The following is a 69,831-nucleotide window of genomic DNA, read 5'->3' as shown; positions in this document are numbered from 1 at the left end:
ACAGTCCTGCTTTAATTATGGGACAGCACCACTGGAAGGGGACTGCTTGAACTGTTTGAAAGGTGCCTGTGACTGCAGCTGTGGCTTTGCCATCCTTTCTCTTGTCAGTTGGCTGAGCTATCTGGAGAAACCCCTCTCCCCATGGCTGGGAGATGGAGATGAGCTTCCAGTGCTGCATTTAAACTTTACAAATGCTCATCCATGGGGATATAAAGGACAAGGATTATGTAAGAACCTAATTCCAATTTCCAAAAGCTGTTTAATCCCTTTGGTTCCTTCAGCTTTCAGTTGACAAACTGAACTGTGTTGGGTTTTTGCAACCTGTTAATTATCCTCTAGATCGGATCTGGAAGACTTGAAAGACAGTACAGTGGAATAAATAATGCATCAAGACATGTCTAATTTAGAAAGAGTAAAACCTAGATGATCTCTTAATGTTCCCTATACTTGTAAAAGTACAGACACTTCCATTTTGTTTGCTTGATCTGCTAAACAGAGAAATGAGTAAGAAGAGCCACTGACAGGCAGATGTTTAATTGGGTTTTTTTTTCATCTCAGTGGGCTCAGTGATAGCTGAGGCCCACTTTGTTATTCTCTCTTCTCTAATGCCCTCTAGATTATGAATGTCTTTCAAACTAGTCCTTTCCACCAAATGCAGTGTGTTGTGTTCCTTCTATTTTGTTGCATAAAAAGTACTCCTTTTTGTGGCATAATTGTGCTTCTATTCAAACATATGTAGGACAACAAATGATGCCAAGCTATTAGGAAGCCCTTTTCAGGAAGAAAAGGCCAAAAAAAAAAAAAAATCAGAAGAAAACTGTGGGATCCAACAGGCAAAGCCTTGGGAGATTTTGCTGCAGGCACTTGTTATGATTGTCACTGTCACCTTGACAGCAGCATGAGCTGGAGCTGCCTGAGCTGCACAGGTCTGCTTCAGGCTGGGACGTAACTTGGGGCTGCTGAGGAAAACTGCCTCGTATCAAGATGCAGAGTTGGGAGGAGTTAAGAGCTAGAGCAGCTTTCTGTTTCCCTGCTCCTGGTTTGTGTGTGCATCATCCTGCCACAGAAACGGTGCTGGGCAGGTCTGCTCTGTGCTCCTGGCGTGGTGCCGGAGCTCTCCAGCTGCTGCTGCAGCCACAGGAGCAGCTTCGTGTTCAAATGCACTCATGGTGCAGCTTTTGTGAGCAGCATCCCAGTTTGTAAAGGAACATAAGAGCTGATCTTTTTCCAACCTCAGTTGTAAGGGTTTAATGGTGGAGAGATCGCAGCCTTGTGTATCACACCTAAGAATGTTAATAACGTGATTCTTTTGTTTTTAAATGAAGGTTGGAGCATTTAGGCTGCTCTCTGCCTTCATCTGTAGCAGTAGAATAGGTGAATGTCACTATACAACCTCAGAGGAAAAATGGCAAGTTCTGTGAGGGATTTAGATACCGTACAGGGAGACTCTTCCCTGGACACAGTGGGGGAGCTGCAGGAGGAAGTTGGTTGTCCATTTGCTCCATGTGTTCAGTAGGCTCCAGAGACACACAGAGGTGTGGAACATGGATTAACTATCCTCTTTTCTGAGGAGGGTCCTGTGGAAAACCGGTGATTGGATTCTTTTAATGTGCTGTGCTGAAATGAAGTGTAAGGGACCTCATGTCTGCATCTGCTGTTTGCAGGTTAATCGTCTCTAGTGGCGTTATTTGCTTGTTTTTAACCCTAATTCATGGAGCCAGATGATGACCCATGCAAAATTGTTTGTATACAAAGAAGGAGGATGAAATTGAAATATTTTGCCAGTGAGCTTCAGCAAGTTCAGTTCTAGGTTTGTGCAGCAAAATGCTTAGGGGAAGCTGCAGCTCTCACCCTGAGATTGGACCCATCACTGTTCCTGTCTGTTTGATGCAGTTTGCAGCTGGTTTTCCCTGGATTTCATATTTTAATATTCTGGTAAAGCTCCCTGAATTCAGCATACTGCCTGCATGTTACAACATTGAAAATCGGGGATAAATTCCTTCTGTTCTTGCCATGATGGCCCAGTAACTGTGAGAGTATTTATTTGACATTGGTTCTCTAGGAGTGGTTTGCCTGGTCTTGGGTTTTGTCATGTTAAGCACGGCAGCACATAAATCTCAGGAGATGAGAGGTGTAGAGGGAGCATTTGGCCTTGTCAAATTCTCATGTTTAAGTCAAATACGTAGAAAATTTCAAAAAATGTGTTGCTTTGTCAAAAGAAAAGTGCTCTTTCAGTTGTTTCAGATCTCTCAGTCACTGTCTTTACCAGTTTAGAACAAATATATTTTTAATTTTTTTTTAAAGAGCTACCCTGCCACCCCTCCTTCCCCCCTTTTTAAATGCGTGTTTGTTTCAACTGCTGATAAAATGTTACATCTTATGTGGAAAAATTTATGTCCAAAGGGCTCATTTGTGAACACTTACAGGGAGCTGCATGTGCTGGATACTTAGCAATAATACTTCCAGCTCTGTAATCTCAGTCTCAAATTCTCAAATTTCAGGAGTCTGTGCTGAAATGTTTAACTCTTTGGTGAGAAAAGGGCCCAATCCAAGGCGAATTATTAACAAGGCAGCACCTTGCTCCTCCAGCAGCAGCATGTTCCTTTCTCCCTGCTGGCAAACTGCTGGAGTTTTAAATGCCACCTCACTGTCAGCAGCACAGAGCCAAGTGTTTGCACTGAGCTTTGCATGGCTATTGGTATCCAGGGAGGTGTTTTTTTGTGAACTCAACCAGAGGTCTGTTCTTGAAATATTAAAAACTGAGAGAAAGGGGAAAAATCACTTCTTGTAAAGGTCACGGTTTTCTCTGTATTTGATATTTTAGTCAACATCTAAACTTCTGAATTTTTCCAGGAGTTTTACTCACCTCTGTTACATATTAGTTTAATAGAAGAAAGACTTGGCCCCTAAAGATGGGAAAGAGAATTTGCAAATGTGAGTCCTGCATGTTTAAAAATGAAGGTTTACTGAGGTTCATGATTTTTCTTGATGTAATCTGAGGGCTGCTTCTCATGCTTCCAGTTGCAAGAATACAACAAGTATTCCTCAGGGCCTTTGTTTGCCTCTACCCCAGTCCCAGCCACCTACTCAAAGAGAAGCACTGCAAGCACTAAAGTGTTAACACTGAGGACTTAGGGGCTCTCTTCTCCTGGCTTGGAGATCATCAGACAACAGGCTGCTGAACTGCATCTATGTTCCTTCCAACCTAAGATGATGCAAAAGCTAGAAGTGGTGGCAGAGAAGCAAAAGCTCTTTGCTAGGTGTGTGTCAGTGCCAGCTGCAGGCTCTGTGGCTGGGGACTGACTTCCCAAGTCAGGCTGTCCCCATCCATTACACCAGAGAAAGTTGGTGCACACAAAATTTGCTTCTTACTCAGTGTATAGTTGCTCAGGGTTATAAAGAAGATGGCTGGAACTGAACAAATGACTTGAGTCTGCCTAGCTTTTGTTTTGCAGGTGGAATTTCCTGCACTGTCCCTGTTTTTTAGGGGATGAGTGTTTGTTTTGGTAGGGTTTTGTTTGTTTGTTTGTTTGGGTTTTTTTAACAGCTGTATTATTTATATTGCTATTCTATCATGGCTACAACGTGCAGTCTCAAAACTCACAGCAGGGATGTAATCAAAAGCTCTTTCCTGGGGCACATTACCTTCAAGAAAATGGTAAGAAGATCCATTAAGTTGCAGCACCAAAGAGACTGAAGTAATTCGATGAGGATGCATCTCCTGTGAGGAAGATGGCAGAGACTGTGAGGTGATCCTGCATGGCTGTGGCCTGAGCAGTCAGCATTTCCACAGGCTGCTGGTCCAAGTGTAGTCTTGGTTTAGGAAGACAAGTGTCTGCCAGGGAAAGCCTGCCAGGGAGCTTCCCTTGGAATGGAGAATGTAAACCCCCTCCCTCCAAATTACTATAATTTTGAAATTAAGGGGTTTTCAGGCAAAGATATAGGAATAACAGTTCTTTACTAGGAATATTTTAAAGAAAATGTAGTATAAAAAACCCAAACAAACAAACAAACAAACAAAAAAAAAAATCACTGACAGAGTTGGGATACAACCTGACACCCTGTTGGTCAGGGTGTTGGTAGCAGTCCAGTTAAGTCCTCCTGGAGTGGCAGATGTGGTTCTGTTAGAGCAGAGATGATCCTGTAGCAGGGTGCAGCTTTCCTCTGAAGGTCCAGCGGTGATGAAATGCGTCCTCTCTTCCTCTGAGAATCCTGTGGAAACAGACTGTCCTGGTGTTCTGAATTTTTTATCCAGGTTTTATCCAGGTAGGAATTTTTGGCTCCTCCCACTGGGTGGAGCATCTCACAATGGGATGATGTAATTTTATCAGTCATGTAGTGAGTTTTAATAGCCCATTGACAGAAGGTATCCCCCTGGAGGGAGGATGGATTGTGGAAGAGTTAATAACACTGCCCCATCTGGTTTTAACAGCTGGCCTATTAATAGAAGACACCTGCCCCCTTCCCACTAGAGTTATGAGGAATGGGTCATAGAAGAGAAAAAACACTTCCCCAATCTGTTTCAACAGATGGTAACAGAATACATACTTTTGGTTACATCTTGCATTGCAACCCAAGACAAAGGGACAGGCAAATGTAGGGCCAGCCAGGGCCAGTCCTGAGGGCACAAGAAGGCACAGCTTGTTGGAAGCCATTCTGTGTCATTTTCAGCCTCTCTCTCTGGTCAAGGCTGTCATCTTTCCCAGAGAATTAATTCTCTAAGGACCTGTTTTCCAGCGATTTTCCTGCTTCCAGCAGCACATGAGCACATGAGCTGCCATGCAGTGGTGGAGGTGGCCAATGGGGCCTTCAGCTCTGCTGGGGGGGCTACAAAAGGTAATTTGTTACCTCTGCTGATGGTGCTGGGGGAACAGATAGGAATGTGAGTGGTTTTATGATGTGGAAGAAAGGTAGGGTGCAGAAAAGAGCAACAAAAATATCGAGTCTGAATTTTTTATTTAAGACAGAGTGGCATCTCATTGAAGTAAAGCACAAGTGCTTCTTCCCAGGGAGGAAATAGAGGAGAATAAAGGTCTCTCCAAGGGAGAAAGCCTGGGGGAACCAAGGGGTCAAATCAGCACCTTCCTGCCAGGCTAAGGTGCCTGTATCACCTGAAGGCCTGGCGTTGCCTGCAGCTGTCTCCAGCAGGACATGTCCCCACCCTCCCAGTCATTCCCAGGCACTGTCTTTGCAGAGCTGCTTTTTCCCATAAGCACGGCAGACATTATACCTGTTCTTCCCAGGGCAGCTCTGGAGACTCAGGATTATTTTCCTGTGTTTGCAGCCCAAAACGTGCTCTTCCTGGCTGAGCTTCCCTTGCTTTGCTAGTGATGGGTCCATCCCATCATGCAGAAATGGAGCATCCTCAGGAATGGTCTGTCATGTTTTTCTTCTGTGTTGGCCTTCCCCAAGGAACAGGGAGAAGCTACTTCTCCATCCCTGTGCAAGCTCCACCCTGAGGCACACTCTGCAGACACCTTACAGCTGGTGCAGTGCTCCAGCAGTGCACTGACCCAAACTCATGTCTCTGAGAACAGTGCCTGTGTTGAAGGGTGGACTTTTTAGCACTGGTCTTCATTTACACCATTATTAGACAAAAGGCCTATTGTTAAGTGTTGTCAAAAGCTAGAAAATCATGATGTGTAAATTTGGTGTCTTTATGAGCAGAACAGGCTCTCCCCTGATCCCCCAGGAAATGAGGGTCCCAACTCTCAGCTGGTATTGTTCTTCACTGGGAAACCTCCAGTTTAGTCTTGCCAAAGTAATTTCCCACCATTATCAAACCTCACATGGGCCCATGTGACTTTGTTGTCTCTCTGCAGAAACCAGTGGCTTTGTAACCCTACCACTGTTTGGTTATAAAGGAAATATTTCTCCTATGCCCAAGGCAAAGCATTGCTGCAGAGTCACCAGTCAACAAGCAGGGGGTTTTGTGCAAGTCAGTGTGGCCTGTCATAAAAAACCCTCCTTCATTGCCACATCCAAATGTGTTAAGCCAGCACAGGCCAAAAAAACCTAACAAAAATATGAGGGGTAAGGGAGAATTAAAGAATAGTTTATCAGCTCTAGGATTCCAGGGAGACTGTTTCTCACAGGAATTAGCAGACAAGACGTTGGTGGTGCTGGTCTGGTTTAAAGGACTAAAACTTTGGAGGGGAAAAGTGTCCAGGTGGGTTTGGAGCAGAGGTTTGTGCTTCTGGTCTGACCACAGAGAGGCAGGTGGAGCAGAGGCAGAGGGGGACACACTTGTCAGGTTTGGGTCATAGCAGTTGGCTAAATTATCTTCTTTTTTTATACATATTTTTTTCCCTTTTTGGCAGGAATTTTATACAAGTCACACTGTGAGAAGTATGAGGTGTGGGGATGATGCCCTCCTGGCCATGGATGCATCACTGAGTTCCTAACCCAAATCCCAGCCTTCACCTGGCATTTTTAACAATATCCAGATGGCAGGCTCAGGGCTTTGACTCAAGCAAATGCATCATGAAAAAAAATCAAGTGTGGGAAAGCTTAGATGAAGGCCAGTTAATTAACCCTTTGAAGCCTGTGATGTATTGAACAGTAGTTTGTCATTTGTCTTAGTCATTATTGCATAACTGGATTTTAATACCAGACGTGACTTTTTAAAGAGATGGCTTCACATGTGGTTTTGCTCCTTGTTTTTTGCTGGTGAGTTATCTGTGGAGAATCTTTAGAGGTGGTATTTCGGAGTTTCTTAAGGAGGAAGAAATTACTTTACAGCTGTTAGGCGTATTAAGCAAAAATTAAGACATTTCACTGCATTATACCACCTGTCTCCTAATAAAAAAGGGAGGATTGGAAATTTTTTTTCCATATTGTATTTGAAGAGAAAGCTCTTCTTAGCCTTTAAAAAAATTCTTATTGACCTTTCTTCGCCCAAGCATTTTCCAGGTCTCTGGCTGCTGCCCAAACACTCTCCTCCCAGTGTTACATCCGGTCACAGATCCCTCTCATGCACCCTGTGCCTGCCTCTTCCCTCTTTAAATACTTTTGGCAACTGTCCATGCCCTCAGCCTGCAGCCCTGGGATCTCTTGGTCCTCCTCTAATCGCAGGCCCTTCAGCAATACTGAAACCCATCAGGGAAGTTCCACCAGAAACTGCAGGACAAATGGCACGTAGTTCCATCTGAAAATAAAGCAACAATGCCAACAGCAGAAATCAGCTACTGTGCAAGAAGAAACTGTTTTGTGTCATGGACTGGCTGAAAAATGGAAGTCGTGAAGAGAGCAGGGAAGAGGTGAGTCACCCTTCCTGTGCTAGTGAAGAGGAAAAGATAAATTGTCGGTCCTGGTTTTAATGTTGGTTGGTTGGGCTTTTTTTCCCTCAGTTTGCCGCTTTCCTGCTTGCTGGAGGTAGATGGAAAACTTCTTGACAAGAATAAAAAATAAATCTCTGCTGGGTTCATACTCAGGAAGCTGCTTTAAAAACCAGTCCAACAGAAAAGTTAGTAAATCAGAGAGGAATAAGCTCTGTCTTTTTGTAAACAGTGTGAAAGAACAATGAAGTGTCTTGGTGTCCTTGAAAAAACAGCAAGGCATGGTGGCAACTCCCACTGCAGTGATCTCTGCAGAGCAGGGATGGGAGGCCCAGGGGCTGGAATTGCTGATAGGCCTGGGCAGGGAGGCTGCTGTGACAGCTCCAAGCAAGGGTAGATAATGACCTGTATGGCTCGTCTCAATGGAGGGGTGGCTGGGAAGATTAATGCACAATTATGGATTCTGGTTATGTCACCATAAAGGTTAATACACACCAGAGTGCATCCAGAAAAGTTTCTAAAAAAGGATCATGAGCAACCACAGTGGGCTCTGGGACAAATAACCTGAAGGATGCTTCAAATTTGTGAGGAACCTGAAACAAAATTCTACGGAATTTTTCTTTTACCTGCTATTCAGAGAGAAACTGTGTTATTTTAGAAATCACAGCTGAGACTGTGACACCTATCACATGTCCAGGAAGATGGAAACTAAGTTTGAGGGTGCTCTCCTGGCTAAAATCCATCAGGAGAGATGTTTTAGGGATAAATATCACTCCCTGTGGCAGGGGCTCTCCTGCAGAATTGCCAGGAAAGAGGTAATAAACTTCATTCCCTAGAGCTGGCTGCCTCCTGCAGACTGCCATGCTGCTGCCTTTGAACCAGGCAGGAGTTTTGACACCAAAACATTTAAGTGCTGTTGGGTGAGTGTCCTGCAAGCCTTTGTTTAGAGCAGTGCAGTGCTCATTAGACTGGCTTGTTTTAGCAGCTGTCCAACACAGGAGAAAAGAGAAATCATTAGAAATAAACTCTGTGTTGCTATTTCAAATATTATGACCCATCATTGTTTTGACAGTCTCTGAACAATGGCATAAATGGGCTGAGTAATGTGACCAAGTGTCCAGAAAAGCCTTATTCCAGAAAACAAAGATGGTAAATCACATGATGCCCCATGAGATGGGGTGTCTTGCCAAATTACTGCTTCAGGGGAAGTGAGAACAATTTCAGTAACTGGAATTTGCTTCATCAGTTTTAGACACTCAGGACTCCCATCGCCCTTTCCTCCCCACCTCCCACCTTGCTGTTTTCATTTTTAATTGATGATGTCTAGCAAAGGCTGGTAGTTGCCTCTATTTGCTGGCAGAGGAGCCTGGTTTTTATCTTTTCAAAGAGCTTAAAAAACACTCAGAGGAAAATAGAAAGGCTTCAGTGCCTCTTTTAACTACCAGCAGCCAATCCCGTAGAGTCAAATGCAGGCATTAAGGGACACTTTGGAGTAAGACATCACCACAAGAGCTTTTCAGTCTCTGCTGAATTTACCTTAATGCACAATTCTCTGTTTTGTGCCATGTGAGACACAAGACCAAAACACCAGCAAACTCAACATGGACAATGTTTTTTGGCATGGCAATGCAGCACAGAGCCTTTTATGTTGTGCCTCTAGAACTTGTGTCCACAATGGCCAACAGGTGTGTCGGAGCCTTGCATGCTAGAAGCAAAAAAATGACTGCCTGCAACAAGCTGGAGGTAGATCAACCAGTTTATGTCACCTGCAAAGGTTTGAAGATGTGATTTTGTCCTCCTTACCACGCACACAGGTCATGTACTTAATTATATGTTTCAGTGCTGTTTAAATACACTCATAACTGTGATTGCTTCAACCATATTGATGATGCAGCACTGTTTTATAGCACGTAGTAGTTCTACATTAATGCAGCTAAAACAGTTGGGAAGGATTCTTTTATTGAGACTTTCTCATAAATGCTGATCCTGTTTCTTCGTGACTGTTTAGCTCTATTTGAGCTGCTGCCTTCTATGAAGTGTGGCTAATAACAGCACCAGTAACAATTAATTCTTTAACAACTGTAAAATGCTCTGGTATGAACACAAGAGGACTTTGCTGTGTTTTTCTCCTTGGTGTTTCTAGGCTGACTATGCTGTTCCTTGAAAGCAGATGATTTCTAAATAGAAACAGAAATGGAAAATAGAAATAAAAATGTTGTATCCTATCTCTCTCCTTCCCCAATTCATTTAATAATGAAGCAGGGACTACTACGAAATATTTTAATTTTAACTCTGGATAACAGAATCTTGGATACAGGGAGCCCCCAGGCACACATTCTATAGGTCTTTCCAATGGTAGGTTGAGCAGGATTGGACAAAGACCATCACTGCCACATGGCACCTGGTCCTGTTGTGAGTTGCCAGGGGGGTTTTCATTTGCCCTGGACACAGCTAAGTGTGGAGAGACCTTTGGTTACCAACCTGCCTGTGCCCATAGATGCCCATGGTTACCAACCAATGCATGTGAAGTGGTCCCATGCAGTGTCAAAAGTCTGAGAGACAGGGGTTTGTCTTGGCTGTTCAGGCCACCATGAGGATATTTAGAAGTTGACTGGCCTTGGAGACATATTTCCAAGCATCTTAAAAGTCAAGTCTGATTTCTTTATATTTAAAGAAATATATTTTTAATAATATATAATAAATTCTTATTATTTAAACATAATCCAAGGAAAATGAGGGACCATTTTCACAAAATAATTATTTGATAAAAATGATGACTGGAGAAAGAACCATTAGAAGAAATGCATAAATTAATATACACACATCCTCAAACTGCATTACACCATCAAATCCCAGCTTGCTGCTATGGCTTGAAGATTATTAAACCTGTAGATGCCACACTAAAACCAAACAGCTGCTTGGCCATTTGAACTCCTGAGCTTATGCTGCTCCAGTTCAGCCATTCCTTTCAGTGCCTTCCTGCATTCCCAGCCAAGGAACATTGTGATTGTCAGTGATGTGTGCTGTGAGAGAAGCAGCATGGGCACATCCAAGCTCTCCCCGTGTGGGGATCACCACATCTGGACAGATGCACCTGCACTGGGAGCTGCAGAATGAAGAAAACTGTCCCTTGCACCAATCTCTGTCACAATCCATAAGTGTTAGAAAGCATCCTTGCTGAACTTCTGGACACACAAGTGCAGTGGATGAGTGGAACATGGTGACAGTGGGACAAGCTGCAGCCAGAGAGGAGAGTCCAAGAGATGCTCAGAGATCCTCCTGGTGAGTTTTGGTGGTGAGGAGCTGGGTGTTTCACTGTGTGTGCCAGCTGCAGCTCTGCTCCTTGTAGGGGTTGCCTGGAGGCTGGAATCCTCCGTGCCAAACCTGCTGGCAGCCGTGGGAAGAGTGGGAAGAGTCCATGAGAGGTTCAGGTTTGCTCTGGAGCTTGCCTCCTCTCTGCCAGCCCCGTGACGGGCTGTTCCTGGGATAGGGAGCTGTGCTCTGAGCCCCGCAGCAGTATTCCCAGGATGGCCAGGACTTCTTGCAGGCCCTGGCCAGTGTGGGCACTGCAGCCCCGCAGCACCCAGCGGTGCCTGACCAGCCCCCCCAGCCGCAGCATCTCCCCCAGCTCGGCAGGAGCCAGCGCCCCCGGCATGTCCTGCTTGTTGGCCAGCAGGAGCACAGGGACGCCAGCCATGCCGGGGTGGCTCAGGGCCTCCTCCAGTTCTGCCATCGCCTCCTCCAGCCGGGCCATGTCTGTGCTGTCAAGCACGAAGATGAGGGTGTTGATGTCCTCCAGGTAGTTGGGCCAGCTGGCCCGCAGGCTGTCCTGCCCGCCAACATCCCAGAGGGTGAAGGAAACGCCACAGGGTGTTTTCAGTGACTCCACGTTGAATCCCACCGTGGGGCAGGTCTCCACAGCCTGGCCGCTCTTCAGTTTGTACAGAAGGGTGGATTTGCCAGCAAAGTCGAGCCCCAGGATGATTACTCGAGCATCTCTTTTCCGCCAGCCTTTGGAGATCAGCTTCCCCATCAAGATACTGCCGCAGCTGTCGGGGGGTGGAGGGGTGGGGGAAACACAGCCAAAACAAGCAATCAAGCTATTTCCTTGATGATGTCAGTCATTAACAGAGTGCTCAGTCCTGCCTCTCCGAGAGAGCACCTTAGATTTGCCGAAGAAAGACGCGGGCAGCCGGCTTTTGCTTCTCTCTGTAGCTCAGATGAGGTGAGAGCGGTTATTTACGAGGTGAGCAGCAGAGCCAGGGAGTGATGTTCAGAACTGCAGCTCCACACCCCAGCTCCGCTGCCGCTCACTTCTTTTCATTCAGGACCTGAAGTGATTGGTGCAAAAGAGAGCCAACATTTTGCAGGAAGAGGTGGGGAGACTGTGGAGCAAGTTTCCTCCTCACCACATACATAAATAAATGAGCTTCTGTTCATTGGCTTGCCTAGGAAAAATCCGCCCCCGGCAGGACAGGACAAGGAGGAACCCGGGTTTCAGACCAGGGTTACTCTGGGAATTTGCTGAATCACAGCTCAAGGGTGGGGATTTAAAGCCTCTTGAGCAACAAGACAACTTTTTCTGCCAGTCTTACGTTTAAAAGTACAAAACAAATCACTGTATCATCAGTTTTTACTACCTTTTGTGCAAATGTTCACAACAGCAGTTTTAAAAAATGCACACAAGCATGTTTTTTTTGATGTCCCACTGAAATACAATGAGTCAAAATGCCATTCCTGGGGCAAAAATCCATAAAATTCTTTACATCCAAGTATTTACTACATTTTAACTTTTTAAAGTGAAGCAAAGTCAGTCCTCTGTGGTTGAGGGGGTACAAAAATCCCCTAAAAGAACAGAAAACAGTTTAACAAGATAGCGCCCCTTGCACTTCACATACTAGAGGCAAAAATGTGCTGCAGCAGCAACTCCCCGACTCGCTTGTGCAAGAGCAGCTGATGACAGCCAGCAGAGCCCCAGCAAAGCCAGTATTGATTTCCCTCCGTTATTGGTTGGGTTTGGCTCCTAAGAGGCTGCTCAGAGATGTGCAGACATCACCTCACAGAAGTAAGGCAGAGCTGCTCTCCAGCCACCTTCATTTGAGAAAGAAATGGGATTCACCCCTGCTTCCCTGGGACCACAGGGGAATTTTTAACGCATCTGTGGGAGATACAGTTTCCTCAGCAATAATTTCCACATGGCAGCTCCACGTCACAAGCATTGCTGGGGATGAAGTTCAGCACACCGTGTGGAAGGGACTGTCAAGTCAGCTGGTCACTGAGAGGCAAGGTACTTCAGTTTTCCATCTTTTACAGAAAGGAAGATGCAGGAGAAAAAAAAAATAAAAAAAAAAGAACACAAGGAGTCCAGCCCACTTAGGCTGCATGGGATTGCAAGCAGTGCAAAACAGATCACGTTTTGCAAGATACCTCTGTGATAAATATCTCTCCCATTGTTAACTCACAGAGCTGGTTGGCACCAAGAGCCTCCACAAGGTTTATTCAACTTGTGGATGTTTAAGACAGGTTTTAATAATCATGGACTACCAGGCTGGAAGGACCTTGAGGATCATCTGGTCCAACCAACCTTTCAAGGCAAAAGCCAAAAGAAACTAAGCACTCTCTCCACACCTTAAGTGTCCCCAGGTGCTGGGGAACACACCACTTCCCTGGGGAAATTATTCCAATGGCAGATTGTTCTCATTGTGAAAAGTTGTCCTCTGGTGCACAATCAGAATCTCCCCAGGAGTAAATTGTACCCATTATTCCTCATTTTTTCCATAGATTCCTTGTAAAAAGGGATTCTCTATCTTCTTTGTAACCTCCTTTTAAATATTGGAACACAGTGATAAGGACTTTCATAAGCCTTTTTTTCTCAAGATTCAACAATAAAATTGCACAGCGTATGTTCACATGTGATTTTTTTCTAAAACCAGTCTGTAAGTGCAAAATTGGCAGAAAGCTCTCTAGATGTGGATAAACAAAGAGAACTGTAATGTGCAGTGGATTCTGGCCCTTCAGAGCCCTGCTTGCACATCCTGAAATGTGTGTTGCTGCCTGAGGGTTTTCCTTTTGTCCATATTCTTCACTTTTGAAAATAAATCCTTGATCTGCTTGTTCACCATTTTGGAATAACCTTCCATCCCACATTTCGTTGTCCTTTAACATCAGTATAGTTGGCATTTTTAGACGTAACAGTGGGTAAAGTGAATTGTGTCTTAATTTGTTCATGTTTCTCTTGCCTTTGCTGCTGCTCATCTTCTCTGAGACTTGGCAGGCAGCGGTGACACACATCTGTGTAATCTGACCAGGTATTCATAGTACCATAGTTTCTTTCAAGTAAATTAAAATATAGGTGCAGGAAGCAGGGGTGGAGACTCTACTATTCAGTGAATAATTGAGTAATTGAAATATGATGTGATGGAGTCTTTGATTGCATCACTCCCTCAAATGCTACAGAAGAAGGGTGCTTCTAAAAAAAAAAAAGAAAAAGAAAAAAAAAAAAAAAAAAAAAAAAAAAAAGAAAAAAAAAAAAAAAAAGAAGAGGGAAAGGGAAGAGGGAAAGGGAAAAAGGAAAAAGGAAAAAGAAGAAATAAAGCCAGAATAAAGGATGCAACTAAGCACAGTTTACTGGTGATTCCCTTCAGGTTTTCTATGGCACAGAATACAGTAATTCACGGGCAAATAGAGGAAACACTATGTTCTTTTTCTTTTTTTACGTGTTTATACCCTATGTATTGAACCCCAACCTATTTTCTTTCTTCCTGACAATTATTCCAAATACAGATCCTGTGCCTACAGAGCCTGTTCCACCCACAGCTATGTTACAAAGGCATAGTATTTCCAATAAATAATACAGCGGAGCAATTACAAGTCTGTTTAAGATAGAATGAATGAAAGAAAGAAAAGAAAGTAAAAGCAGACAAGATGAGCTCTGAGTGCATCTATTGCTGGAACAGAAAGGCCAGGTACTAAATAATTCAGACACTGTGTTCAGAGACAAGAACAGCCCCTATTCAAGCTGTGTCCTCTGTGGGCAGAATAAATGTTGTCTTCTGTTTCATGTCCCCGAATTCTCAGGAGAAATGCTAGTTGCATTTATAGTTTCACAGAATTTCAATTTATTTGTTTGCTGTTTTTTTAGCCATGCATTCCTCTGCTTCCTAGATATTCATCCGAAGAAAAGAAATAATAAGTACTAGAAATATAAGAGAGAATCCTCCCTCCTTCCCATGCCCCAAATATTCCAATTACAGGGATTTTGTCCTGATCACTATATTAACTCACATTTGTTCCAGCCTGTGCCACCTCTTTGAAGGCAGCTCCAGGGAGACAACTCTTCACAGAGCCAGGAATAACAGATGTAGTTCTGGTTCTTACTGTGAATGTTCATCCAAGTGGCATCTGCTTGGAACAACAAGTACATCTCAGTCCAGCGAAGGCAGAGTGTGCCTCCCCATCCCGACATGCTTGTGTCCCTGAGAAAGGCCACCAAAGCCACCATGCAGCCAGCCCTGCCTGTGCTTCCTGTGGGATCTCCTCACCATATCATACATGGAAGGACCACCCATGGAGGGCATGTTCAGAGCAGCAGCTGGTGAGAAAGCTCACTGGGAGCTGAAGGAGGCCCTGGATAGAGGTGGATGTCTTGACCTGGACAGCCACCTCTCTACTGCTGGCAGTCACCTTGAAGGGGACTTCTCTGTGTTTGGCCTGTGAGAGTTCCTTGTGGACCTGCCAGGATCACTGGATTTGACCTAGCCAGGGCCCCAGGCTAAAAGCACAACAAAGCCAAATGTGATGGTTCAGGCTCAGAGAAGTTTGGCTTTTTACTTTTCTGCATTCTATTCCGTTCCTCTTGTTCTGCCCCCGATTTCTGGCGTGCCCGCAGGAAACTCACTCCTGCTCATGCCAGATTCATGCCAGTTCACTCAGCACGTGCCCAAGAAGCTGCCTGTTCCCAGGGTCAGTGGGTAGCTGTGAGAGCTGGCAGCTGAAGGCAAGCTGCTTCCTCCCAGAGAAGAATTCCCAGAGGCTTGAAACGTGGCTTAGCATAGTCTGGAAGTTACACAAGACAGCCACAGGCTATGACATGCCCTAGAAAAGCCTGCCTGCAGTGATGTCTCTTGACAAGGTATGATCTTAAAGCTGTACCAACACTCTAAAGTTCAGAATGACAAGGCTCCCACAACAAAAGACAGGGCAGATGTTAAGCGCTTGTTCTTCAGGTGCCCATCAAGCACTCTTAGAGGTGTTGGTACCTCCAGGGCATGCCTGGTGGGGTTGGAAATAGGACATTGTTCTCAGAATCCAGCTCATCCTGTGGTCCTTCTTTTCCCCTCATTTCCTGGGACAAACATTTGGTGAAGGAAAATGTATTTTGGTACCATAACTGGCAGCAGATAGGCTATCAGCTTTGTGCTTTCCACAGTTAGCTCTGTCTAGTAGGGAATGACTCTAGCTGGTAAGCACAAAAACTCAACTGCTATACCCTCGCTGATGCCATGTCACAGTTCCCAAGAGAGGAAGCTTGGTCTTGGACGCTACTCAGTCCCCACCTGTCTGGCCTGCTGGGATCCATCCCTGTGTTGGAGGACAGCAGCCACTAGGACACAAACATGCCCACGGGCATGAGATCCTGCTCAACACAGATGCCTGCCTGATGGCCAGGGCTGGTGGTGCCCCTGCCTGTGCCCCAAGCCTGCCTGCTCCCTGGCTGGGGACAGTGGGACAGCTCCTGACCATCAGGCCCTGCCATAACTCCCTGCATTGCACCCTGACAACAAGGTGACTGTGGAGAAATATGGCACAGAGCAAAAACTTTTCCCCTCATGTTCTCATCCTTTAGCAGGCAGGTGCTTTAACAGTAGGATAAAATGGAAAGGAGAATTATTTGCCTTGCTTTGATTTCTGCTTGAATTACTATGTCTTTTTTATATGGCTGTAGAATATTTTCCACAAATATTATTACTCTAGTCTCTGAAATTATACTCTTCCAAAGCTGTTAAGAATTTTACCAGGATGCAAGTCCTCTCTCTAGACATACATATTCAAATATTGCCTAAACTATTTCAGTTTTTCCCACATAAATTGGCAGTGCTCTGTATTCTTCTATGTCACTGAAACTCTTATTCCAAGTCCTTCTTCTTATGTCTTAGATTTGCAGATCTCTTCCTCCTTGACCCCTAACATCTTAGCTTTGTCTCCTCAGAACAAGTTAAAACTAAGCTTCTTTGGCATCCTTACCTATCCTGACACCATCATTCCCTTTCCTGATACTATTCATTAACTCTTCTTACAGTTGGTCTCTATCCCAGTTTGGGTCACACACTCATCTATGCCACATACTGCAAACAGGCCATTTTCACCTTAGAAACTAATTAAAATACAGCTCTGACTATCGTGAGGGGCCTTAAGCTCAATTCTTCACTATTATTAAGGTTTCTAGTTGAAGGAAAAAAAAAAAAAGGCAAAAAATGTGTACGCTTATGAAAACATCAGTGTTAAGTGTGCCAAAAAAAGGCTCCTGTATCTTAGTATTTGCTTCTCCATCTGTTGAATGTAAAAGCCATGAAGCAAGGACTGGCTTTTGGGGGCTTTTGGGAGGGCTTTTTTTAGTATTCCTTTGGTTTCTATCAAGAGGAAGCCCTAGATAGACTATCTAAAGATGCTTAACCCTACTCCCTACTTGCACTAAATATAATATAGGTAAAATCTTATCTGTTACTTCTGTGGGAAGTAAAAATTATACTTTGGAGGTATGCTGATGAAATTAATCTCTCCAGATTAGTCTGAAGGAAATCCTGCTTTGCAATACACAAATCCAGTTCCCTTTAAGGTGGCCTTCCCTTGTTCCAGTTCAAGAGAAAGAAATGGGGTTAAAATGACAGTGCAAGCATGGACCTGAAAATGTACTTTGTGCAACTTAACAGGCTCCAGAACAACAGTGGAGTCTCACTCTCAGTGCTCCTCAAATTCAGGAGGTTTGGATGCAAAGTTTTATAGTTTGTTTTTAATATTTGTCTTAGCTTGCCTGTTTTGGACATTTTATACCAATAAAAAAAAAATTATTGAAAATATGCTGGAAATTATCATCAAGAATAAAAGCTACAAACTGTTCTTTACTACGTTTCTGTTTGGTAAAATGGAAGGACGTGATGAAAACCCGTGAAATTTCAGAAGTTGCATTTTATCTGTCTGGCCACAGAGTGTCAATGTTTTCCCATACATTTCTCAATGGAGAGACTACCTCCAGCGGAATCAGCTCCTGCCAAACAGCAGATGTCAGAGTTCCTGCTTTGATTTAGGGGGAGGCTCTCGACACCCTTTTGCGGCTGGATCACTTTGAAACAGGTTTTGCTGAACAGCAGCTGTAGGTTTGTTTTGTGCGCCAGAGGAAGCTGGTGAGCACTGCAGAACAGAACTGGAGTGAGATGTCAGCTCCATGCAGGTCACATTTACCTCCAGATTGTTTTCACATCAGATTTAGCTGGCATCATATCCTAGGACTCCACAGTTTGCTTGAGAACAGGTAACCTAATAATGGAAAAAAATAATGCTTGATGAGGAGAAAAACAAGAAATACTTCGAAGAACTTTCTTCTTTTAATACCCTTTAACAGGTCACTGACAGTTGCCATCACAACTCTTCACTGTTTGTGGTCACTTACAGAGCTGCAGATACAGAGCAAGCTTTTAAATCCACAATTAACAAGACCATAAATTCCAGAAAACTTGGGTTTATCTATGACTATGCACACCTTTGTGATCTCGGGGTTTGACAGCATATCATTAGGAATGAAATTACAGAATCAGGTTCCATTAGGGTTTGGGATATAATTCCATTCTATTTTCCATTTTGAATTTCTAGTGTCCCCACTCTGGCCACTTGAGGAAAGCCCTCCACAGCCATCTGCTACTGCTATCAAGAGATGTAAACTGAGGCTGTTGGCGTAAAAGAGAGGGATCAGCACCAGAGCTGACCCACCAAGGCAAACAACACACATTATCTGGGTGGTGTTTGGGGAAAAAATCCTTTTGTTATACAAAACTTGTCTCTGGATAGCATTGCTTTACCTGGTTGGCCTATTTAATGATTTCATAACATTCCCAGTCGGTCATAACTTTTCCATATCGGATATCAGGTTTCATAACCCTTTTCCTCGTAGAAAAAGAAATGTTAGAAGGTTGCTTTTTGTTATTGCTGGCTTTTACAAAAAGCCACACTGAGAGAAAAAGAACTGAAACTAGTTATTTGCAAGATAATAAAATTATTTCTGCTCCACACGGAGCACTTTTGTAGCTGTTTCAGCTGCTCGTAAAGCTCAGACACAATATAAACTGCCTGCAACTACTGTTTAAGGACTTATTGCATGATAAAATTAATGTGAAAACTAACTAGTGATAACTAATAAAAAGAAAAATTAACTCATGTGAATAAAAAAAACCCCTGACTTGGAGCTTGCGTTCTGGTGCTTGTTAAAACAACTGGGTTTCTGCATATGGTAACTGAGCAGGGCTGTCCTGCAGAACTAAAATCACAGTTTTGTTTACGCAGCTCCACCTTTGCACCATTTTCTAGCAATGTCAGGAAAGGCAGCTGTTCTTGACAGACAACTCCTTTGCAAAGCCACAAACACAAGCTGAAAACAAGTGTTGTGTATGTTCCCTTTCTGGCTCTTTTGGGCCTCCCATGGAGGTGCTGATGACACTTTTCCATGTATCTTATTTATGCCTTTTCTTTCTGTTGCTCCAGAATTCCCACTATGTATTCAGCAGTACTTTCCTGATGCCAGCAGCACAGTAAGCAGCAACTTGGCAGGAAAATTCTCTTTTTACCCTGGACCAACCACTGTGCTTTCCTTGCCTCATATTCCAGAGCAGAATTTCTTCAGCATCACTGGTTCCTTCTCAGAGCAACCCATCCACACTTGATCCCTGGGTTACTGAAACTGATTTTTCTTTTCATTTTTTTAAAATTATAATTTCTTATTTGAATTTAGCTTTTTCTTAAACTGACCACCCTAAAAAAGAGATTGACATCTCCAGTGGGCTTGACCTTACTGCTTTATGTTTTAGATCCATCAGCTCCCCACTCCCTGCAACCCCCAGCTGCCTTCTGACCCACTGTCAGGAAAAAAAAAGTACATTTTGAGAAAGGAGGAAACTGCTTCCTGGTAACAACTTTGTGTTAACAAAAGACTTCTCTTGGGAAGGCCGGCTTCCAGTCTTCCCTTTCCTGGATCCTTCCTACTTGACCTGCAGGTGTTGGAACAATAAAGGGACAAACCTGTGCCAATGCTGAGGTCTAGCAGGGGTTTATAGGCTGCCTAAACACTTTTCAGCGAAGAGAAGTCGCTGAGTGACTGTGTGAGACGATCCTTAGCCCTGTCCCCGGGATCCATGTGGCCTCAGGCCTCACCAGCCTGGGGCAGGGCCGGCGGGATCCGCCTCAGCCCGGCCCCGCTCCCGCCCCGGTGGGGATGAGGGGGCAGACAGCGCCGCCAGCTCGGCAAGGGCACCGAGGTGCCGGAGCGGGCCCAGAGAAGGACAGCGGAGCCGGGGAAGGTTTGGAGCAAAGCCTGACGAGGAGCGTCTGAGGGAGTTCAGGGCTGAGGGGACTGTTCAGCCCGGAGACTCGGAGGGAACCTCCTCGCTGTCTGCGGCTCCAGGAAAGGAGGGGGGAGCCGGGAGGGGTCGGCCTCTTCTCCCAGGTAATTCAGTGGCAGGACAGCAAGACAAAGCCTCGAGCTGCGCCAGGGAATTTCTTCACAGAAAGAGTGACCGGGCATTGGAATGGGTTGCCCAGGGAGCTGGCGGAGTCACCGTCCCTGGAGGTGCTGGGGCTGGACGCGGCACACGGTGGTGTCCGGCCCAGAGGCTGGACTCTGGATGGTGGCGGGTCATTCCCAGCCCTCCTGTCCCCGCGCGCCGGGCCCGGGGGAGGAATAGCGGAGAACGAGGACGTGTCACGCGCCCGGCGCACCCGCGGCGCCCAATGGGGCAGCCAGGAGCCGCCCACGTGACGGAGCGCGCGCGAACGGTCAAAGGGAGGGGGGGGGCTCCCCCCGCTGGGCTCCCCGGCGAGTCACGTGACGCGGCGCCGCTCTGCCCCCCCCTCGCTCCCTCCCTGATCACGTGCGCGGGCGCCGGCGGCGCGCGCGGCCCCGAGGGCCGTGAGGGGCAGCGCCAGCGGCGGCGCCGGGACCTGCCGGGAGCTGCCGCGGGCACCGGGTGAGCAGCGCCCCTGCGGGCAGCGGGCGGGCACCGCGGCTGTGAGCGGCTGCGAGGGGCTGTGAGGGGCTATGAGCGGCTGTGAGGGTGGCGGTGCCCGTGCGGAGCGGGAGAACGACGAGAGGAGAGGAGATGAGGGAGGGAGGCAGAGCGCCCTTGTCGCCGCAGCCCGGCTGGGGACCGTCGCCCCATCTCGCCGCTGGCCAATCCCCCCACAGCCCTCTGGAAGGCTCCTGCTGCATGTCCTTAACACTGTGTCTTCTGACTGATTTTTTTATTATTTTATTTTATTTTATTTTCCTGGTTCTTGGTGTTTCGGTTTATCCTTCCCTTTTGTCGCCGGCTTCCTGAATACTGACTGAGATACCCCGCTGGTCGGGGAAAAAAAAAAAGAAAAAAAAAAAAAAAGAAAAAAAAGGGCAGGAAAAACTCAACGCTTTTTGGTTTTTTCCGCCCCCGGCTTTCTATAAACATTTACAGCGTTTGTTCGGCTTTTCAAGGCGCTTCTTCTAAGGTGAAGGGGTATTTGTTTTGTTTAGGTTTTTTAAAGGAACTTGCAGAGTTCCAGTTTTGAAAGCTCCTGGGAATATTTATCTGTTTTATGAGGAGTTTGAAGGTTCTGATTTAGAAAGTTCAGGTGATCGTTTGTGTTGTCCTCTACTGACAGAAGGTAAAATGGGCTTTAATGGGGTGGGATTAAGAGAAAAGGGTACAAGGCATCATAAATGGAAATTTTTTTGGGACACAGAGTTTTGTAGGAGATACTTTGGAAGCTGTTTGGAAGATGCATTAATTCTTTAGTGCCTTAATATGAATGTTTCCCTTGAATGCTTATCTCTCTGCACCCGACTGAGAGACAGGCATTGCTTTAGAAGGTGCCCTCAGTGAATGGATTTGATAAGTTGCGCTAATAGCTCTGCCTAGGAAAAAAAAAAAAAAAAAAAAAAAAAAAAAAAAAAAAAAAAAAAAGAAAATAAGGCAAAGCGTGGTTGTAATTACAGTTTTGTAACTGGAGGTTTGTTGTGGTGGGTGGTTTCCTGTGGCCAAAGCAGTCATGTTCAGTGTGTGATGATTTTTGCTTGTCTCTCTCAGCTGGTTGCTCAAAGCAAACGGGAGGTCTGGTTGTCAGCCTTTGGATCAACCATTCTTTCCTCCCCTGTGTGGCTCATTAAAGGCATCTGAAAATAAGTCGTGTGGAGGTTTGGAACACTTGAGTTTTGCCATAGAAATTTTGCTCTCTGTAAGGTCCAAGGAAAGTAAGTTAAGGCACTTATTTTCAGGGAGTGCAGTCTCTTCACTGGCAGGGAGAATGCCTCAGTAGCATCACTTGGTTCATACATCTACTTAATATCAATAGTATTGTTAATATAATAATAATAATAGTATATTGTTTCCATATTCCTTCTCACTGCTGAAATATGAAATAAAAAAAGGATACATAGACTAGGGCAAGATCGGTGTGATGTGAAGGATTTGATTCTTCCTTGGTTAAGGTGTCCTTTAAATTAAAAACAGATTAAGTGTGCCAGTCACTCTGTGTTGTTTTAAAGCCAGATATCCCAGCTTTTGTTTTCTACTGCCGTTCATAATTCCCAAAGGCAATTAGGAGAAACGGAGGCCTGAGCCTTGCAGTTTTTCTGTGCAGGAAGTAGTAGGGCTGCCCAGCTGGAATAAACTGCAACATCGGAGCCTGAGAAAAGAGTGAAACAAACAAACATGCTATTGTGTTCCAACAGCCTTTGCAAATAAGAGGATAATCTTTGAGGAGTTAACTGTAGTTTTTTTGTTGTGAGGACAATTGGTACTGTTTTCCCGGTAGGATGTTGTGTTAGGCTATTGTTCTACCCAGCGTGGATTTATTTAGCTGAACTATAAACTCTTTAGAACGGTATCTAAAATCATTTTAACAAAGCATTGTGTAAACGCTGCCTTTTTTTTTTTTTTTTTTTTTTTTTTTTTCAGGCGGGGATTCATGTTTTTCTTTCATGTGCCGCTGTGAATTGGCCCGCAGGCTTTTTATTTAGTAAGTAAATTACTGAGGAGATGAGTGTGTAGGCAGCAGATTAGCACAGAATTTTTGAGAGGCCTGTGGCTCCAAAAGCGTGTGGCTCTTTAAAATTGTGAGCAGATGTAGATGTTTTCCCCCTGATGTTGGTGCCTGCCCCCGGGTCAATTTCTTTTTCATCACAATATGCGGCCAGTTCAGTTTCATTTCTTCTACGAGTCGCCTTTTCTTGCTTTTATTTAGCCTAAGTGAAATTCAGGGAGTGATCTCTGTTTCTGTTCCTGTTTGGATACTGGTGGTTGGATCATTTTGGAGATGTCAGAGCCGTGAGAAGAGGTGCTGTTGATGCAAACTCCCTCTGCTGGTGGATTTTGCAGCAGAAATAAAGCTTTGTGTTGTATAATTGTTTATCTCTGCATCATGTAGCAGATCATGCTAGGATCAATGTGGTTCCAGTTTGGATAACGCTGAGTTACTTTACTGATATCTCCATTTATAGTCCTACATTTAAAAATAGATTTCTCAAATACTTTTTTCCTCACTGTAGGTTTTTTTGTTTTTTTGTTTTTTTTTTTTTTTTTTTTTTTTTTCCTTCCTGTGACTGCCTGAGCTTTTATTGGAAAACTAGGAAATTGGCTGGAGTTGTTAAGGAATCTGTCTTCAGAGGGAAAAAGGTGATGCTTCTACCTAGGTGGAACATTTGTTTTCTGTGGAAAATGAAGAATAAGCAGTTAAATCAGCTTTCTGTGCACAATTGCAGTTAAGAAACAGTGGTCAGTGTATAAGGCCCAGAACCTTCAGGTTTGTGTGTAATTTCTCTCCTTTAGACAAAAGGATAAATTATCCTTTTGGAAATAGCTGCTGTTGCTGCCATAGAAATGTTGAAAGCCAGTGATGTTAGATACTCCTGCAAGCAGCAGAATCTAAGGACAGCAGTTATTATTTCAAGAGGAGGGTAAAATGTGTTTTTGAGAAGAAACAGTACATATTACATAAAAAAGGAAAGAGAGAGGTTTTTGTTGTTTGGTTGGTTTAAGGATTTTTGTGAACCTTCATGGGTTGCTAAACCCGAATAGACTTTAGGATTGATATTTATTGAAGAAATAAAGTTGCCAGTGGCAGATAAGTTGTCCTTAAGAACCTTTTGAGGAAAACCCCTGAAATAACTGTAGAACTGTAGTAGCAGTTGAAATTGCTGAAAATATACATGGTTGTTTTGGATAAAGCGATGTTAACACCTGTTAACAATTGTAAGGACCTTCACCTGTGGATGGAGTTAATTGCTCATATCTCCAATTTGGGAAGTCTCATGTGCTTGAAAGCTTTTATCTATGGGTATTAGTTTGTCTGACAAGATGAGATGACAGGTTGAGCTGTGAGGTGTGGGAAGTGCAGCGTAACTTGTGTAAGTTTTGGAAGGGCTTGAAAAGGTTTTGTCAAAGAGCAGTGATTAACTGAGTCATACAGAGCAGAACAGAAGTCAGATGGGTTAGAGATCTAGTACACAGATCAGGAAGGGAGAGAAAAGGCAACATGTATTACACTTATCACTTACAGAGAAGAATAGGTTCTCTGGGTGCTATAAAACTTGTTAGTTTTCTAGGATATTCCCTAGCAAAATAACTTGTTGTCTTCTTGTCTAAACTTCACAGGTTGTGTTGCAAATTACTTCAGTGAAGAAAATAGTTGTCTTAATATCCAGGTTGACACATTTGTGCTTTGGCAGTTGTATATTCTATGAAGCAAGTTAAATAGGTGAAGTCAGAAGGGACACTTACCCAGTCTGCTCAAAAGAACAAGTAATTGCTGCCGTGTTTTAATTGATTGATAGTGTCATACCTTAAAAGATTTGCCAAGGTGAAGTAATAGATCTTAGCAGCTAACTAGCCTGTGCTCATAACTGAACTAGAAATTAAGAAGGCTTAAATGCATCCAAACCTGTTCAGCTGTATAGAATGTGCTATGCCTTGCCATCACGTTAACTTAAAAAAAAGCTGTTCTACAAATAAATCTTTTTGCTGTCTGGAGATTTCAGGTGTTTTCAAGACCTGCTCCAAATGTGAAATGCAGAGTTGAGTCAGGCTCTTAGTAAGCAAGGTACCTGTAGAGCAGAGCTGTGTTTGTTGGATCAAGGTTATGAAATCTGATAAGGAAGCAACCCTGCCTAGGTTTTGTTTGTGTTAGAATTTTTTTTTGTGGACATAATTCCACTGTGACCTCAGTGTTTCTTGAACTTCATTTTTTAATTATTATTGCTACCTTTTTTTAAAACTCCCTTCTTCCAAGAAACATCTGTACTGAGTAACAGTTGACTGCTGTTGTTAAATGGCTTTCTGAAGTCAAGCCTTGGTTGCAGCCCAGTTTTGAGAACGAAGCATCAGAAGAAGAGCAGAGAGAGGCTCTTGTGTTCCCACTGTTATGTATATCTGGTACCCAGGCATGTCAAGAGGTAGCCTGAGTTGAAAGCAGCACAGCAAAGAGTAGGGGGATTGGGTTGCACTGAAGCAAACAAATGAAAAGGAAAGAACTAAGTGTCGATGAGAGAATGGCAATGGGTAGAGACTATAATTCTTACCCATGGAATGCTTTCCTGCCTTTTTGGCTTTTACTGTTTTATGAAGATTTGTCTTGTCACTGACATTCTGTGCAATTCTTCACCTGATGCTCTCCACATTTCCCAAAACTTGCTGGTAGCCCTGGGCATGGATCACAGATTGTGAGTGGCAGAGTCCCTTCAGGCTGTGAGTGATGCGGATGTTTGTGCTGTCAGCTTTGCTCTTGAGCTGCTGCAATTGTTCTGAGGGAGCACTGCAGAAGGATGGGTTGTATACATTTGTGTTCATTGGCAAACATCTCCATCTCCTGTCATGTTTCCAGCTGTTAATGTGATCTACCTTGTTTCTAAGTAACAGATTATGGCAATTTTACTTAATTGCAGTTCTCTGCTATGTTTCACTGCCTAATTGCACAAGCTCATGCTTTCCTGATCTCACAAATGGTTTTGACCATAGCAGCTTTTGATTACACAAGAGATGGCAGATTTGGGTCGTGTTCACAGCAGCTCCAGCCTTATTTTTATTTGCATGTTTCACATATGTGTCAACTGCTTGCTTACATGGCATTTGTAACTTGTAAGGCTACAAAAAGAATTCACAAGTGAAAGTTTTATAAATTGGAATTGCAGCTGAAATCCCCTTTGAAAATTCCCTCAGAATCTCACTCTGCCACCAGTGGATATTTGCTGGATCACAAATTTTTAATAAGTTTGCTTGTTAAAGAGCCGATGTTCAGCTGTATTGGATACAGTTCTCTTAAGTACCCTGTCAAGAAAAGGATCTGTTTTTCCAGTGACTAGCTTTTTGTTCACCTAAATGCATGGAAATACAGTTACATATTTCATACAGAATAGAATATTTACTTTCAAAACTCCAAGTCTTTTTTTTTCCACGTAAAGGTATTTACATTGTTGTCTGCTAATGAAAACACATCATACTCTTTTTGATAAGCTTTTTGTTGTTTGTTTGTTTGGTTTATTTGTTCCAGCAATGTCCTCTTGCTTGTAGAAGCGTCATGACACACAGCAGCATCATGGTGGATGTGGGCAAGTGGCCAATATTTACCTTGCTGTCCCCCCAAGAAATCGCCTCCATTCGGAAGGCCTGTGTGTTCGGGACGTCGGCCAACGAAGCCATTTACATCACGCACAATGACGAGGTGAGCCCGCCATCCAGCTGGCTACCTGCTCCACATTAACTCCTTTCAGAATGTTTGTACACTGATAGCCTCTCAAAAGCGTTATGGGAAATTTGTGTTTTCCAAAACCTAGTGGATGTAAGTTTTGATTTTTTTTAAAGTTTCGTGTGGGGACAATACAAATGGACTATGTAGAATAATTTCACGTGACAAAGGCCAGGATGGATTACATGCACTTTTGAAGACAGGCAGAATTTAAAAGAAGGTGTGGTAGCTTGGAGTTAAGTGCAAACAGGTATGAAGCTAGAAAATGAGGTTACAACTTGCTAAGTAAAAAATACCGTGGAAGGTTATCTGTAGATTTTAGTGATTCAGAAACACATTGAGTTAGCATGGAGCTGCTGAAAGGAAACAAGGCAGGTGTTCTGGGATGTATTGATGGGAAGGTTTCTCATAAGACTAGAGAAGGATTTTTTTTCCCCTAAGTCCTATCAATAAGTGTCTGTAGGATGAGCCTCCCACAGTATAGCTCTTTTCATGCTTATGTTTTATTTGCTGTTTGCAAATTGCTTTTAAAATAAGGTGGTGTGTTCCACTTTTCACAGTTTCAGACTTTTTACAGTGCAGTTCCTGAAAATAAAAAGCCTGACTCCCGGGACTGTACTAGTCTGATTCAGACTCATCAGTTAACATCCAAAGTGCCCTTGTGCTGACTCTTGAGATTGTTAATTTCCATGTGGGAAGCCTCTGGCCCCTGGAGGTCCAAGGTGAAACTCTGTCCCCAGTTAAGGAAGACCTGAGTGTTACACATCTGTGCATACCTGAGTATAAAACATTTGAAGTGAGTGTTCTTTTGTTTTTCAGGTATTTGTTTTTGGACTGAATTGCAGTAATTGTTTGGGAACTGGAGATAATCAGAGCACAATAGTACCAAAGAAATTAGAAGCCTTATGTGGAAAAAAGATCTCCAGTCTCAGTTATGGAAGTGGACCCCATGTTGTTCTTTGTACTGAAGGTAGAAAATTAACATTTAGTATAGAAACATAAGTTAGAGATTTTAACTTGCATTTAACAGGAATGGATTATGGTGTAATTGTATTAACTTGTTAACTGGCTAATGTACACTAAGAGGTTCTTCTTGGTGTTAAGTGGAAGTAAAAGGATTTTGTAATCGGTAAAGTTTCCATTTTCATTATGTTGAGGTTGTAGCATGTACTTTGTCTTACCTGTGCACTTCCGTGTATTTCTACAATCTAGAGGATATGCTGTGATAAATGAATATAAAACAAAGTGTATAATTCTCTAGCATACAGATGATTCTTGTAATATTTTCACTTTTTGTTAACATCCTTTCAGTTTCATGTTGGTATTTTCTAATTTCTTAAAATTCTGTCTTAACCTCCCTGGATTTTTTAGTGGTTTTAATCACAAATATTTTTGCAGATGGTGAAGTGTATGCTTGGGGACATAATGGTTACAGCCAACTTGGAAATGGCACAACCAATCAGGGCATTACTCCTGTTCAAGTTTGCACAAATCTGTTAATAAAGAAAGTGGTGGAAGTAGCTTGTGGCTCTCATCATTCCATGGCGCTCTCATTGGATGGGGATGTAAGTTGAAACCTGTTCAAATCTCTTAATCTCCTTGTTGAAGTGAATAATGGAGGTGACCTTGCAGTTTGAACTTCTCTCCGTTTCTACAGTGTTATTACAAACATAACCTTTTCTCCTGCTGCCTCAGACTAGGATGTCCTTTTCTTTGGAGCAGACTTGAAAGCAACTTTAAAAAAAAAAATCCCCAAAACCAAATGACTAATCCTCCCTGCCAAAAAAAAAAAACAACCCCAAAACCAAGGGAAATACAAAAATACAACTTAGTAAACTTTTGTGTCTCTCACAGGGGCGAGACTAGAAAGATGTGCCACTTAGAGGTGAAATGGTTTGTGAAGTGCAAAATGTAATTTATTTGCTTGCAATTCTGTTAGGGAGGGTGATGAATTTGTATTTACTGGGTTAGAATTTGGTCTTTTTCTTGTAGAAATGTCTTGCATTTCCACACTGCTACTGCAAAAGAATGTTGCTCTGTTCACCTCTGAATACCTTGGTGTGTAGCTGATGAAAGAGCATTTGGTTTATTTCCAGGTCTGCTTCATGCTGTTTGTTTGCGTGGCTCCAGGCTACGTGTCGTGGGAAACACCTACAATTAGTTTCCAGTTATGCAGATTTGACCAATGTATGCACAGTGGAAAATCCGGTTTCAGCTGTGCGCTAACGGAAGAAAAGCTCTAATTTTAAAACCTTTTAACAATGAAAAGGGAAACTACAGTTTTTCTCATCCTGGTAATCTGAGCATGTCTGTGTTGTGGTCCAGTATGGAATAATAGTGCAGCTGTAAGTCCAAGTATTTTAAGGGTAGGAAAGAGAGATTGGGTTAAGTGGTCTGTGTATTATCTGAAAGAAGAGCCTAGACTTAGGAAGGATTTTGTGCTGTCATGTTTGACTTGGTTAAACTATAAAACTTGGTGACTGTACTTACACTAGAGGTGCCAGCTGCTGTGTGGTGGCTGCCTGTGAAGGCCACGCTGTCTCTTGTCATAAGTGTGGCATGCTTGAAATCTCAGTGGAAGCAGGGAAGTTTCTTTGTGTTGGCCATGGGCTTTGTATCTGGAGCTGGCTCACCAGTGTGGCTCATTAATGTCCTTTAAATCCATCCCTGGTGTACCTTGCAGTAACTGGTCTGTTTGTACTCTGAGTTTTTACCAGAACCGAGTGCACTGAAAGCAGCAAAATGTGTTAAGCAGCTTTACAAAAAGATTTGGCTGCCAGCCCCCTTTGTGTCCTGGTACACCTGAAGCCTCAGGGAGATGTTGAAGCTGGAAGTATTTGTGGAAATACCTGGCATAATTGTTTGGTATGGTTCAGTGCAGTATCAATGCAGTGCAAAATTTTTTTAAAAATATTTTAATGATAGAATTGAAGGAATGCAGACATTCATGCTTCTCTGGCATGTCCTTCAGCATTTTGATCTGCCTTCTGAGATTCTCTACCTGAATATTTGCTGTTATTGAAATTAAAGTATTTTATAAAGCATCTTCAAATATTCAATAGGAGTCAAAGATCCAGCAATCAGAAGTAACAAAAAGCAAAGGACTGATTCTTTCTTTAATTCATATTATTCATTGTGAATGAGTTGTATTGGTGGGAGGTCTTCTGTTCTTGTCTTTAGTGGGTTGGGTTTTTTCTTTGGTACTGATGGAGGTGTTAGTTTTTAATGACTTTTAATGACTCTTGGTTTGGTGCTGCAGTAAACGGGCAGCTTCTGGCACCAAAGGATGTGTAGACTTCTCACAAGGGTACCTGTCAGTGTGTTGTACTGCCAAGCATGTCTGTGGAAGGTGTTTCCAAGAGGGAAAAATTTTGAACTGGGTGAAGCACCAGAGAATGAACCATCAGAAACAGTTTTATGCCAAGCTGTGGGCATGTATATATGTAATAAAAAATGGAGGCACTGGAAACACAGAGTTTTAAATTTTTTTATAGCAAACTGCTTCCCTGTCTTCCTAACTTTCAGATAAAAGGAACTCATATTTTTGCTTGTGTTAGTACTAGTTTGCCACCAGAAACTTTAAACTGACAGAAATTGTGGGGTTTTTTTTGTTAATGCCACTGTGAGAGAGAATTTAGCTACTCTGAAACATGGGCTGACAAAACCCTGTTCTTTCACAGCTCTTGAAAGTTGCAGAAGAGTTATGATGGGTGTCCAGCAGTAACCTGGTTTAGAGTTCTATGAAGAAAAGTACATAGCTCTAAACTGAGGAGTTAAAGTGTGTGTGGGAAACAAATTATGTTCTGGCTTGCATTTCTTTTTCCAACATCATGAAATTATAAAGACAATTACTATGCTCTTTGTCTTACAGTCTGACTTGTATTTAATATGGAAATACGTTCCTTTTGTTTTCTGTTTTAGTCTGTTGCAATAAGCTGGAAAAAGTGCCATATTCCTATTTGCAAAATGAATCACAATTCTGTTTATAATTTTCATCTGTTGAAAATGAACTTTGGCATTTTAGCCTGCTAAGTAGCATAGTTTACCCACTCTGGTGCTGACTACAGGAAGACTATCTATTGCTATCATTACTACTATTAAGCTTTAAACTGTGTGGTTTTGTTTGTTTGTTTTTATGGACAGCTCTATGCTTGGGGCTACAATAACTGTGGTCAAGTTGGATCTGGATCTACAGCGAACCAGCCAACTCCTCGCAGAGTTTCCAACTGCTTGCAGGGTAAAATTGTAGTTGGCATTGCTTGTGGCCAGACCTCCTCCATGGCTGTAGTAAACAATGGTGAGGTAAGTGCTGCTGCTGCTGCCTTCCCTCATTCTCTGTTACCTGAATCTACCAGGTTGGTGTCTGAATATGGAGAAATGCTGACAGGGAGTGCTCAGGTTAGGGCTGTATTGACAGAGTTATCCTGACAACTTCTGTGAGACCAGCTGCAGGAAAACACTGCAAGGAACTGGAGATGCACTTTCAATATTCCTTCTTGTGGCAAAGATGGTATTGGATCACAATTCTTACTGAGTCTGCAACTGCAAGAATTTGAACAGTTGCATTAACCGTGTCTGTCTTCATGTTGCAATAGATTATTTAACATAAATTATGTTAAATTCTTTTAATTAATTGCATTAGTCTCAGTTTATTTCTTTAAAGCATGCACAATTAAACAGTTAATTTTTCTGCAAGGATACATTGGCTGATCCTGTTTTTAAAACACATTGCTTAATTACCAGGAACAAACCCATAACATTCTTTTGAACATTACCTTCCCATTGTGCAACTGTTCCATTTGACTTAAGTTTATGGTGCTGTCTTGCTTTTAGGTATGAACTGTAACCTCAATTTTACTTCATCTCACCAAACAGAGGGTGGTATCTCCTTTTGAATGGAAAGACTGTAAAGTCCCTGAGGCTGAGATGGGCTTTCATTGTACTTACCTGTTTCATGGTGTGTGCACTGTAACAAAGCTAAAGAAAGAATTAGAGATAAACTGGGGACTTCCATTTAAACTGATCACTTCATCAGAATAATTAATATAATGTTCTCCTCAAAAAAAAAAAAAAAAAAAAAAAGGAAAAGTAATAATGAGAAAGGATGGCGTAAAAGTCAAAGCATTGATGCTATGGGAGAGATTTTGGTGTAGTGTAAGTTTATTGCAAAATTCCTAGTACTTCAAAGACATGTTTTTTAGCTTCTTGAAAAGGTAAATGCAGGGTGGAGAAGTTGAGCGCTGTAAGTCATTGCAGTTTATTTAGTATCTTTCAGCCTTGTCTGTATTGCTCTTCAAATAGCACACAGTTTTTAAGTAGCAAGTACTTTCCTTGGCTTGTGCTTGGTACTAAGTCTTAAATGTCCTCCATACTCCTAGTGAAGAGTGGCTTAACGTTGTTTTCCTGGTGCCCTCAGGTTTATGGCTGGGGTTACAATGGCAATGGCCAGCTGGGCCTGGGCAACAACGGGAACCAGCTGACGCCGTGCAGAGTGGCCGCGCTGCACAGCGTCTGTGTGCTCCAGGTACGCCCAGCATGGGAGTGAGAGTGCATTCCTGCCGCTGCCTTCTGCTGGAACCCTCTCCTTGGAATATTATACCTGCTGCTAGATTGCACTAGTTCCAACTCTGAGGGTTTTTTAGCTACAATGATTATATTTTGCTGATACAATGTGCAAGTAAGCTGTGAAATACTTGCTTTGATAAATGCTTGGAAAAAAAAATTTTAAAGTTAGCTACTGTAACTACTTTTAAATTATGCTGTGGATACAAATTGCATTTTTGTCACAAAGTTGAATGGAATATGCTAGTCAAAGACAAGAAATAAGGGTGAATCAGTTGTTCAAATTTGTTCTAAGTATTCTAATTCTAGTGTTCTAATTAGTCCTTTAGAAGCAAGGGGAGAGGAAAGATGAGACATAGGGATGGGTTTGATTGTTTGGTGATTTGGTTTAGTTTGGTTTGTTTGGGTTTTATCCTTCTAGCTAGAGAATCAAATTAAAATTTGGGATTTTCTGGGTTTTTGGGAAGGTTCTGTAGAGTTGAATGTGATAAGTTGGGTTGAAGGGTTGTTGGGTGTTGAACTGCAGCTCTCCTCATTACAGAGTACTCATACTGTACAGTATTCAGAATAATCCAGCTCTGAAATACTTTCAGAGCACTGCAAGATGTGATGAAGCAATCAAGTGTTCCTCATCTGAAAAGAAAGCAGGTAGCATCTAGGGAGACTTGTCTAGTGTGCAGTAAATTACTTGGGAGCAGCCAATTAAATTAACAAAGCTGGGACTTGCAGTACCTCCAGCTGAGATACTTTGTGTTAGCTGCAAGTACTGGGAAGTACCACCTTGTGGTGCTGAGTGAGGAATGCCTGAGATACTTTCCATGAGCTAGGTGAAGGTAATGTGTGCGATATTTTGTTTCTCATCTGTGTTTGGTTCAGGAGTAACGCTTTATACATTTACTTACAGATTGCCTGTGGCTATGCACACACTCTAGCACTAACAGATGAGGGCTTGCTCTATGCCTGGGGAGCTAACACTTACGGGCAGCTGGGGACTGGCAATAAAAGTAACCAGCTCAGCCCCGTGCAGATCATGATGGAAAAAGAAAGGTAATATTGCTGAAGCTGTTTCTGGATTGATAAAGTCTGAGCATGTGTTATGCAGTCTCTAGCACTGGAAGAGTGCATATGTAGGGCTTGGTGGGTTGTTTTTCTGTTGCTAATGTTAAAAACGTGGGAAATGATGGTAGCTTACTGTTTACAATAAGCACTGAGTGCTTTTTGCTGTCTGTAATGGTTATTGAACACAAACACACTTTGCATTTACCTGATACTGAAAGATAATGAATGAATAAGTGTTACACTATTCTGTATATGTTCCTTTGCTTTAAACTGGAGCTATGAAATCAATAAGCCAAGCCATGAATTAGGCCTACATTAGGAAAAAAAAAAAAAAAGTGGAGAGAAAGGAAACACCACCTTTTCAAGAAGTGACATGTGAAGAAAAACAATTTTTGAAAGTTTGAAAATGGTCCACCATAAAAACAGAACTAGATTTGCAAGGTTGCTTGAGCTAAGGACAGTTAGTACCCAGTTTTATTACTCGTACCAGTTAGTAGTTTGTAGTTTTGTTGTTTACTGGACTCATAAAAGAATGAGATTAACCCTTGTGAATCCTCTTTCATCACTCTTTCATTATCCTCATATTTGGGGATAGCTCTTTTTGCTGCTCACCTACAAATGTGGACCTCAGTCCCATTCTCTGGGCCCTTTGTATACCTACAGGTTAATGTACCTTGTCTTGACCCATACATCTCTTAATTTGCAATTTCCTCCTAACTAGGAAACACTTCTCCTTGGTTTTTCTCCTCCATCTGAGAAGTCATTCCTATTTTTGTTGTTTCTCCCACTTAGCATTAAATGATAAACTTCCTAGTACTGAGGATGTTTAAGAGCTTAAAAAATGGGGGACAGGGAAAGAAGAAAGGAACTATCACAATAAAAACCACTGAAGTGGGGCTGGTTTGTCTGTGAAGGGACTGACACTAGAGAAGGAAAATGAAACATTTTTTAAAAAGCAGTGGAAGAGAAATGTGTACGCTTGCTGGTAGATCTGCTTTGTTTTGTTAGTGATTTATTTAATGAGTGAACTAAGGGGAACTATTGCCTTTAGAACTGTATGTGAACTCAAGCATAGGGTTATAATAAAACTGGCATTTGTTCAGTGGGTGAAGGAGGGGGAAAATACCAAAGAACTTCTGCTTGGAGTCTAAGAGAGAGATAAGTCACTTGAACTTACTCATCTTGCTTGACTTGGCTCCCTTAGAAACAGTGCTAAAAGTGGGTGAGCTGTCATTTCCCATGAAGCACATTGCTGCTGCTCCTGATCTTTTAGTTTATGTAATCCTTTTGTAATTTATATTTAATGCTGGCAGCAGTCACTTAGGAGATTTCATTTGGTGCTGTCTTGAAAAATATTGCACATACAGCTTGTAAGAAATGCTTAGACTTAAATTTTGTCTTAGCTTGGAGGGACAGCTGTGAAGGTCAGCTCTCTGAATTTTGGTGTTAAATGTATGCTTAACATATGACTCTGTTCATGTATTGTAAATATGAGTACATGTACCATATGTGTTTTATAGTACATGGACTGCTGGAGTGTAGGTCTAGTCTGTAAAAAGAAGAATCTGTTCTGCTAAGAAAAGAAGGTTTGGAGAAGGAAGTAGTTTAGCTTGATAGCTGTGATAAAAAGTTGTCCCTAAAATAAATACTCTATGATGTGTCTTGTAGAGATAGGTTCATAAGTTGATAGTACTGTAAAACAGCTGATCAATTTTCTGTCTGCCAGAAATTGATACATATACTGAAAGTGATGTAGATTCTTTGAGTTTAGTCTCGAAATAATTTTTGCATTTAAAATATGAACATTGTGCTAAAACTTTTTTTCCCCCCTTAAAAATCTAGCTCTTCACAGTTACTGTTCTGTAAAGGAACACACATTTTTGTGTGTATATTCTTAGATTGCTTGGAAAGATATTTGTCCTGGTTGATGTGTTTCTGGCACAAAAGCACAAAATCCTCTGTGTTTTTACCACAGAGAGAAAACAGGAAAGCATAGCTTTTATTTTGAACATGGGAATGTCCCTGTTTTGCTTATCACATGCACAGAAACTCTGGCAATGTCTTTGTGGTGTTTTAATTGGAATTGTGTTTCTTCTCAGTTCTTGCAATGTTTCAGATAAGTTTTAGGGATTGCCTGAGCAACAGGAGAACAGGATAGATGAGTGAGCATCAGCAGCTTTAGTATTTTAAAAAACTATGTGAGGTGGGTGAAAGGACTGTGTAGACTTTATTTAAAAACAATCATAGCTCTTAAAGGATTTATTCCCCTCAAATGAAGCACTGTGTTTCATGTTGAATTTCAGTGTTGAGGAAAGTAAGCTTAACAGCAAAATAAGAAGTCTGAAGAACAGGCAGTGGGTCAGATCTTTGTCAACCTACAAAAATCAAATTAAAAGGAGGTAGAAGAAATTTCTTCTTGAGAATAAGTTTAGTGTGTATTGGTTTTAAGAGGGAAAAACAAAACTTGTTTTTTCTTCATCCCTTTTTCCATGGTTATGAAAAAATAGAAGGAAAGTCAATTGATAAGAATGACATAGTTAAGGCAATATCTGGTTACAATAAAATCTGCAAACAATCTGAAAATGTCATTGTGAGATTTTTTTAATACCTGTTTGAGCAGTATCACATTACTGCAGGACAAAAACCCAAGTACAAGAATGTTGCTGCATAGTTTGTTTGGGAAGTCCCTGAGTTCGGTCCCTGGGAGTGCCTGACCGCGTTCCTTGTGCCCGCAGGGTTGTGGAGATCGCGGCGTGCCACTCGGCGCACACGTCGGCGGCCAAGACGCAGAGCGGGCAGGTTTTCATGTGGGGCCAGTGCCGCGGCCAGTCCGTCACCTTCCCACACCTCACCCACTTCGCCTGCACGGACGACGTGTTCGCCTGCTTCGCCACCCCCGCCGTCATGTGGCGCCTGCTCTCCGTAGGTGAGCTCCAGCTGCTCCCTCAGTCTTCGTGTCCATTAGTGGTTAGTGTAGCTTGCTGCTTCCCTGGCAGCCTCCTGTTTTGAGGAAGGACACTCAGCAACTCAGCAGCCAGTTGTTTTTTCCTTTTGAAGAAAACAGTCTATTTCAGCAGCTGGGGATCCAGGGTAGGGTTAACAAGATTGTTTGCCAGTGTACATCCCAAGCAAGCCATGTTTGACCATTGCACAATGCATATTGTGTATTTCTTACGTTTGTGTTGTTTGAACTGCAGCTCAGGTCCAAAAAGGAATCCTGAGTCATTTAACAAAACTTTAGGCTTTTTTTCTTCTTAAAACTATTCCTGCTTGAAAGACTACTCCTGAGGCTTGTTTTTTTTGGTATCTAAAAACTTTGGGTTTTAAGTCTGTAGCTTCCCCCTCATTAGTATTTGCCCCTCTAGGATCGAGTGTCTTCCCTATGTATCCTCGTTTTGAAAGTAAGAGGATTCCAAGTTTTCATTTCATGAGATGATTTGTCTCAAGTCTATTTAGTTTAACTTTTCTCAAAGACAGGCAGACTCGCAAATGATAGTCCCTGTGAAACAAGACTGTTGTATAATTGCTTTTTCTGTTGGAACTCTCTTCTTATGCTGCCTTAGATTACTCTGTGGAATGCAGTCTCTGTGTCCAACAAATCAGCTCTAACCTTTTTTCTTGATTTTTTTGATCCACATGCTGCTAATTCTTATTTGATCCCAAATAGGATATAAAGGGCTTAGCTTGCACTTCCTGGAAAACATGAAAGTGTTTTTATGTTCAAGAAAAATAAGGATGTTTCATCTTACATCTGCTGCCTCAGTTCTCAAGATCTCTTAGGGCATCTAATCTATTTTCATACTGACAACAGACCCTAATTTTGTTAGTCCCTGTATGGAATTGTTTTTGGGGAGCGATGGATCACACCCTAAGTAACCTTTCTCCAGTGAAGTCTCTCAAACTTTACTGTTGCATTTGGCTTGTCCTAACCCAGCTTCTCTGTGTTAACATCTCATGTAGCACGTTACCACATTTGTAGAGATCCAGGTAACAGCATCTCACCTGTAGGGGAGAACTGAGTAGAGTTACTAGTGAGAGAAAAGATTAACTTTGAGCAGTCTGCTCCTGAGTAAATCTAAGTCTGCTTTTATCCTATTTGTCACTTTCTCCGTTCTCTAATGCTCTGCAACATGTGCTGGTCGTGCTCTCTCTTGCCTCCACCACTTGTGGAGGGTCTCATGGTTGTCCAGTCTGCCTTTTACCAATAATGAAAGCTGTTTAAATGACATCTCCCCCTGGTTTTAAGATCCTGGTTTTTATGAGGTATTCCCAGACTGACTATAGCCAGGTGTCTGACCTCTATTACCTGCACTTTAATTCCTCTTAGCCTTTGGGGATTCTTCTGGTAATCTTATTGAATATTTAAATCACAAGGATTAATTTTGTGGGCATTATTAAATCTCCATTTTCCATATGCATATTCTCCTTTCCCACTTGTTTTAATCACATAGGAGTCAACCCTTCTTTTTTCTTATGGTTTGTTTGTTTGTTTGTTTGGATTTTTTGGTGTTGTTTTGTTTTTGTAGGGAGAGCTAACTCTGTGTAAAGGTTATTGTTCTGCTTACAGCTATGATGTCTCTGCCAAAAAATGAATCAGGATTGGCTGTGGTGAAGTACAAATCTGCAGCCTTTTTGCAGGACTGAAAGTATTTGGAGTGAAAGTTGATCTGCAAAGCTTAAGCTAAGCTCATGACCTAGCAAAAAAAAAAAAAATCACATGAGCAAATGGAGAGGGATTGGAGCATGGTTTAGTTAGGCCAGAGGAGATGCAGTTTCTGTGAGTAATTTGTCTAAGTCAGAGGAGTGCAAGGTCTCCTGTGGCACAGGCATGACTTGCCAGTTCTGAGTAGTTTGTTCCAGCAGTATTTCTTTTTAAATACAAAATAATTTAGTGTCCTGAATGGTGAAGAGTGGTGTGCAGATTGTGTATGGATGGACACTATAGAGCCCTGTGGGACACAGGAGACAAATTGCATCCCATTTAGTAGAAACCCATTTGTTTTTCTTTTCCATGCTTCACTTGAGAAGCCACATGCTTTGAAACACACTTTTAAGATGCATCAAAATAATGGGTTAAATTAAGCTTTCTAAGACTTCAGAGGCCTTGCTTTACCAAAAGGCTTAGACAACTTGTGCTGCAACTCCTGTTTGATTTCTAGAGACACAGAGTGGGACCTCTGTGGGACCAGTGCCATAGGCCTCAATAGAGTGAACTGTGGTATCTCTGCTTTAATCCACTTCCAAAGTTGCTGAGGTTCTGTGTCCTTGGTTGTACCTTCAGCAGCACTGCTGCTGGATTTTCTGTTGTTATCACTGACTCATAAAGCAAGTAATTGGTGTCAGTGATAGTTCATGTTAATGAGCCCTGGCAAAGACCTCATCAGCCTGCAGGCTGTATCCAATCTGCCAGCACAGAAAGGTGACCATGTGGTGACCTGTTTTCTTTTCAGGCCCAGCCCACACCGTGTCAGTGTGGCTGGAGTGCTGCAGGCCACGTCCCCAGTGAGTTCAGGGATGTTGCAGACTCCCTTTAGCAGCTCTATGTGGGTCAGGGGGCAGAGCTGAGCTGAGCCAGCACAAGCCCTGAGCTGCTTGGAGGCTGGGAATCTCATGGGTAGTTCCCACATGGAGATGGAGTTCTTCAGGTACTTCCCTCAGTGCTGTGCTGCCTCTGTGCAGTGGGATGGGATGGGAACTGCTGACCACTGCTGCCTGTAGCTGTTGGGGAGCAGCCCTTCCCAAGAGGAAATACTATTGGTTTATTTAATCCTTCCCATTTTGCTGCTTAAGCCAGTGGATCCCTGACACTGATCGATTTTCCTTGATACACTCTTAGCTGAGTTGATAGCTTTAGTTAGTGATATGTATGTTCCATTTAAGATGCTTTTCACATCTTGTTTTGTTTATTTTGAAATCATTTCTGTAGAGCATGAAGACTTTTTAACAGTAGCAGAGTCTCTGAAGAAAGAGTTTGACAGCCCAGAAACTTCAGACCTGAAGTTCCGTGTGGATGGAAAGTACATCCATGTTCACAAAGCTGTTCTGAAAATCAGGTAGTGATTGTGTTTCACAGCTCTTATTTGTACAGAACAAACTCTTAGAGTATCATCACAGGGGCAAAGAAAATTAAGAGGGAAGGAGGGACTAACCCTAAACCTGTATTAGGTGTCATCCATATATCCATAATAGCTTTAAGTGAAGTAATTGTAAATGGGGTAGTCCACATTAGTTTTTTCACTGGAATAATAAATTCTGTTGAGTTGATCTGGTTGCAGTGTACACACAGATGTTTCTGTAGCATGGGCAAAATAACAGTTTTATTTAAGTGCATAATGAACTCTACAGGGTTAGGAACCAAAATGTGGACTGCTGGCCCTGATGGGGCATGGCAAAATATTTGTGAGTATTGTCGAGTGCCCCAAATATGTGTTTCAGGGGACCTGTAATGTAACATTGGTGTCTGTGTGTGTACAATAGTGTTCCAGATGATGTCTCTGTCTCCTAGGTGTGAACACTTCAGAACCATGTTCCAGTCATACTGGAATGAGGACATGAAGGAGGTGATAGAAATAGACCAGTTTTCCTACCCTGTGTATCGTGCCTTTCTCGAGTACCTGTACACGGACAGTGTTGACCTCCCGCCTGAAGATGCCATAGGTACTGCTGAGGGGCCAATTGTGGCAGAAAGCAGCAGCCAGAAAAACTGGGGCAGGGCATGCACAATAAATCACTAAATACAGGCTTCTAGTCTAGCCTTTAATGCATTGTACTGGTGATTAATTGAGATCTCTTTAAAATACTGTTGTAGCAAACTTAACTGCAGCAAAAATGGCGCATATTTAGAAATAAACTACGAACAGTTTGGTCAAGGTTGGGAGAGAAACTATTTTTCTGGGTGAAAATAGTTGCATGCTTTACTAAATTGAATCAATTACTGTTTGGCATACAATCAAAGGATCTCAGTAGATCTAATGGGGAGGAAACTTGGACAGCAAAGCAATTACAGCAAGCTGTAATTCAAGCCCATATCTTGATAATGGTTTTTTATTCATGTTGTAGTGCCTGCCACTAGGTATGCAAGTCAGTAGGACAAACTTTCATATTTACAGAGATTAACAGGAGTGCAGAATGAGGTAATAAAAAGCTTTTCGTTGCCTGTGATCTGCATTTTGTGAGTAGTAACCTACTTTGAAAAAGCACATTAGAGAGATACAGAGCTTTGCAGGAGCAGAAACTGGTGTTGAAAGAGCAGAGATCATTTTACAACTGACTGATAGGATGCTGTTTATTTGCAGGTCTTTTGGATTTGGCTACTTCATACTGTGAAAACAGACTGAAAAAACTGTGTCAGCACATTATCAAGAGAGGAATTACTGTGGAAAATGCATTTTCATTGCTCTCTGCTGCTGTCAGATATGATGCAGAGGTAAACTTCTAAAGTTCAATCTCTTAAATGGGTGGCTGCTTCCTCACTTAAACTACAGGGAAAAGCAGCAGGTTACATTTTCCTATAAGCTCTCTCTTACTTTCATTTAATACTATTTGCCATTTTCAGAATTTGAGAATGTTGGACTTACATCTCATAAAAAACACAGTTTTTGTATCTCATTTTTATATTTTTGTTTTTCCCCATAAACCAGTACTGGGAAGGTGACCCAGTATGCAGCTATTTCTGAGGATGGAAACACTAACTTTGAAATGAAGGGAAGGTTTAAATAGAAAGAAAAAGAAGTAACATAATGAAAAGCAGGCTTTTAAGCCTTAAGTTACTTATTTGTAAGGCTGTGTGTTGTGTGTGATGACATGGTGGAAGGTTGGGGATTGAGTGCATCTGGGAATTTTTTTTTGGTGGGTGAGGTGGGGTGGGTTTTTTTGGCTTTTTTGTTTTGTTAGGTACAAATACACTTCCAGTTTTCAGAGTATGCTAATGAATTGTCAGGATAAGAATTGCTTCCTGGGCCTTGTAAACATTAAAGACAGAGCACCAGTGTGTGACAAGGGGAGTGAAACCTCCTCACTGTGGAATGTCTGACTTCACTACAAGATCCCTAACATGCTGCTTTAGGAACTAACCAGGAAGTATGCCTGGGCTTGCTTTGGCTGTTTGTGTTCAGTAGTATCTGTGCATTGTGTTGGCAACTTTGCAATTGGTTGGTTTTGAACTTGCTACTTATGCTTACAAAGCAGTTTTTTGGTACTCAGTAAATCAACTTATTGCTTTCTCTTGTGCCTAACTTCCAGCAGCTGCCATGCAGGTTTCCCTAACTTATTTCAGAGCCTTGAAGTGTGTTGCTGGTTTGATAGATCTTACCCAAAGGCTGTGTTAGTGTCTGTAGTGGCTTCTGATCTACTGTGAATAGTAAGGTCTTTGATAGAAGTTCATCAAAAATAGGAAGATTCCCATATTTCAGCCTCCAAAGATGGTTTGCAAGATGGGTCTTCGGTGTGTGATTGATTCTGCTTGTAAGGGCTGTAAGAAATCCAGCTCCTCTGCCTCACTGTACCTCTCTAGCTAAGTGAAGTTAGAACCACAGGCTTCAATGCTGCTTCCAGGAGAGAATGGGTGATGCTGAGGGGTTGGGCTTTAATAAAAAGTGGGTTTACATGCTGCAATGCTGGCAGGGGGCTTGGATTTGCTTGGCTGATGTAGTTCATTCAGGGGGTGTGTGCCTGGAAGACAACACTTATAAGAAGCTGCTTCACTAATTTAAAATACCTCCATGACATGAAACTCCTGCAGTTCCTTTCGGTGACTGACTGAAGTGGCTACAATTAGGTCAGGGCTAGCTTCTCATTGCAGCTTTTAAAATAATCTTTAGCTGTACCTTGTGCCTTTATTCACCTAAGTATATTAAGTACACTTTGCTGGGAGCTCATCCATCTGCAAATGGAACTCAGCCTTTCCTTTTTATACAGAACTTTAGTTTTTCCAGAGTTACTTATTAATACCACAATAATTCTGTTTATTGTATGCTTCTGTTGCATTGACTTGGAATATGAATTTTTTAATAAAGCAGTGCAAAATACTGTAATGTGTATGATGTAATTTTCTTTAAAATGCTAGTTAATTCTGTTATTAAAAAAAACCCCGTCAGTATTCAGTTCTAATAAGCTTGTCTTTTTTTGTTGCACAGATGCCACACAAGTCAAGATCTGAAGCTTCAGAATGCCTGGTTTTAGGCCAGGATATATTTTTGTATTATTGTTGTGTCAAGAATTGTCACTAGCACACACAGTTGCTCTAGTTTCAGTATTGACCTTAAGAGAAAACATGAGTATTATTCAGTCTTTCATACCTCATGGGGCTTAGAGAGCTCTGCAAATTTGTTATACCTTCCTGCAGTGCCCAGTCTGCTGAGCAGCCAAGGAAGGGTGTGTTCTCACATAGAGAGTCCTACAAACATCTAATAAAGAAATGAGAACAATGTGGGGAGTTGCCCTTTTGTCAGGCCTGTGGCATCCTCCTTAGAGCAGCTTAGATCTGTGCCACAGAGTAGATTTCCTCCTCAAAGGAGTTGGAAATAATCAGAGTGGGAAGTGTTCTGTGGGGAACTTAGACTGACAAGGACTGTGCCTTGTGTTCTTTAAGGCATCCTCTCTGTCTGACATCACCCCGGTGCAATGATGGTTGTGAGGCTTTCCACAGAAGGCACTTCCAACTAAACTCAAATATCTGGAGCCCACTTTCTGTGGGAATGGCTGTGCTGCACTGTGCTCCAGTGCTGCATTTGAATCACATTTGGGAGACCTGTGAAATACTTTGCAGCACGAGTCTGTTTCTAATGCACAGAAAGACCTTCTGCCTAATCTTTGCTGTACAAACTATCCGGTCAGGATACACGTGCACTGAGCCTGGGGACATGGAACTTCAAGGGTCTAGCTAAGCCCTTCAATTAGCAGGAAGGAAGTCAAGCAACCTTAGAGAAATAGATTTGTTTATATTGTGAACTGAAAGAGCTGAATTTTCTTTATCCACAGTCTTGGTTATACATCGTTACCCCACGATCTCCTATTTATATTGGAGTTTCAAAGTTGTCAGAGAATGCAGATGAAACTCTTCAAGTGTGCAAACCTAAAATATATATTGCTTAGAACAGCTATTTTTTTGTGACTGCTGCTATATAGTGAGAAACATATTTTGGTTACTTCTCTTGCTAACTGCATTTACACAATGACATGTGTGAGTAGAATAATTATTTTCTGTTGCATTTACACAGTGACTGTTGGGGGGGGAACACTGAGAGCCACTGTGTGTGTTTGTCTAATTTGCTGCAAAACCAAAACATAGGCAGGCAGTTCTGCCTCAATGAAATTTTCTGTGATTGAAAGCAAAGATGATAACACTTTCTCTTTTTTTTTTTTTCTTCCTCTTTAGGACTTAGAAGAATTCTGCTTTAAGTTTTGTGTCAATCATTTAACGGAAGTGACACAAACTGCAGCATTTTGGCAAATGGATGGTTCCCTGCTAAAGGAATTCATTGGTAAAGCCAGTAAATGTGGAGCCTTTAAGAACTGAAAAAATGAGGCCGTAAGTCAAGGTGTTTGTATGGATTTTTTTCCAGCCACAACGTAACTGTGTGGGTCCAGGCAAGTTGTTATGTGGTCTTGTCCATCACATGACCTGAAAGGGCACAGTGAAAACAGATGTTTTCAGTGCTCGAGAGTGAACTGTTGTAAAAATGTCAAGCAAAACACTCATTTGCATTTAGCAAACCCAGATGGTGGAACCAGCTCAAGATTTCAGGCAGAGGGGAAATGCAGTGTGCAAAGGATTCTGGCTGCTGTTCCGGACTTGCCTTTCCAGCCTAGGAAACCTCCATTCCAGCACCGCCTGCTCATATTCCCAATTTACTGCTGGGGGCTGGAAAAGAGTCTGATCTGAGCCACTGAATGATGTCACTTAAATCATTAACTCCCTGGGATTATAGAGAAGCAAATGGCACGGTTATATCTGCCTGCATTTGCATGATTGTCAATGAATTGGCCATTTGCTGTGTGTCATTAACCAAGTGTATCCAGTACTTCAGGTGTGCAAAAATAATGTATCCTCAAAGCCTACGCAAGTGACTTTGAAGAAAACAGTTACTAGAAAAACTAATTTCAAGTAAACATCTATATTTGGGTATATTTTAATATAAGTTGTAATGTGTACTTTGTGTAATCTGTTCAAGCAATATTTATAATGCTTAATGGAAATCCACTCTTCAGTGACTTCAGATTATGTTGGTTCCCTTGGACGGGGGAAGGGAAAGCTGGGTGGGGTTTTGCTTTTAATTATTGTCTAAATTTAAACTACATGTAATAAATTTCACTTTTTTTGTACCTCTTCACTAGCAAACTTTGGATTTTGAAGAACATTGCAAGCTTTTTGTGTTACATACAGCATCTAAGTTGCTTAATTTAAAAAAACTCATGAAAACAACAAAGGAAAATCCAAACAAATAAAGCCAAAACCCAAGTCACCCCATACAATGAATCTTGCTGATTTCACTGTGCTTGACAAAATACTTGTGATCTCGATTTCAGAAATGAGGAAATTTGTTTGTAGGCACTAATTTTAGACCTCAGTGATTCACATTATGGATCTGATTTTTTATACTAAGTCATCTTTAAGTGGCTGTAACCCTTCAGAAGGTAAGTATGGGCATCCTCATAATTTTTACTGTGTTATTTAAGAACAGGGCTCCTTGTTAATGCACTTTTGGTTTAGGTGGGGGTTTTTTTTAGGCTGAGTGGCACTCAAGTCCTGGGCTTGGGCAGCAAACTGGTGATGTTTCTAGGCCCAGAAGGGCAGCAGACTTGAATTGTGTAAACTTTTAAAATTACTGTTATTTTGCTGAAGCAGTCACACCTTATAGTTCAAGAGTTTGTTACTCTGTGCTTATTAATCCCCACCTTCCTACAGAACAAGCTCAAGTGAGAAATTCCAAGTGTTCATGGAGAGAGTACAGCTGTTGTACCAGGATGTCACACATGTCATGCCAAGTGCTGCCCGTGCTCTGCTTGTCCCTCAGCCAAGGGCTGGACAAAACACGGACTGACAGCATTCCCCCTTCTTGGCCATGTCCTGTGCAGGGACAGGGAGCACAACTCCACGCACAGCTCCTTTAAAAAATGCTTTATTTCCTTTACTTAGCCTGTTGTGGCTGAATAATGCTTTGCTGTATTCAAACAATATTTTAAAGACAAAACATGAAAGCTAAACCCTTTCTTAATGGAGAAAGGCAGATCCAGTGACTGTTTTGCTCTGAGTATAACGCCCAACCCTTTCTGGTCTGCCTGCAAACACAGCTTTACCATTACAGCAGAAACAGCTACACCTGGACCAGTCAAAAAAGAATAATTTGGCTTTTTAAATTAAACTCCTGTTTATAATCCAGCAGGATTCTTTGTGTGCAAGTTCTGCTCATTCATCTTTTTTTGGAAAACCAAAGCAGCACTGTAATGCTTCAAGTATCACTGTCTAGACATGGACAGCGAGGCAGCTGCTGCCCAGCCGGGAGAGACCTCCCACTATTCTGGGGCAGCTGAACATGCCCTTGGCTTTGAGAAAAAAGTCTTCACTGGAGGGTTCTGTTGAGTTTTTGCAAAAGCTAAATTTAGTTTATAACATTCATTTTCTATTCCATTGTGGAATATAAATGGAAATTTATAGTGGAACCAGGGAAAAGTTGAAGATGAAGATGTGAAAACTTGAAGACTGTTTAATTATTTCAACAGTGAGGTATAAAAATGGGTGCAATACCCCATTCAGCCCTCTTCTTGGGGCTGGGGAATTGGGCACTGACCCGACTTAGATATTAGAAAATCCTAACTGTTGCACCATCACAGACAGGGGTTATTCAGATGCCGTACTGGATGTACTGGCCCTGTTCTCTGGAATAGGAAGGATGACTTCTTTTACGTCCTGCAGTAGCTTAATCTTGTGATCCAATCTTTTTCTGTTTTCTAGAAGTTTCTGGATTTTTTCTTCTGTTCCTATTATGAAAAAGAGGTAAAAAGCTTTTGTTATTAAGGGATAAGAGAATTTTATTATTATACATAACTAATATAAAATATGTTATTCATATTCATTAATTCTGCAGAGCTCCCGCTGCTTGGTTTAACTTACAATAAAACTTTTGCCTTTCTGCAGCAATGTCTGTAACCACTGCCCTGCACACCTGTTATCTTCAAAAAGAGCTGAACTCTGTGGCTGCTGAGAGCCTGGCAGGTGTGTCAGGGAAAGCACAGAGCAGGAGTCTGCCATCCATATGCTGCAATCTCTAACAGAGTAGTTTTGAGATAAATTTAAAACATCATATGTAAAAACTACTAATTTAGCTACTAACCCCCTCTGTTAACTGGCATATGAATTTTAATGGTTCTGTTTGCAGGGCCTGTTTGTGTGAGAACTCCAACAATGATGCATTTTAAATCTTTAAAGATACCATCTCTAAATCACACTCCTAAAACAAATTTACAAGCCTAATGGATTTTAGCCAACAACAAAATTAAACCTAAAAATCGATGATTTGGACAACTGCAGTCAACAACTCTATTCACAAAAACACAATTCAAGAGCATTTATTCTCCTGCTTCTGGCAAAATCATTATTGACAGAATCCTGATGGGATTAACCAAGTTGTTTACCTTATTTGCATAGCCCTGCTTGACTGCATTTCTGCTTCCCTCTGCTGCTTCCATTTCCCTAATGTTAAAGATTATTGAAGTCAGGGAGAGCTCAGTAAGGAACCTTGCCCGTATTTAGAAGCATTACCGCAACCTTACAGTGTTAATTGCAGGTTTTAAATGGAGCACCTGCTTTGTTCAGTTAACAGGACACACAGAGGTGTTGGTGACCTCTGAGCAGCAAGGCTGCTCTGTGAACAACAAACAACTTTCTCAGTGTGTGAGAATGTTGAGAGTTCAAATTCTAGTAAAAAGAAGATACTTTGTACAAACGGAATGTATTTTTCCTCTTTTGGGGGAGAAGATGTTGAAGGATGTCTCCAAAATTGCAATGACTATAGTGGAGAAATTCTCTCCATCTGTTTATCCTATGCCATTCAGAATAAGAGAGCCTAAACGAAATTGAAGAAATAAATAAATAAAAGTAAAGCAGTTTGGCCTTTTGCCTCCCTGCTGCTTCTTCCTCTGTACTAAGAAAGCACAGAAAGCAGAGCACCTGCTGCCTGTGGGTGGATGTGGAAGATGATGGACATGGACACATTTTCCAATGCACTACCCAAAGTTGGTTGTGGGTGTTGAAAACGGGCCAGTGCAATGTCAGTGCCTGCTGCCCATGGGAAATTCTGTTGGCATTCACTGAAGAGGGACCTGGTGCCCCAGCCTAGCTCTGACTGAAGAGAGGGAGATGCTGCTTCCCTCTGCTCTCAGGTGACATATACTTGAAGAAGTTGGACATGTACAAGTGGAACCAGGGGAAAAAATCCTCTTAGAGAGTGTCTGGGTATGAATTAGTTATCAGAAAATAACAAAGCAGCTCAGTTAGTTAGAGCACAGTGCTAATGCCACAGTTATGGGTTCAATCCCCATACAGGCCACTTACTTAAGAGTAATTAACACAGTTTTCATTCCTTTCTCACTGCTTCATTTTAAGAGTTCCTCTTGAATCTGTTTTGGATCCAACCTCACTACTGACCCTGAAATTAAAAGGTCTCAGAAAAGAAGATTGTGTAGTACAGGAAGAATTGAGCTGCTTCAGTTGTGGGGATTTGGAGAGGGGACAACTAGTACTCATGAAAATCACATGGTTGTTGTGTGCAGGGAGGTGCCAGTATCAAGAGATTTTCCCGTAAGCTGAGAAGAGGATGAAATAATTGATGCTGCAGTGAAAGAAACAAGTGTGATCCAAGGTTATGTCACATGAGGAATTCCGAGCAGAGACGTTTTAATATCCTCAGATGAGGCACTGGTGGAATTTTGTGTCAGACAGCTGCAACACCAGACACTCCAACTGCTGAAAAAGGAATTTAATGCAAGAACAGAAGACTGTAGGGAGAAGCCTGGCTTTTTCAGTCATGTGAAGGGGAAACAGCAAACATCATCTTCACATATCAAACATCAACATTAGCTAATTAAAACTTTTTTCACCAGAATAAATTAAAGCAAAAGTTAGAACAACCGTTGGAGAGGGAAATGGGAAGCACGAGACTTGCCTGTGGGAAAAACAGCTTCACCCTTGTTGCTTCAAACAGCTTAGGGTCCAAGCCCCAGAGTTTCCTTCCACACCAGTGCTCCCAAGCAACTGTTCCTGCCTTTGTTTGCATTTCACTCTGAGCATTCTCATCTTGTTTTTCAAACCACAATGGCCCCCCAGTCCAGGTGTACTGATATACTATATTTCTAAAGATTCAGCTAGCCATGGCTTTTATTCAATTGTTTATATAACACTGAGAAAAAAAAAGTTCCTTGGAAATTTCATGTTAAATGATTGTTCTATCAAAATTTTCATTAGAATAACTTCAGTGCCAAACCCCAGACCAACTGCTCCTCTGACAGCTTTTCTGCACATACCTGAATAAATATTTGTCAGTATATTTTCAAACAGTCCACAGTCGAACAGTGCCATTACTGTCTCTTCATACTCTGGGGAAAGAGATAATTTGATGTAATACTACTGAGCAAAGGTTTACAGAGCCCTACATTAGAAGGACCACAAAACAGTAATTACTTATTTTCCATCATACCGACTGTTTGAGGTTTTAAGATGTCTTTCTTCTCATATAATCAGTATTGAGAAAGAAGGATCAAGTTGTCAATTATTTCCTTTGTTTCATACAGAAAGTTATTCCTTTTTTGGGTCTGCATCACATGAACAGTGCATTTAAAGAAGAGCAATATCCATGTTTCACTTTAGTATGCTGGGACTGCGTGATGGCAGAGCTGACTGTACCAACTCCTCCAGATAGATCATGTGTGGGACTGAGCTATCCCTGCTTGCTGTTAAGAAACATCCAAGAATTGCACCTCAGTTTCATACCTGAGGCTTCTGCTGAAGCAAAATACAAAACATTCACAGAGTTCAATTGACACACAAGCTGCTCATGAAGGAAGACTTCCCAGGTGGGACAATCTCACTTTCCATGCACGTGCTTCAGTTACTTTGCATAAAATAGAATTCTTTATGCTAAGGTATTACTCCTAACTTTGCAAATCTGGGAGGATAATTGGAGAGGAAGGGTCGAACTTTTTTTTGTCATGTTGTGGACAAAGCAACATCAGATTGGAATTCTTAAAAAACAAAATACTTCATACAAGGTGATAAACCCATAAAACCTTCAAACAGACACTAACAGCTGACAGTACAGTTGTAAAAAATCATCCAAACCCTTAAAATGTACATACTTAGGGATTTTCACTCAGAAGGGAGTGCTGATATTAACAGACAGCTGGTCCCTCTGTGAAGCTGCAAGAGCAACAGACTTATGACCTAAATAAAACCTGGTCCTCTTCAGGACCTCTCTGTTCTCCAGTTCCTGGGAGAAGAGGCTGGACTGAACCTTCCTGTGCTTATGCCAACATGTAAAAGGTGGCTTCAAAAATTCAAGTCAGAAGGTCTCACTAGAGATGCGAAGTTGGCAGCTCTTACATAATTCTGAGAAAGAAGTTCCTTGGAACTTTCATTGTAAGTGGTCATTCAAAAGGGAAGGTCATTCTCAACCTCCTGCACAGCTGCAGAAATAAGGACTGAGTTATTTGGCACCACGGTATCCCCTCAGGAATCTGGCCAGGGCCAAGTGCACCTCTGCTGTGACAGCAGGGTCCCTGCCATGGGTACCCCAGGAACATACCTGTTTCTGAAGTGTTGTCATCCATCAGTTTTTCCTGAGCCAGGTGAAGTGTGTCCAGCATTTCTTCAAATATCTCATCCAGAAGCCCAGCTTGTTTGCACTTCCTAACGAAGTCTATTCGAACTGTTAAAACACAAAAGCATTCTCATACAGAAGTGATCTGTAAAGGGGGCTTTGCTCCCTCTCTTCAGAAACTAAAACTTTGGCCAAAGTCCTTCCACCAGTAACAAATAATTGTGCAGATCTCTGGCTCCTGCAGCCACCCACACAGCCCTTTCCAGAGAGAACAAAAAAGTAGCCAGGCAAATGTAAGCACTGTGCTGGGTGTAAAATTCCCTAAGCTCTAGATTTGGCTTTGTTCATCACAAGCAAACAAACAGCTCCACAACTCTAAATGTGCCCTTCCTAAAGCTCATGATACCCCCTAGTGATTTGTCTTGCCTGCATTTTCAGCAATCCATAGGACCACACCATGGACCAAGCAGGCTAAAGCACAGAAAACAGTGCAATAAATGAATCAGTAGTAGATTTGGTAAAATTGAGGCTACTTTTACTCCAAGTGATCCAGGCAACTAAACTTCTTTATTACAGTCCATTTTATATACCTACTTGGTCAGATTTGGACTGATAGAGAAATAACCACTTTCTCTCAGAGCAGCAGGTCATTGACAAGTTTTAGTAAGATCCATGCAATGGGCTGTTCGAAAGCAAAGAGCCATAGGATAGCTCACAAAAGTCTGCCAGTTTCCATTAAAAAAAAACAATGGTACATTTTAGTGGAGACATTTGTGAGGAAAGAAATGCCATCTCACTTACACGAGATGCTCCATGAGTATTTCAGGATTCTTGATAGGTTTCCTGTTCTTTACAGTGGTAGTGAAATTCAGAAAAAAACCACTAGGCAGCCACTTGCAATACCATGCCCATACATTAAGCATATCCATAGTGGGGTGAATAATCACCACAAGGACATTCCAAACTTCTAAGTGCCAGCAGAATCCCAACAAGCAACTGCAGCAGGAGCTTCAGGGTAACAGGAAAACTGCAGCACTGAAGGATAGGTCCTGTGATCCATCTCACTGTTGTAACATCACATGTATGCAGTAAAACACTGTATTGTGTTAAGCCCCCTGTGTACACCCAGGTTTCCAAAGGTAAGATGCACTGCTCCTCCTCAGGTGTTCTCTGTTAACGCCTTCCAGGGCTCCCAGTTTGGATTTAACTGTACTGATATGGAGGAGGGAGGCAGAGGCACCCCTGTCTGCAGGAGAAGGAGCTGAATGCAGCAGCCAGCCAGGCTGGGGGCATTTCCATCTGAACCACCAGCTCAGAGCACACAGCAAGTCTCACTCAGCCAAACCACAGGCATTTGCTGGCTGCACAGTTATTAAAACATTCTACAAATCAGACTTCTGCTGCCACGCCAGAGCACAGAGAGCCACTCATCTCAGGAGAATCACAAAGATACATCTGCAGCACAGCATTTGCTACCAGCCATCTCCAAGCTCTGCACTTCAACATAACAGATCACACACAGTACCTCCTAGTTGCTCCATAAAGTTGTTATCAAACGTCCAAAATATCAGAATAAGCCTCTTTAATACTGAAGTTGTATTAAAGAGGGCATCTTTTCTTCAGGCTCGAGGTCCTGCAGGGGATACTCTTAACCTTGATTCTATGGACACTTTGATTCTGTGTTAAGTGTGTTGCTTATATACACTCCCTACATACACACTACAATTCATCCATTATCATAAATCCCACCCCAGGTTCCCAGAGACTCAGTCCTTTGTTCCATCTATCACTGCATTCTTGAGCCACATGACTTCTTGTCTTCCCACTGTCCTTGCTGGAGGAACAGTGTTTGCATGCCTAAAACTTTCACAGGCACAGTAAAAACTAAATTAACCCTTCTGGTATCAAAGTGAGTCTCACCTTTATGCCTGTTGTTTTCTCTTTTTAGTATTCCTAAATGATTTTCTTCTGCTGTCTCTTCTGTACTCTGTAAGAAAATCAGTACAATGTGTTTTTACATCATGCTGACATTTATTGCTGTTCTCATAATCATATTCTGTCTTAGCAGAAAGATAAAAAGCAGTCCACATTTCTGTGAATATAGTCAGCTTCTTGGCATGGCTAACAATATTCCTCTCCAGACATTCTATTTTGAAAATGGAAGCAAAAAGTGTTTCAAAGCAAAAACCCTTTAAGAAAAGCCAAACACCTGGGACACTATGTTCCTTAACCACTGCATTTGCAAATAGCAGAGAAGTTAACAAATGCCTGCTGGGAACTCCCAAGGCTCTTTCTGAACAATGTCAGAATACTTTGTAAGTCCTTTGCTGTAGCAGGTGTGGGTCCCCCATTTTAGTACTACTGAAATTCTGAATTACCATTTCTTCTGTGATGTTGGGAGATGTACGTCTTCTTTTCTTATTAGCCGCACCTAGGAATCAATAAACAACAAAGTAACAAAGTGACAACCTCGGACTGACCATCACACATCATTCAAATTCCTTCTTTTCCCAAAAAAGCTACCAAAGTGAGGCACTTCGTGTGGCAAGGCAGAAGTATGTTTCAGCTTCCCCAAACACCTGGCATTTCAGCAGAATTCACACTGTTTCCATTTAAGAAAATTGCAAGCATGAACCAACCATTAGGAAAAAGTGCAAATCATTATAGCATTAGGATATCACTTAACTTTTTCAACTCAGTTGATTTTTAATTGTGGCAGAGTGAACTTATTCCTCCTGGCAGCAGCACTACCTCTAGGTAGTAAAAAACCCTGATTGGTTCCTTTTCCAAACACTTCTTATGTATGTTAATTCACCCTCAAAACTAAAACTACATAAAGAATTATTTAGGTGTCTCAAAGACATACAAATGACATTAAGTTTTTCATCAACGTAAAGACCCTTCCAGAAAACCTCCAGAAGCCATTTGACTTGTCAGTTTAATACCATTTATGCCACAAAGTGTTTGTAGTGATGTGGTATGAAATCTCTGAAAAATTATCTCTGCTTTCACTCTATCCTTTCCATAGCACACAGCAGACTCTTGCCAACATCATAACTGGCAGCTTTTGGAAACAGCTACAGTATCACAAGCAGAGAAGAACAGCTCTGGCAAGGAAGACATGGCGGGAGCAGAGAAAGGCAGAGGAGTGCAACTACCCACCAAAACCTGAATGTTTAAAGTACAGTGAGGTTATACTTCCCCTTCCCTGTTTAATTCCAGAACCTCTGGGCAGCACTTAGTAAGGGCTTTCCTGTTGGAAATCATCCTATCAAGAGGAATGAGGAGCCACTGTTGTACATGCAGGCTGTGGAAACAAGTTTGGGCTTTGGGCACTGGTGCTGAACATTCGCATTTTTCATGGCCTGAAAGAAAATTGGTCTCTCACTTCATCCAAAACAAACCTGTAAGGCCTAATTTGGGGCACTGTGGGAGACAGTGCTGTAGGTACACCAGGTGTTCCTTGCTGTCCAGCATGGTATTTTTGACACAAGATGGGATTTTCTGAGCTCTCCCTGATATCTACTGTAAGAATGCCTTATACAAGAGGAACAGTCTGAAGAGCAGCCCAACTCCTCTTGCTCTGCACAGTGCTGGCTGCTCTCCTGCATTTGTCAGCCTTTACTCTGCCCACATCCAACTTTTCCAGTTAAACAGAGGTTGGAGCCTGTTTCCAAGTTGCTCTCCCATCCTTGCTGCACAGAGCTCCAAGGAGAGTTCTTGGCCCATAAGGCACCTTATCCCCGTCCAGTCACACAGCAGAGTGCTGACATTTCAACACAAGAATATTGTATGAACCAAGAATAAGGGGATCTTCCTTGGCCCCATTTTCTCCAAACTATGAAGCAAGAGACACTGGGCTTGGGGAACCAAGTGTCTTCTACTCAACTCTCCCACTTGTTCCCCACTTCCCAAGGTACAGAAAAAAAAAAAAGCAAAGCTACTCTCAGGAGGAGAGAGAAGCTCATTCAGGAGGCAGGTTAAACACTGCCAGCAGAATCCATTTACCCCTCATGAACAAAAGGTCTCTAAATTAAATGCCTCTGGAAGAACTCCTCTAGGAGAAAACTCTTCCCAGGGAACATTGTATATACAGTATTTGAAGACACAAAAACCATCCAGTATCTAAAAGGGGCTTCAAGAAAGCCAGAAAATGACTTTGTACCAGAGCATGTAGTGACAGGACAAAGGGAGATGGCTTCAGATTGAAAGAGAGCAGGTTTAGGTTAGATATAAAGAAATCCTTTACTGTGAGGATGGTGACACTCTAGAACAGTTTGTCCAGAGAAGTTATGGATGCCCTGTCTCTGGAAATGTTCAAGCCCAGGTTGGATGGGGCTTTGAGAACCTGGTCTAGTGGAAGATGTGCCTGCCCAAGGCAAGGAGGCTGGAACTAAATAATCTTCAAAGTTCCTTCCAGCCCAGATCATTCTGTGATTCAACCTTGTAAGACTTAAGCCCTCCTTATGAACAAGGTGGTCTAGAGGGCTGGACCCAATGGCTGAATATTATCTGGTACTGGAAACAAAGCAATCTTGGGCCTGTCCAGTACTTATACTTGGGACCCTGGGCAGCCCCAACAGACAACCATTAGACCACAGAAATTAAAATAATTTTGAACAGGAGAGAAAGGTCAGTACTCAGAACTACGGATAAGTAAAAAGCAAAGCTACTAAGTAAACTATGAAGATGCATTTGGTGAACCACAGCAATATCAAATATTAAACAGACTATATGTCTGGCTAAGAAGCCCCAGCCTTCATGACTAAAAGCTTAAATAATAATCACCTAAACCATCCCTTAAGTGTCATCAAGGTAGAGCAAGACTCTGTCAAGAAGATTAGCCAAAATTTGCTAATTTCAGTGAGAGCACACCACTCCCAGCACAAGTGCTCACAGGTCAACTGAGTTCAAATTCAAAATGAAGGCCAGTCTAGGGCCCACCTCACTGTGAGCAGAGTTGTATGCACTAGGCTAACAAGGTCTAGCTTTGGTTGGGATTCCCAAATGCCTCTGAATTAGGAAGGGCCAGGACTGCCAAATGAAGCTGCATTTCTGCAGCACAGGAAGCAAGCATTTGTTAAACAGGGGTTGTACAATCCTTCTGTTGCACTTAAAAAGCTCTTTGGGATCCTTCAGAACGAAAGGGCCTATTTTAAGAACTACTGCAGTGAATACAGAAGATGCAAATGTGAATGTCTGCATAACCCCAGATAAAATCCCAAGGTGACCTCTCCTGTAACAGCCCTCTCCTTGCTAATCCAGTGCAAACTTGTGTGTGGCTCTCCTGTCTCACATGGACTTTTCCAGCTGCTTGGGCCCACTTGCCCAAAGAAGAGCAATAATGATTCCATGAAGGATTGGGTCCATTGTGGTTTAAGTCAGTTTTCAAGGAGATTCAGGGAGGATTAAATTTTAACTTTTCCCACTTCAAAAAACCTTCTTGATTTTTGTGCATACATGTGGATCTCAACCAAACCACTCCTGCAAGATTAGGAATCCACCACTCAATATGAAGGTGGTAATATTTATCTTGTTCATATGAATTACTGACTGTAGGATCCAAACTTTCAAAACAAATGAAGTCAATGAAGTCATTAAAGAAACTCACCACAGTGACTGGTCCTATTCCCTGGGTCATGTTTTGGGCAGAACACTCTAAAATTTAAGTTCAATTTCAAGAAAAAGAGAAGAAGTATTAATAAATATGCAAACAGAGTTATGTTGACCAATTTTAACAATATTTTTTCCCCTCTTTTCACTGAACACAAACTGAAAGACAGTTAAAAAATATCAGGATTTTTTGTTCAACATTACCCACCTCAGAAACCACCTGTCTTAGAAGTCTCATGCATGCACAACCTTGTGTCTGTACTTCTCAAGCCTCAGTGGACTCTCAGCACTGAAGCTGTGAATGATCAGTTCCATCAGCCCACCCTGTCTGGGCCTGCCACTGGCACATTTCACGTGTGTGGCCACCACTGTGCCAGAGACACTGAAATGAGATTAAGGCTCCTGAGGTGAAACCCCGCAGTCCTGACACTGTTCCACCACAGCCACTGCAGCTCTGCCCCCTGGCCCTGCCCCACATGGGCCAGGAGCCTCCTCAGACTCGTCTGCTCAGTGTCACCTTCCATACACAGCACCGGGCACTCGCTCGGTGAGATCTCCATGCCCCTCGCTCCCGCTGCCCTGGGCTTGGGAATGGCCCCCAAATCTGAAGTGAGCTGGGCAACCCTGTGGGAGATCCAGTACCTAAAGCTGCTCCGTTCATTTTTTACTTAAAGGCTTCAGAAATATGTGAAATGGGAGGATTTTCAGAGGTTCTAGGAGAGCAATGTGAATTCCTTGGAAGAGGCGAAATGCAACAAATGTATCTGAAAACATTCCTTATCTTTTGGATACAATAATGTGCCGAGAACATGAACCAGCTTTTACAATATGCCTCTCTTACAGAAGGATCCCAAGTAACTTTTTAAGCAAAAATGCCTTGTCAGGAACATGGCTTAGTTTATCTCTTCCTTACAAATCTATTTTCCAGGACTATTGTAATTTTTAAAGGGAACTGCATTTACTAGGACATTTTCAAATTATTGTCATTCTTTTAACAAAAGCAGAAGCATTGCCCTTAGAAATGCAGACTGTTGCCTTGATGAGGAACTTCTTTTGCATGAAATGCATCTTGAAGCACAAAAAAATCAGATTTAGGTATGCCTAACAATGCAATCAGAAAGCTATATACTTGAGACTCCTTATTTCTATTCAATTTCTAATGCTGCCCTTTGGAGAATGTTTTTTATTCTTCCCCTCCCTTTAGTTCTAGTCTTTTAGTTAAAAACAACCCATCCTAATCACAAGAACATCTTATAAAGTACAGACAATATATTTTACTACTCAAGCACTTCCCTACTGTCATTTTTGCAAGACAGCAGCACAAATTGCACTTATTTCTCCACCTCTACTCTTACTGGCCACTTTCACAGCACCAGATGCTTTCTCTTTTTATTCTGCTTGATTTGTTTTGATGATTGCTACTCATCATCACAACGTTGGTAACTCAGAATTTAAAACCACCAGCTCTGCCCCTCACTTGAAGGAACCCTCTCTTTTCAGTATATTCCACCATGAAAATGTGCAAGGGCTGTCAATTCACAGCCACTGTTTTTCAAGTCTCCAATAATTTTAGCTAGCCACAATTTTTGTGCTTTATTTATGCCACTGCTACTGTGCAAAAGTCTTCAGGTTCAAATCCTTGAAAGCTGTCCTAGTATCTTTCTCCAATCCAGTCCTTTCCCAGCTCTTCAATACAGGTTGCTGTAGCCTAGTTTCCAAGGCTATCAGTGTCACACAGTCACTTAAAACTAGCCATTTTAAGCGTCCCTCTTCCAAACCCCCAAGGTCACCAGCTCCAAAATGCCACCAAACTGTATATGCAAGCACTTCTTTACCAATTTGTATCCAGACTGCTCTCAGTCCCACTTGTTTTTCAATATAAGTTCAGTCTTCTTGAGCCTGAGTTATCCTTTCTAAAGCTATAAAATGGGAGCCATTTAATCTGCGATCACAGAAAGTTTCCATCTTCCCATTTTCATGAGCTTTGCAGATTCACTAAGATTTTAAAAGCATCAGTTAAACATCCCATCCTCCCTGCACAGCTGGGCTTACAGAATTGCACAGATGCATTAATTGCCAGGAGGGCAAGTGTCTTAACACAAAAGGACCCATCTTCCCCTGCTACCACGGACTGCATTAGTCCACCCTTTCTTGAAACAGGTAGTGATTAGATGATTCCCAAATTAATCTAACATGACCTGTGATCTCTCTGGCCTTGCACAGAAATGAGCATCAGGACTTTTTTATGCACCTCAGACTTTACTATAACTTCAGCATTTCAAAAGGTCCGTGAAGCCCCAGTTTTTTAACCCCTTCATCTGCATCCTCCAAACAGTTTGTTCCATCTGTCAATGGCAATGCAAGGAGCCCAAGGACACAGTGGACAACAGGAATAGCATGATCAGGACAGAAAATTTACTTAGAATCCATTCAATTGTGTTAATGCTAGCAACATACTTGAAACACAAGGCCTCTGGTGTGATCAAAGTTCTTTGCTAGCATAGGGAGGGAAAATTACTCAAATTTGCCTGATGCGAGCAGATCTAGAAGTGTTATAACTGCTCTGTGCTCAGACTACGTTTACTGGAGCTTCTGAACCAATAAAAAATTTAGAATCTGAGTGACATTAAGAAAAGTCTTTGTTCTTGATGATTAGCTAAGAGAGTCAATAAGGACTGACTCAGTTTTGGCCTTGTTACCTTTCAGTGATGTTACAGGCTCAAGCACTAAACAGATTCCCTCCCACTGCAATGAAGCTTTCCTGGGAAATGACAACATTTCTCCCACAGTTTGTAACCAGAGGATGAAGCATCGCTTTAGGAGAGAACTCATTTCCTTCCCTACGAGACCCTTTAAGCCCCACCCAAGGAAGCCCCACCCCCGGGCGGGCGCTGGGTGAGTACCGGTAGACGCCTTTGACCTGGTCGGTCTCGACGGCGGCGTCGTCGCAGAGCGCGCAGAAGAAGTGGTAGCTGCGGCGGCATCTGCGCTCCTCGCAGCCCACCGTGGCCCCCTTCTTGTGGCAGAAGTTGCACATCTGCAATGGGATTGGGTTCAGCAGGTAAATGCCACGGGCAGATACTCCAAATCCTGCCAGACAGGGCAAATGCCATTCTCTGTGGGAAAATCCAGTATCCCGTGGCAAGCCACCTCTGTGTAATTCATCAAGCAAATTCACTCCCGCAAACTCCTACCCTGGTCATTATTTCAGCCACCTTTTTGCTATCTTACCTCTATTTCATACTGCTAAATTGGTCAAATGAGGCAAAGAGCCACTCGAGGGCACTGAGAAACCTTCCCAAGTTATTTCAACATTAATTGGTGTTAATGTTTGTATTTATATTTTCTAGGCTAACTTCATAATGAAAAGAGTTCCACCCAGGACATAGGGGAGGAGGGCTGCTGAAGACAAAGGCAATTAAAAAAATCCTGATTCAAATAATCTTATTTCTGCTGAACTCAGAAAGCGTTCCCCTTTACAACTGTGGATTGCATTCTTTTGTTTCAGGCATTGGCTTAGGTCTTTACCAAAGTCTCAGGAAACTTTGACAAAGGACATAAAGGCCAGAAAAAAAACCCACCTGCATTTTAATACAGAATGAACTAAATTTCACCAAATCAAATGTTAAATCAATGACTCCAACACTAAACCCATGATTTCCCTAATCTTACTAGATCAGAAGGACCAGCTACTTTAATACTTTTTTTTTTTTTTTTTAAAGCACAGAACAGGCCAGACAACCCTCAATACTAGATAGGACTAAGTGCAAATTCGGAAACATTTCCTTACCAGTCGCTTTCCTCTCTTGAGCTCTTTTAACACTGAGGACACATCAAACCTTATTCCCAAATTTTCTGAGTTATGATCGTCAGATTCCACAAATCCTGAGGAAAATAACTAAAGACAAAAGAGACAATTAAAAAAAATAAGAATGACTTAGTCACCAGTGCAGAAAAGAGACAAGGAATACATCTTTTCTTCCTGCACCTGCCCTGCCTAAGGAGGCTGATTTTTCTCTGTTTTCAAGAGGTTTCACCCACACTGAACAAGGGGTTGTGCTTCAACATTTCTGCAGTCAAAATAAGTTTCTCCTTCCGCACAGGAGATTTCACATAACCTGAAGACAAACTAAGAAAAGATATTAAGGTGAGCAAGTTAACTTATTAAAAACATGAACAAAGAAAATCTGAAAGGTTTCCCGGACTAAGGATGAGAAGATCTTCAGGCAGCAGACCTCCACACCCTGGACATCTTATTATGTGCCTGGTTGTTCAGACATACAGCGGAATGCAACATCTCTCTGTAACAAGATTTCCATACAGCACAATGCTGACAACAGCTGACTGCAGGAAAAAACCAGAAACAATGTACACATCCTGGGAGAAACCCACTAAAAATGCACACATTTTAATGGTCACTTTAATTTCCACAGAACTACTGAGCCATGTCAATGACAATGAGTGAAGAAGAATAATCTTTTAGGCATTTTTTTCCTAAGCATTATATGTAGCTAATTCCAAACAAAAGGGAACTACCCTTTCATCAACTAGCAGGCACAGTCTGTCTGCTCAGAAGGTGATAGCTGATTGTAAAAAAACCCAAACAATGCAAACAAACCTAGGGCACAGAATGAGTAAAGTTGCTGGGAGGAGAAAGAAAGAAGAAAGAAGAAAAGAAAAAGCAGAGAGAGAAAGAGAGAGAGAGACAGAAAAGATTCAACACTGAGAAACATTAAAGTCATAATAAAACTAGTTTCAAATAAAACAAACAATGCCATTGTGGAACATTCTGACAAAAAAATAACCAACCAAAAAAGGTAACAGAAAAATACCAAGAACCAGTTCCATCAACATTCCAGAATAAAGGGGAGGCAATGAGAGTAGAAGGATTGCGACACACTTAGAGCTTTACAAATATTTTTATATAATCAACTTCTGATATTTTTATTCCTTATTTTAAATAAGGCACACAATGGACAGTTTTTTCACCATCAAGTGATATGGATATTTTCCTGCAAAGGTTTAAGTACACAATCTTCTGTGGTCTGAGAATTCTCATCCAAGAGGATGAGTCTCAATAGCATCTCAAGAAGACCTGTTCCTGTTGCTAACCTCATGTGGTCTTTGTGGTGTTTTCATGTGTGTCTGGGACCACTAATCAGCAACAGACACACATGAAAACACCACAAATCAACAGCTCCAGCTGTGCAGATACATCCTCTTCCACTCCAAAATCCTGGCCAAGCCCAATTGCTTTTCACAGCTTTTCAATCTCATATAAACTTGCTGGTTTGAGTAACCAGCCTTTCAATCCAGACATCATTGCAAAACCAAAACCAGATAAGCAGTGGAAACTTCCCCCTTATTGCTTCTCCACTTCTCTTCAGTACTGCCCATCTGAAGGCACTCACCAGACAATCCTGATGAGCTGCAATATCCCTCTCTGTGGCGATATACATCACAGAGCCAGCCTCCCCTTCGGAACAAAACGCACACGTTCTTCTCACCATCTTCGCCATTATCCAGGAAGCACCAGGAGCAGGAAAACTGGGACAAAACACAAAGCAATTGACAACTTCCATAGGCCAAGCAGGACAGAGGAAAGCAGAGCCTGCCAACACCTGCCCTCTAACTGCTCCTTCACCTACATCCCCTGACTCTTGGTGCTTTGCTCTTCCAGTAACAACTATTAGTAGAAGAGGAAATGACTACTCTTGGCACAGCAGTGGGACGGAACCCAGATCCCAGGAGCTCCAGCAATTAGAGCAAGAGAAAGAGATATTGCTTGCTTGGCAATATCTGCTCCAAAACCAGATCTGAGAGCAGCCCAGCAAGTCATGCCCTAAGGTGAGAAACTCCTTTTATTTGGAGGAGGGCAATCACTCATGGTGTTTTCTTAACCTACTGCTGCCACGTGTAGGTCAGCAAGTCAACAAAGGATAGAAAAACAGCTGCCTCCGAGTTTTGCCAGTGCCTTCCAGGAGTTCACAGAAGACAAGGAAGAAACACTAATTTCTTACTGTAAGAAGGATGTAGCAAAGTAGTGTGGAGAGGTCTGCAAGTAAATTGGGGCACAAGAAAAAAACATAAATTATATAGATTCAAACATTCTCTCTCAACAAGGTGAAATGCTAACAGGAGTGACCAAATTTTCCCTGAGCCCTGGGAATTGCCCCAGGGGCACCTGTTATCTTTTTCTGGCCATATCCCCTCAAGTCTTAGTTGTTCTTCTTCACACAGTCTTTCTCAGAAGCTGCAAACTTCTAAGGCCAGCTACTTACTTCACAAAAGCAGTCTAAGTGTTTCTGGACAAGCCTTTACACACATCCCCCACCAGCAGGTTAGAGCACCACCCCACAACATTTGTAACAGAAATTTTACTTTGTCTGTGTTTCTTGTGCAAGTCCACCACAGAAATCTTCCACAACTTCCCACTCCTACAAGGTGTGATACTCCAAACTATCCTCTGCTGGAGACGTCACCTCTGACAGCACCAACTCCTGTATGACAAGGGGGAAGAAAAATCTGCATTTACATTCAAGGAATAGGAAGATCTGAAGTTAAATTACTCTAGTGAGAGGTAGTAAGGCCCAAGTACAAAATAGGCAGGAAATTTCATGGTTCAACAAATCCTGCAACCTTTTTCTGGGTTTCAACAGACTGTTTTTGTCAGTCCCCATCTTCCTTGCATAAAACAGACTGGGTAGCCCCAAGTGAAAACACCACCAGAGTAGAAGAGAGGATATTTATATGTTTTCTCCCCTCTGGCTCACACTACTGACAATTTATTTATAATCACAAGTCACTTTGTCTTTGCACACAGCTGGAGTCTTTTTTCCCCTGTCCTTCTATGTCTTGTAAGCAAAGCAATACCCATCTCTACACTGACCATCATATCAGTTTCAGAACCTGAGCAATAAATGAATAAATAAATAAATACAACAAACAAACAGAAATACAAAAGACATATTAGAACTAGAATAGAAAAAAATTCAAAAGAAGAATGAGCTAGAGTCTGAATGGCCTAGAATACAGGAAAAGCTCTCTGCAGCAAACCAATACCTGGAATTGATGCAGACACATAGAGCCTGCTCAAGCCTGTTCAGAGGATCCAGCTCTAGGAATTTTTTTAAGGAAGGGGCTTATGGTGGAGTCTACAGTCCCTGGTGTTCTTACAGGCTCTGAAAAAGTGCTGATGGAGAACAGAAGACACTTGATCATGGTCAGCCTTAGGACTCCTCCAGCACGTTTGCAGGAATCCTGAAGCAATTGAAGTACAGCTCTTGGCCATCCCTCTGTGCAGAAGCAGCCAGCCTGCACCTACTGCCCTGTTTAGCCCCATGTCCTGCCCCCTGTGCTGGGCTGGCCCTGGCTGGATGCCGGGCACTCCCCAAGCCACGCTATCACTCCCCTCCACAACTGGAGAGGAGAAAATATAACTAAGGGTTCATGGCTTAAGGACAGGGAGAGATCCCTCACCAAATACCATCACAGGCAAAGCAGACTCAGCTTGGGGATGATTAACTGAATTTTTACTAGCAAAATCAGAGCAGGATAATGAGATGTACAATAAATTTTAAAACCACCTTGCCTTCACCCATCTCTTCTTTCCAAACTCTACCTCATCCCCCAAGAGGCACAAGGAGATGGGGAATGGTGGTTCTGGTCAGTCCATCACTCTTTGTTCCTGCCACTCTCAGGGACATTCCTTCCCCTGCTCCAGTGTGGGGTCTCTCCCCACTGGAGACAGTCCTCCACTAACTTCTCTGTGAGTCCATCCCATAAACAGTTCCCCAGGAATGCTGCAGCACAGGTCACTCTCCCATGGGGTGCAGTCCTTCAGGCACAGCCTGCTCCAGAGTGGGGCCCCCTGAGGGTCACAAGAACTACCAGGAAACCTGCTCCAGTGTGGGCTCCCTCTCCAGGGGTCTGCAGGTCCCTGCCAGGACCCTGCTCCAGCATGGGCCTCCCACGGGGCCAGAGCCCCCTCTCAAGCATCCACCTCCTCCACAGGCTGCAGATGGATCTCTGCATCCCCACGGACCTCCCTGGGCTGCAGGGGCACAGCTGCCTCCCCATGGGCTGCACCAGGGGCTGCAGGGGAATCCCAGCTCTGGCGCCTGGGGCACCTCCTGCCCCTCCTTCCCCACTGACCTCGGTGTCTGCAGAATTGCTCCTCTCATATCCCCACTCCACTCCTCTCTGCCCACTATTATATCTGCCCAATAACTCTTTTTCTTTCCTTCTTAAATGTGTCACCACAGAGGCATTACTATCATTCCCGCTGAGCTCAGCCTTGGCCAGCAGAGGGTCAGTCTTGGAGCTGGCACTGGCTCTGCCAGACACAGGGGAAGCTTTTGGCAGATTCTCCCTGAAGCCACCCCTGTAGCCCCCACACCAACCCAACCTGGCCAGGCAAACCCAACACACCCCCACAGGAGCCTGTGCTCCTCCCGAGCTTTCTGCTACACAGTGCTGCCAGGAAGAGGACACAGAGCTAAACGGGGCAATGGAGCTGGCTGGCTGCTCCTGTGCAAGAAGGGAGAGGCTAAGGGCAGGTTTCAAGTTTCACAGTTTAATTACATTTCATCTGAACAATGCCTTGCTTTTGCAAGGCTTAGAGCACACCACTCAGGGATTCCAGTCGACACTTGTGGAACTGTCTGAAAAGGCAAGAAAACCTTGCTCCACTCTTTCAGTAGCACTCATGACAGCATTACTCTGTTACTATTTCTCCTGCTGTCTCTTTCTAAAGTCGAGGAATCTGAAACTATGGAGCTTTTCTTTGTACATAAGCTGGTCTGCAGTTTTATTCACCTCTATGCCTTCTCTACTCCTCCAGCTACACTCAGAGAGGAACAAACCACCTTCAAAAGGAGGGGCTACAATTTACACTACAAAGTCACAACATCACTCTGTATTTTTCTTCTTTAATAACTCTCACCATTCCAATCACATTTTAGCTTTCTTCTGAGTGCAGAGCTGACACTTCCAGAGAACTACTGTTGGAAGCACAAAGCAGTGAAAAAACCACAAAGCTCAACCAGCAATGGGGCCCACGGTGGTCAGAGCAGACAAAACTGGGTGGAGGGTGGTGGTTTGTGCTGCCACAGGTCTGGGGAGGCAAGTGAGGCAGCGTGGGAGCCCTGTGCCCTTGTTCTTCCCTTGCTCACCAGGAAATGTTCTGCAGCAATTGCACCTCTGGTGTATTCTGTGCAATGTGACCACAAACAATGGGACGTACAGAAGTGCCCTGATTTGTACCTGACTGGAGGGTGAGAATTCAACACAGAAACCAGAGGGACAGACCCACGGGTTTGTCCTCCTGGCTCCCCCAGAAGGGATGCCTTTCAGTGAGGATTGTCACATACTTGTCACAGAATCAATTAGGGTGGGAAAGACCTCTGAGATCAACAAGTCCAAACAATGAGCCCATACTGCCCTGCCAACTAGACCAGTCTTACAGAGTATCACAGCTCCCCAGATCTCTTCCCTAAGTGGTATCAGATTAAGTAGGGAGGGCACCAGTGTTGTGGTTGTTTCTCTGGCACATTCATCATCTTCCACTTATCAATGCTGGATTTTCACCTGCTGTTTTAGTCAATCCCTTGCTTCCACTGCCAGCACCCCAGGGAACCCAGGGGGCCTAATTCAGCTGTAAGATTTAGGGGCCTTTCTGCTGCCCTCTGCTCAAAACAGTAGACAGAGCAGCAGCTGAGAGAACAGTCACACCTGCCATTTCCTAGAAGCAGAGCTGTTGGTTTTGGTTCCTCATTTTTTTCACAGCAGTGACTAGAGGAAAGGAAACAGAAAGTAAAAAGCGAGAACAGCGCTGGCAAGAGTGCAGGGCTTGCGCCACTTTCAGCAATCCTGCTGCACCATTACCAGTCTGACTGAGTACTTGCTCTCCAGACCCAGTTCTGAAAGCATTCTTTTATGTAAATATCCATCTTTTACACATCTTTACATAGGAGCAGACTAAGGCACAGAACCTCTTAGTATAAGATTTGCGCTATAAATAACGAGGTAGTTGTTGGCTTTCCCTATTATGTACTGGCTTTTGTAAATTATTATTAATCACAATCATTTTGATATAGTACAGTTTGTAATCACTTTTAACTGCTTTTGATATAGTACAATTAATGCCCTGGCCCCAGTGTAGCTCATACCCTTTCAAATATTAAAGTGAATGCTATGTGTTGTGCATTATAACGTTAACTTTTGCAGAAGTAGCTGTAAATTAACAACTAACGCTTTTATTTTTGTAAATAACTGACAACAATGAAAATACTCAGATATATCTGTGGAATAGCTGATGCTGATTTAAAGCACTTGTGGGAGTAGCCAAAACTGCCGGCACGGTCAGGTAAGGTTTAAGGAAGGGATGTGCTGAGGACCCCTGACCCCCCGGCAGGGGTCGAACCAACCTAAAGAATTCCCAGAACGTGTAAACGAGCTCAAAGATTGTCTATAATCTTTATGAATATATATTTGACCGATGCAATAGAAAAAGTATACAGGAGTTATGGTGATGAAGGCTACGGTTAGCTGATGTGCCTCTGGCTACAGCTACACACCCAGTGCTGTTATTGTCCTTTTTACCCCTTATTAAACGTCTAAAAAATTTAAAAGATTGAGGCTCGTTCCTCACAGGGAGTAAGGAAAAGAGCTCAAGTCCCCTGACCCCCAGCAGGCCACTGAACCCACTGCCCCAGCTCCTGCTCTGCTCCTCCCTCCAGCGCAGTGCGGGACTGGATCTAGGGAAGTAGTAAGGAAAGAAAGAAATAAAGAAATCACGCACCTGTCACCCCACTCTCCCTGTGTTCCTCATTTGTGCTCTGTGAGGAAAACGGCTGGAGATGCCACGAAACACGACCCACATCCGCTTCCCCACTCTCCCCACGCCATTACAAAACAAACACACCCAAACTTCGCCGGGAACAAGAACGAACAAGCAAAGCTGTCCTTCCGATCACCTTTCGCTTGCGAGCGTCTCGTTCCACCCTGCCAGCCGCGGGCAGGGCATCTTTCGCTAGACCGGGCTGCTCAGGGCTCCATCCAAGCCGGCCTCGAACGCCGCCAGCGATTGGGTATCCACAGCTTTTCTGGGGCAGCCGTGCCGGTGCCACACCAGAATTTCTCGCTACCACAGCCCGGCGCCCCGGGGCGGCCCGCACGGGGGTCCCGCCGCCGCCTCACGGCCCCGCCCGCTCCGCTCGGCCCCGGCCCGGCAGGGTCCGCTCACTGACACCGCGGGGGGAGCGCGGGGCCTGCCCGGCGCTGAGGGGCCTGAGCGGCGCTGAGGAGGCTCCGCGCCCCCCCCGCCCCGCCCCGCGGTGGCACTTACCGGCCCGCGCGAGCGCCACTCCCGCCGCCCCCTCCCCCGCCCTCAACTGTCCCGCGCGGAAGTGAGCGTGCCCGGCCCGGGCACAGAGCATGCGCGGTGGGGCCCCCGACGCTCCGCCCCGCGCGGCGCTGATTGGCTGCGGCCCCAGCGCGGCTGGCGGAAGGGCGCGCCTGACGTCATAAGGGAGGCGTGGCCGGGCGCTCCCGCATTGGGGCGCGCCGGGGGCACGGAGCGCGTACACGGGTTCGATGCCCGTTCGATTACCCGTGTCGGCAGCCACTTCCCGAGGGCTTTCGCCATGGGAAAAGCCATATCCTGCATCCCTCCCCAGCCCCGTGTTCGCTTTTCACTGATCCCAGAATCACAGAACTACGGTCTCACCTAAACCTCGGCGGGCGGAGTTTCCCGTCACTTGCTGGCAGGGCGAAGATGCCGACCCCGCCCTGGCTCCGCCTTCGCTTCAGGCCGTTCTATGGAGGGCTTGGGCCACCCCTGAGCCCCCTTTTCTCCAGGCTAAACACCCCCAGCCCCAGCAGCAGCTCTGCACAGGGGTTGTGCTCCTGGCCTTCCCCAGTCCTGTTGCCCTTCTCAGGACACGCTCCAGCACCTCCACGCCCTTCCTGATTTTCGGGGCCCAAAAACTGAACACAGGATGTGAGGTGTGGCCTCGCCAGGGGCAAGCACAGGGATACAGTCACTGCTCTGAGCCTGCTGGCTACACTATTGCTGATACAGGCCGGGGTGCCATTGGCCTTCCCGGCCACCTGGGCACACTCTGCCTTGTGAAAGGTGAGGCTGCGTCCCGTGTCAGCTAAAAAAAAAAAAAAAAAAAAAAAAAAAGAAAGAAAAAAAGTGGCCTGTGTAGTTCTGAAATGTGTGGAATGAGGCCACAGAATGGTTATAAAAATGAGTTTTAATAAACAAAGGAAGAAGCATGGAAAGAATGGAAAGAGGCTTTTTGGATAAATATTTTGCATGCTGATAAGTGAATAATGTGAGTTTTAAAGTTTTCATAATATAAGTTTTAAGGGGTTTTTTAGGCCTTTAGCATGTAGGATAGAAGAGTGCATAAGTATTATTATTTGCTTTGAAACAAACTTATTATAAGCTTTGAACTGCTTTGTAATAAGAGGTTTTGAACTACAGCTTTAGAATGTAAAAAGTGGAAATCACTTAAACAAAAGAAGGAAGTGAGCTTATCTTAAGCTAAGAAAATTGAGGATCTTGGAAACTGGACTTCACCATCACAAATGTAAGGAAGCTAGACATCACCTTCACTGATTTATGGCCCTGGGAAGAGAAGCTGGGCCTCACCATCACTGATGTATGACAGTGGAAAAAGAAACTGGACATCACCACCACTGATTAACAACCTTAGGGTATAGAAATTCGACATCACCAATAGGAACTGATCACAATGGGGTGTAGAAATTGGACTTCACAAATAGAAATCAGGAGGAAACCACAAAAAAACTGCCGAGAAGGGGTTTATGAAGATGCTCAATAAATACCAGCAAAAATCAGCATTTGGTATGCAGCTGGAGGGGAAACCTCCACTGTACCCAGTGCGCTACTTTGCTCACATTTTATCATTTGAATTAATAAATCGATTATTGCTTGATATATTGGCTGAGTCAAGCTCTTATTCTTTACAGGCTCATGTTCAGCTGCTCTCCATCAGTAACTCCAGGTCCTTTTCTGCTGGGCACCCTTCCAGACACTCTTCCCCCAGCCTGTAGCACTGCCTGGGGTTGTCTTGGCCAAAGTGCAGGACCTGGCACATTGTTTTGTTGAACTTCCCCCAGCGAGCTCACAAACCACATTAACAGGCATATTCTGGCTCATCAGGAGGCCACGACAAAATGGAGCTTTTAAGATCAGTTCCCTTGACCACATGGAGCAAATAAGTGCTGCCTCTTTTGAAACATCAGGTCTGTTTTCCTGTATTAAGAAACAGGGCTTTTCCTCACCACCCCAGTATCATTAATTCCTACTACTGATCTGGAATATATAATCAACAGCAGTAAAATATACCTTCTTTCCCACCCCCCCCCCCCCCCGCCCCCGCTGCTTTAACAAAGTTTCCATCTTCTTTTCCACATCCAAGTCAACCATAGACATGTTTTCTGCATTTTCATTTGTTTAAAAGGTTAATACCACTCCTGGGTTATCCATGGGTTTGTCATACACTTTGGCATGTCTCTGGTTAACATTGAAAGATGTTCCCCCAGGGCATATTCCCTCTGAGTCGAGACAGATCCTCAGTGAAGCAAAAAGCAAAGGGGTTGAGTGCTGTCTTCAGCTAACACAGGGGCTGATCAGGGCAAGAGTGAGTGGCTCTGACCTTCTGAAGAGGTACTGCACCAACACTGGGGTAACTCGGCCCTTCTGCATTTATCCCTGAAGATGGCTGGTGAAAGCCCACACAAACCCGGAGTGCGATGACTGGGACCAAAGCTGAGGAGAGGTTTGCTCCACAGATGTGTCAAACTCTCAAACAGAGTTGTGGGAGAGAAGATCTGAGGTTTCACTGTAAGTAGAACGGTTCACAGGTCTGTTATCTCTGTTAAAGATTCACTTTTAACACGATGAAAGTCCTCATGCATGCTGAAACTTGAAAAATTCAAGAGCATCATGTGTTACAATACAACCCCATGATTTTTAAGCTTGAAGCATCCAAAACAAACTAAAAAACCCCACCACTTAGGGTCACAGATACCATGTTTGTCCACAGTTACACAGCATAGATACAACCCAATTAAAACAGAATCCTAAGCCATTGCCTCTTGGTCTCAGAGCTGAGAACTTGTTCCTGCTTCTCCTTCATTTTACATTATAGGCTTGGACATAACCAGGCCAAAACCTATATTTGTTTCAACCATTTCTCTGAAAACCCCCACAGGAGCAAGGTGACATGGTGAGCAGTGAGGCGTATGGACTTGGAATCTGGGATACCAACCATGTAATTAACACATGAATAGTGAGTGGGTGGTTCTTCCACGGCTCATTTATCAAGGAACAAAGAAAGGTGCAGGTATAAGACTCTCATGTTTGCCTTCTCCAACAAAGGTAATTTGACTTCAAGCCGACCACTTTATTCCATAAATGATGGCCTGAGTGAGCCTTTTCTTTTAGCTCTCATGCTAATCAGCTGGCTGTATGGCAGTGATCTCTCTGTGAGCTGGGATGC

At 43.1% G+C, this 69,831-nt stretch overlaps 3 protein-coding genes across 14 annotated transcripts; 1 reads left to right on the top strand and 2 right to left on the bottom strand.

Moving 5' to 3' along the window:
- Positions 1–10,704: 10,704 nt before the first annotated feature.
- ARL11 (ARF like GTPase 11) lies at positions 10,705–11,628 on the bottom strand (the record flags this gene model as incomplete). Its single annotated transcript, XM_083855502.1, has 1 exon — positions 10,705–11,628. Exon 1 carries the CDS (start codon positions 11,308–11,310, stop codon positions 10,705–10,707), a length of 606 nt encoding a protein of 201 aa, XP_083711628.1. The 5' UTR covers positions 11,311–11,628.
- Positions 11,629–20,443: 8,815 nt separating this feature from the next.
- Positions 20,444–44,188, top strand: RCBTB1 (RCC1 and BTB domain containing protein 1). Of its 10 annotated transcripts, none has more exons than XM_083884912.1 (13): positions 20,480–20,506; positions 22,469–22,529; positions 26,055–26,225; positions 27,069–27,219; positions 27,648–27,814; positions 30,393–30,551; positions 31,666–31,773; positions 32,716–32,858; positions 35,606–35,796; positions 38,797–38,923; positions 39,376–39,527; positions 40,166–40,296; positions 43,246–44,188. In XM_083884912.1, exons 3-13 carry the CDS (start codon positions 26,082–26,084, stop codon positions 43,384–43,386), a joined length of 1,614 nt encoding a protein of 537 aa, XP_083741038.1. In that variant the 5' UTR covers positions 20,480–20,506; positions 22,469–22,529; positions 26,055–26,081; the 3' UTR covers positions 43,387–44,188. The 10 variants fall into 10 exon arrangements, with proteins under 10 accessions (XP_083741040.1, XP_083741038.1, XP_083741034.1 ...); XM_083884917.1 differs by lacking the exon at positions 20,480–20,506 and adding an exon at positions 20,568–21,020 and having other exon boundaries at positions 26,075–26,225; XM_083884913.1 differs by lacking the exon at positions 20,480–20,506 and adding an exon at positions 20,568–21,020.
- Positions 44,189–44,576: 388 nt separating this feature from the next.
- PHF11 (PHD finger protein 11) lies at positions 44,577–67,235 on the bottom strand. 3 transcript variants are annotated; one of them, XM_083884925.1, is made up of 11 exons: positions 67,023–67,235; positions 61,676–61,794; positions 60,706–60,841; positions 59,085–59,192; positions 58,198–58,331; positions 55,293–55,339; positions 52,060–52,112; positions 51,602–51,668; positions 49,667–49,789; positions 48,390–48,461; positions 44,577–45,848 (listed from the first exon to the last, which is right to left on the bottom strand). In XM_083884925.1, exons 3-11 carry the CDS (start codon positions 60,811–60,813, stop codon positions 45,709–45,711), a joined length of 852 nt encoding a protein of 283 aa, XP_083741051.1. In that variant the 5' UTR covers positions 60,814–60,841; positions 61,676–61,794; positions 67,023–67,235; the 3' UTR covers positions 44,577–45,708. The 3 variants fall into 3 exon arrangements, with proteins under 3 accessions (XP_083741051.1, XP_083741050.1, XP_083741049.1); XM_083884924.1 differs by lacking the exon at positions 67,023–67,235 and adding an exon at positions 66,642–66,714; XM_083884923.1 differs by lacking the exon at positions 67,023–67,235 and adding an exon at positions 66,271–66,459.
- Between the last annotated feature and the right edge of the window lie 2,596 nt (positions 67,236–69,831).

This window comes from Zosterops lateralis (assembly GCF_965231275.1).
Source record: "Zosterops lateralis genome assembly, chromosome: 2".
Taxonomy (NCBI): domain Eukaryota; kingdom Metazoa; phylum Chordata; class Aves; order Passeriformes; family Zosteropidae; genus Zosterops; species Zosterops lateralis.
Note: the sequence above shows the minus strand (reverse complement) of the source record. Positions and strands in the feature narration are given on the sequence as shown.

Coding starts and splice junctions, on each gene's coding strand:
- RCBTB1 (XM_083884914.1), top strand. CDS start 26,082: ATGACACACAGCAGCATCATGGTGGATGTGGGCAAGTGGCCAATATTT. Junction 32,859..35,605: donor ATCATGATGGAAAAAGAAAG/GTAATATTGCTG, acceptor TTGTGCCCGCAG/GGTTGTGGAGATCGCGGCGT. Junction 40,297..43,245: donor CTGTCAGATATGATGCAGAG/GTAAACTTCTAA, acceptor CTTCCTCTTTAG/GACTTAGAAGAATTCTGCTT.
- PHF11 (XM_083884925.1), bottom strand. CDS start 60,813: ATGGCGAAGATGGTGAGAAGAACGTGTGCGTTTTGTTCCGAAGGGGAG. Junction 58,332..59,084: donor TCAAGAGAGGAAAGCGACTG/GTAAGGAAATGT, acceptor ATCCCATTGCAG/ATGTGCAACTTCTGCCACAA. Junction 48,462..49,666: donor TGACAACACTTCAGAAACAG/GTATGTTCCTGG, acceptor CTCTTTCCCCAG/AGTATGAAGAGACAGTAATG.